Genomic DNA, 72,089 nt, shown 5'->3' on the forward strand with positions numbered 1-72,089 from the left:
ATGAACCGGGAGATGGAAAAAGATGCTTTGACACCCAGTACAGGTCGTTCTCCTTCAGCCTTTTTAGACAAGGGTCCAGGACCCTCAACAGAAACAACAGCAGGAAACACCACATATGCAATCCTTTTGAACAATAGAGTAAAGGTATGGCATTGATTTTAGGAACCCGGATAATTTGTAGGAACCGTGAAATTGAACAAAAAAACATGCTTGGACACCCAGTACAGGTCGTTCTCCTTCAGCCTTTTAATAAGAGGTTCCAGGACCCTCAACAGAAACAACAGCATGAAACACCACATATGCCATCCTTTTGCACAATAAAGTACAGGTATGGCATTGATTTTAGGAACCCGGAGATAATTTTTTTGGGCCGGGAGATGGAAAAAGGTGCTTGGACACCCAGTACAGGTCGTTCTCCTTCAGCCTTTTTAGACAAGGGTCCAGGACCCTCAACAGAAACAACAGCAGGAAACACCACATATGCAATCCTTTTGAACAATAGAGTAAAGGTATGGCATTGATTTTAGGAACCCGGATAATTTGTAGGAACCGTGAAATTGAACAAAAAAACATGCTTGGACACCCAGTACAGGTCGTTCTCCTTCAGCCTTTTAATAAGAGGTTCCAGGACCCTCAACAGAAACAACAGCATGAAACACCACATATGCCATCCTTTTGCACAATAGAGTTCAGGTATGGCATCCATTTTAGGAACCCAGAAATAATTTTTAGGAACCGGGAAATTGAACAAAAAAACATGCTTGGACAACCAGTACACTTCATTCTCCTTCAGCCTTTTTATAAGAGGGTCCTGGACCCTCAACAGAAACAACAGCAGAAAACACCACATATGCCATCCTTTTGCACAATAGAGTACAGGTATGGCATTGATTTTAGAAACCCGGAGATAATTTTTAGGAACCGGGAAATTGAACAAAAAAACATGCTTGGACACCCAGTACAGGTCGTTCTGCTTCAGCTTTTTTATACGAGGGTCCCGGACCCCCAACAGAAACAACAGCAGGAAACACTACATATGCCATCCTTTTTAATAATAGAGTACAGGTATGGCATCGATTTTAGGAACCCAGAGATAATGTTTAGGAACCGGGAGATGGAAAAAGATGCATGGACACCCAGTACAGGTCGTTCTCCTTCAGCCTTTTTATACGATGGCCCACGACCCTCAACAGGCACAACAGCATGAAACACCACATATGCCAACCTTTTTAATAATAGAATACAGGTATGACATCCATTTTAGAAACCCAGAGATAATTTTTAGGAACCGGGAAATTGAAAAAAAAAACATGATTGGACACCCAGTACACTTCGTTCTCCTTCAGCCTTTTTAGACGAGGGTCCCAGACCCTCAACACAAACAACAGCAGGAAACACCACATATGCCATTTTTTTAACAATCCAGTACAGGTATGGCATTCAATTTAGGAACCCAGAGATAATTTTTATGAACCGGGAGATGGAAAAAGATGCTTTGACACCCAGTACAGGTCGTTCTCCTTCAGCCTTTTTAGACAAGGGTCCAGGACCCTCAACAGAAACAACAGCAGGAAACACCACACATGCAATCCTTTTGAACAATAGAGTAAAGGTATGGCATTGATTTTAGGAACCCGGATAATTTGTAGGAACCGTGAAATTGAACAAAAAAACATGCTTGGACACCCAGTACAGGTCGTTCTCCTTCAGCCTTTTAATAAGAGGTTCCAGGACCCTCAACAGAAACAACAGCATGAAACACCACATATGCCATCCTTTTGCACAATAAAGTACAGGTATGGCATTGATTTTAGGAACCCGGAGATAATTTTTTTGGGCCGGGAGATGGAAAAAGGTGCTTGGACACCCAGTACAGGTCGTTCTCCTTCAGCCTTTTTAGACAAGGGTCCAGGACCCTCAACAGAAACAACAGCAGGAAACACCACATATGCAATCCTTTTGAACAATAGAGTAAAGGTATGGCATTGATTTTAGGAACCCGGATAATTTGTAGGAACCGTGAAATTGAACAAAAAAACATGCTTGGACACCCAGTACAGGTCGTTCTCCTTCAGCCTTTTAATAAGAGGTTCCAGGACCCTCAACAGAAACAACAGCATGAAACACCACATATGCCATCCTTTTGCACAATAGAGAACAGGTATGGCATCGATTTTAGAAACCCGGAGATAATTTTTAGGAACCGGGAAATTGAACAAAAAAACATGCTTGGACACCCAGTACAGGTCGTTCTCCTTCAGCTTTTTTATACGAGGGTCCCGGACCCCCAACAGAAACAACAGCAGGAAACACTACATATGCCATCCTTTTGAACAATAAAGTACAGGTATGGCATTGATTTTAGGAACCCAGAGATAATTTTTTGGAGCCGGGAGATGGAAAAAGGTGCTTGGACAGTACACCCAGTACAGGTCGTTCTCCTTCAGCCTTTTTAGGCGAGGGTCCAGGATCCTCAACAGAAACAACAGCAGGAAACAGCACATATGCCATCCTTTTGAACAATTTAGTACAGGTATGACATCCATTTTAGATACCCAGAGATAATTTTTAGGAACCGGGAAATTGAACAAAAAAATGATTGGACACCCAGTACACTTCGTTCTCCTTTAGCTTTTTTATACGAGGGTCCAGAACCCTCAACAGAAACAACAGCAGGAAACACCACATATGCAATCCTTATGAACAATAGAGTACAGGTATGGCATTGATTTTAGGAACCCGGATAATTTGTAGGAACCGTGAAATTGAACAAAAAAACATGCTTGGACACCCAGTACAGGTCGTTCTCCTTCAGCCTTTTAATAAGAGGTTCCAGGACCCTCAACAGAAACAACAGCATGAAACACCACATATGCCATCCTTTTGCACAATAGAGTACAGGTATGGCATCCATTTTAGGAACCCAGAGATAATTTTTAGGAACCGGGAAATTGAACAAAAAACCATGCTTGGACAACCAGTACACTTCGTTCTCCTTCAGCCTTTTTATAAGAGGGTCCTGGACCCTCAACAGAAACAACAGCAGAAAACACCACATATGCCATCCTTTTGCACAATAGAGTACAGGTATGGCATTGATTTTAGAAACCCGGAGATAATTTTTAGGAACCGGGAAATTGAACAAAAAAACATGCTTGGACACCCAGTACAGGTCGTTCTCCTTCAGCTTTTTTATACGAGGATCCCGGACCCCCAACAGAAACAACAGCAGGAAACACTACATATGCCATCCTTTTTAATAATAGAGTACAGGTATGGCATCGATTTTAGGAACCCAGAGATAATTTTTAGGAACCGGGAGATGGAAAAAGATGCATGGACACCCAGTACAGGTCGTTCTCCATCAGCCTTTTTATACGATGGCCCACGACCCTCAACAGGCACAACAGCATGAAACACCACATATGCCAACCTTTTTAATAATAGAATACAGGTATGACATCCATTTTAGAAACCCAGAGATAATTTTTAGGAACCGGGAAATTGAAAAAAAAAACATGATTGGACACCCAGTACACTTCGTTCTCCTTCAGCCTTTTTAGACGAGGGTCCCAGACCCTCAACACAAACAACAGCAGGAAACACTACATATGCCATCCTTTAGAATAATCCAGTACAGGTATGGCATCGATTTTAGAAACCCGGAGATAATTTTAAGGAACCGGGAAATTGAAAAAAAAACATGATTGGACACCCAGTACACTTCGTTCTCCTTCAGCCTTTTTAGACAAGGGTCCCAGACCCTCAACACAAACAACAGCAGGAAACACCACATATGCTATCCTTTTTAACAATCTAGTACAGGTATGGCATTCAATTTAGGAACCCAGAGATAATTTTTATGAACCGGGAGATGGAAAAAGATGCTTTGACACCCAGTACAGGTCGTTCTCCTTCAGCCTTTTTAGACGAGGGTCCAGGACCCTCAACAGAAACAACAGCAGGAAACACCACATATGCAATCCTTTTTAACAATAGAGTAAAGGTATGGCATTGATTTTAGGAACCCGGATAATTTGTAGGAACCGTGAAATTGAACAAAAAATCATGCTTGGACACCCAGTACAGGTCGTTCTCCTTCAGCCTTTTAATAAGAGGTTCCAGGACCCTCAACAGAAACAACAGCATGAAAAACCACATATGCCATCCTTTTGCACAATAGAGTACAGGTATGGCATCCATTTTAGGAACCCAGAGATAATTTTTAGGAACCGGGAAATTGAACAAAAAACCATGCTTGGACAACCAGTACACTTCGTTCTCCTTCAGCCTTTTTATAAGAGGGTCCTGGACCCTCAACAGAAACAACAGCAGAAAACACCACATATGCCATATTTTTGCACAATAGAGTACAGGTATGGCATCGATTTTAGAAACCCGGACATAATTTTTAGGAACATGGAAATTGAACAAAAAAACATGCTTGGACACCCAGTATAGGTCGTTCTCCTTCAGCTTTTTTATACGAGGGTCCCGGACCCCCAACAGAAACAACAGCAGGAAACATTACATATGCCATCCTTTTTAATAATAGAGTAGAGGTATGGCATCGATTTTAGGAACCCAGAGATAATTTTTAGGAACCGGGAGATGGAAAAAGATGCTTGGACACCCAGTACAGGTCGTTCTCCTTCAGCCTTTTTATACGATGGCCCACGACCCTCAACAGGCACAACAGCATGAAACACCACATATGCCAACCTTTTTAATAATAGAATACAGGTATGACATCCATTTTAGAAACCCAGAGATAATTTTTAGGAACCGGGAAATTGAAAAAAAAACATGATTGGACACCCAGTACGTTCTCCTTCAGCCTTTTTAGACGAGGGTCCCAGACCCTCAACACAAACAACAGCAGGAAACACCACATATGCCATCCTTTTTAACAATCTAGTACAGGTATGGCATTCAATTTAGGAACCCAGAGATAATTTTTATGAACCGGGAGATGGAAAAAGATGCTTTGACACCCAGTACAGGTCGTTCTCCTTCAGCCTTTTTAGACGAGGGTCCAGGACCCTCAACAGAAACAACAGCAGGAAACACCACATATGCAATCCTTTTGAACAATAGAGTAAAGGTATGGCATTGATTTTAGGAACCCGGAGATAATTTTTAGGAACCGGAAAATTGAACAAAAAACGTGCTTGGACACCCAGTACAGGTCGTTCTCCTTCAGCCTTTTAATAAGAGGGTCCAGGACCCTCAGCATAAAAAACAGCATGAAACACCACATATGCCATCCTTTTGCACAATAGAGTATAGGTATGGCATCCATTTTAGGAACCCGGAGAAAATGTTTAGGAACCGGGAAATTGAACAAAAAAACATGCTTGGACAACCAGTACACTTTGTTCTCCTTCAGCCATTTTATAAGAGGGTCCTGGACCCTCAACAGAAACAACAGCAGGAAACACAACATATGCCATCCTTTTGCGCAATAGAGTACAGGTATGGCATCGATTTTAGAAACCCGGAGATAATTTTTAGGAACCGGAAATTGAACAAAAAACATGCTTGGACACCCAGTACAGGTCGTTCTCCTTCAGCTTTTTTATAAGTGGGTCCAGGACCCTCAACAGAAACAACAGCATGAAACATGCCATCCTTTTGCACAATAGAGTACAGGTATGGCATCCATTTTAGGAACCCAGAGATAATTTTTAGGAACCGGGAAATTGAAAAAAAAACCATGCTTGGACAACCAGTACACTTCGTTCTCCTTCAGCCTTTTTATAAGAGGGTGCCGGACCCTCAACAGAAACAACAGCAGGAAACACCACATATGCCATCCTTTTGAACAATAGAGTACAGGTATGGCATCGATTTTAGAAACCCGCAGATAATTTTTAGGAACCGGGAAATTGAACAAAAAAACATGCTTGGACACCCAGTACAGGTCGGTCTCCTTCAGCCTTTTTATAAGAGGGTCCAGGACCCTCAACAGAAACAACAGCATGAAACACCACATATGCCATCCTTTTGCACAATAGATTTCAGATATGGCATTGATTTTAAAAACCCGGAGATAATTTTTAGGAACCTGGAAATTGAACAAAAAAACGTGCTAGGACACCCAGTACAGGTCGTTCTCCTTCAGCCTTTTTATACGATGGCCCAAGACCATCAACAGGCACAACAGAATGAAACACCACGTATGCCATCCTTTTTAATAATAGAGTACAGGTATGGCATCGATTTTAGGAACCCAGAGATAATTTTTAGGAACCGGGAGATGGAAAAAGATGCTTGGACACCCAGTACTGGTCGTTCTCCTTCAGCCTTTTTATACGATGGCCCACAACCCTCAACAGGCACAAAAGCATGAAACACCACATATACCATCCTTCCTTTTGCACAATAGATTAAAGGTATGTCATTGATTTTAGGAACCCGGGGATATTTTTTAGGAACCGGAAAATTGAACAAAAAATGTGCTTGGACACGCAGTACAGGTCTTTCTCCTTCAGCCTTTTTATACGATGGCCCACGACCCTCAACAGAAACAACAGCAGGAAACACCACATATGCCATCCTTTTGCACAATAGAGTACAGGTATGGCATCGATTTTAGAAACCCGCAGATAACTTTTAGGAACCGGGAAATTGAACAAAAAAACATGCTTGGACACCCAGTACAGGTCGTTATCCTTCAGCCTTTTTATAAGATGGCCCACGACCCTCAACATGCACAACAGCATGAAACACCACATATGCCACCCTTTTGCACAATCAAGTACAGGTATGGCATTGATTTGAAGAACCCGGAGATAATTTAGAGGAACCGGGAATATTGAACAAAAAATGTGCTTGGACACCCAGTACAGGTCGTTCTCCTTCATCTTTTTTATATGATGGCCCACGACCCTCAACTGGCACAACAGCATGAAACACCACATATGCCACCCTTTTGCACAATCGAGTACAGGTATGGCATTGATTTGAGGAACCCGGAGATAATTTAGAGGAACCGGGAATATTGAACAAAAAATGCGCTCGGACACTCAGTACAGGTCGTTCTCCTTCAGCCTTTTTATACGATGGCCCACGACCCTCCACAGACACAACAGCATGAAACACCACATATGCCATCCTTTTGCACAATCGAGTACAGGTATGGCATCAATTTTAGGAACCCAGAGATAATTTTTAGGAACCGGGAGATGGAAAAAGATGCTTAGACACCCAGTACAGGTCGTTCTCCTTCAGCCTTTTTATATGATGGCCCACAAACCTAAACAGGCACAACAGCATGAAACACCACATATGCCATCCTTCCTTTTGCACAATAGATTAAAGGTATGTCATTGATTTTAGGAACCCGGAGATAATTTTTAGGAACCGGAAAATTGAACAAAAAACGTGCTTGGACACCCAGTACAGGTCGTTCTCCTTCAGCCTTTTTATACAATGGCCCATGACCCTCAACAGGCACAACAGCATGAAACACCACATATGCCATCCTTTTGCACAATAGATTACAGATATGGCATTGATTTTAGGAACCCGGAGATAATTTTTAGGAACCGGGAAATTGAACAAAAAAACATGCTTGGACACCCAGTACAGGTCGTTCTCCTTCAGCCTTTTTATGCCCACGACCCTCAACAGGCACAACAGCATGAAACACCACATATGCCATCCTTCCTTTTGCACAATAGATTACAGGTATGGCATTGATTTTAGGAACCCAGAAATAATTTTTAGGAACCAGTAAATTGAAAAAAAAAAACATGCTTGGACACCCAGTACAGGTCGTTCTCCTTCAGCCTTTTTATACGATGGTCTACGACCCTCAACAGGCAAACCAGCATGAAACACCACATATGACACCTTTAGCACAATCAAGTACAGGTATGGCATCGTTTTTAGGAAACCATAGATAATTTTTCGGAATCGTGAGATGGAAAAAGATGCTTGGTCGGTCCTCCTACTTCAAATTTGGGGCACTGCGCGTGCAATCTACTGTGCCACCAGATATGAGTGGTGTGTTAATGACTGAGTACTATTCTTAACAGTTTCATCACTGTTATGTGCCGTTTTTTGGTTTGGGTTTTGTAGCCACAGTGCAGCACCAGAGGCCAGAAAAATTAGGCATGTCCAAATGCCTGAAAAAGTTGGTATTGTTGCAGCTGCTGCTGTTTTTAAAACAGTTAGAAAGTGCCCTAAAACCTTGCGGCTTGAACACTAGTTGTTGGCGAATAAGTCACGCAAGTCATCCTGCATTCTAAGAAAAAATACGCCAGCGTGTGTATCATTTGTAGCCCAAGGCAGCTCATCTCATCATCAGGCCTTTTTTACTCAAATGTATCGCCCAAATTCAGTCCCTTCAGGATCCATCCCTCATTCATTTTAATAAAGGTGAGATAATCAAGACTTTTTTGACCTAGACGACTTCTCTTCTCAGTGACAAAACCTCCTGCTGCACTGAAGGTCCTTTCTGACAGGACACTTGAAGAGGGGCAGGCCAGAAGTTCGATTGCAAATTGTGATAGCTCAGGCCACAGGTCAAGCCTGCACACCCAGTAGTCAAGGGGTCCATCGTTCCTCAGAGTGTTGAGATCAGCAGTTAATGCTAGGTAGTCTGCTACCTGTTGGTTGAGTCTCTCTCTGAGGCTGGATCTCGAAGGGCTGTGGCGATGCATAGGAGTTAAAAAGGTCCGCATGTCCTCCATCAACAACACGTCAGGAAAGCGTCCTGTCCTTGCCGCCGTGGTCATGGGAGGAGGAGGATTACTTTCTTCTCTTCCCCTGTTAGATTCCCGTTGCGCTGTGACATCACCCATATACGCTGTGTAAAGCATAGTTTTTCATTTACTTTTGAACTGCTCCATCCTTTCCAACTTGCGTGAATTTGGTAACATTTCAGTCACTTTATGCTTATACCGGGGGTCTAGTAGCGTGGACACCCAGTACAGGTCGTTCTCCTTCAGCTTTTTTATACGAGGGTCCCTCAACAGGCACGACAGCATGAAAGTCCCCATTTGCATAAGGTTGGATGCCGAGCTAATCATGTCCCGTTCCTCGTCCTCACTAATGTCACTGAAGGTATCTTCTTCCCCCCAGCCACGTACAACACCACGGGTACTAGATAGGTGAAAACAACGAACACCCTGGGATGCCTGTTGTGCTTGGTCTTCCTCCTCCTCATCCTCAAAGCCACATTCCTCCTCTGACTCCTCTTGCTCACAATCCTCTTCCTTCCGTTGCCGCAGGTCCAGCAAGTGATGCTGATAAGGCTGTTTCTGGTGGTGATGGACACCACAACTCTTCCTCTTCACGCTCATCTACGGCCTGATCCAGCACTCCAGGAAAAAAACAAATGGTATGATGTTGCTGATGGTGCCTTCGGTGCGCCTGACAAGGTTTGTCACCTCCTCAAAAGGATGCATGAGCCTACAGGCATTGCACATGAGCATCCAGTAATTTGGCAAAAAAATCCCCAGCTCCCCAGAGGCTGTCCTAGCACCCTGGTCATACAAATACTTGTTAACAGCTTTTTCTTGTTGGAGCATGTGGTCGAACATTAGGAGTGTTAAATTCCACTGTGTCAGGCTGTCGCAAATCAAGCGCCTCACTGGCAGGTTGTTTCGACGCTGGATATTGGACAAGTGCACCATGGCCATGTAGGAATGCCTGAAATGGCCACAAACCTTCCTGGCCTGCTTCAGGACGTCCTGTAAGCCTGGGTACTTATGCACAAAGTGTTGTACAATCAGATTACACACATGTGCCATGCACAGCATATGTGTCAACTTGCCCAATTTCAATGCCGCCACCAAATTACTTCCATTGTCAGAAACAACCTTGCCAATCTCCAGTTGGTGCGGAGTCAGCCACTGATCCACTTGTGCATTCAGGGCGGACAGGAGTGCTAGTGCGATGTGACCCTCCGCTTTCAGGCAAGTCAACCCCAAGATGGCGTGACACTGCCATATCCGGGATGTTGAATAGTACCTGGGGAGCTGGGGGGGTGCCATTGATGTGGAGCAAGACGCAGAAGCAGAAGAGGACTCAGCCGAGGAAGAGGTTATGGAAGAGGATGGAGTAGGAGGAGTAGTGGAGGTAGCAACAGGCCTGCCTGCAAGTCGTGGCGGTGTCACCAACTCCGAATCAGAGCCACGCATTACATGCTTGTCAGACGTCAGCAGGTTTACCCAATGCGCAGTGTAGGTGATATACCTGCCCTGACCATGCTTTGAAGGCCAGCTATCAGTGGTCATATGGACCCTTGCCCCAACTCTGTGTGCCAGACATGCCATTACTTCCTTTTGCACAATCAAGTACAGGTTTGGGATTGCATTTTGTGAAAAGAAATTTCTGCCAGGTACCTTCCACTGCAGTGTCCCAATAGATACAAATTATTTGAAAGCCTCAGACTCCACCAGCTTGTATGGTAAAAGCTGACGGGCTAAGAGTTCAGACAAGCCAGCTGTCAGACACCGGGCAAGGGGTTGACTCTGGGAAATTGGCTTCTTACGCTCAAACATGTCCTTGACAGACACCTGACTGTTGGCAGATGAACAGGAACTGCTACATAAGAGAGACTGAGTGGAGGATAGTTGAGAGGGGGCAAGGAGGACAGCAGTGGTTGATGTGGCTGAAGATGCTGGACCAGGAAGAGGAGGGCGGCTTTGAGCTTGAGTGCTGCTTCTACTCATGTGTTCTTCCCATCGACGTTTGTGATGTGAGACCATGTGCCTTCGCAAAGCAGTTGTACTTAGGTGAGTGTTGGACTTTTGGCACAGGTTGCAAATGGCATCGCTATTGTCAGAGGCAGACACACAAAAAAATGCCACACTGCTGAGCTCTGCAATGACGGCATTCTGGTGGTGGCAACAGCATGCATTAATTGGCATCGGCGTGCTGTCTGGCTGACCCCGGGTGCCAATGCATGCTGTCTGACTGTGCCACTAGCTCCTTGCGATGACCTCCTCCTGCTTCCAACTTGTCTCCTCCTCCTCCTCTCTGTCTCCCCATCTGAACTTTCCTCCTCTTCTTCTTCTCTTCTAGCAGGCACCCACGTGACATCCACCGACATATCATCATCAACCGCTTCACTTGTATCTGACACATCAACAAAGGAAGCAGCAGCGGGTACAACATCATCATCATCACATCGTACCTCCATGTCTGTAATGCTGCCTGACTGAGACATATCACTGTTATCTACATCCTCTGTCAATGATGGTTGCGCATCACTCATTTCTTCCAACTGATGTGTCAATAACTCCTCTGACAGATCAAGTGAAGCGGCTGTGGTGCTAGTGTTGGTGGTGGCGACAGGCGGGCGAGTGGCACTGGTCACTTGAGAGGTGCCCAAAGCTCAGCTGGAGGTGGATGGTGCGTCAAGGTTAGGAGGAATAGAGCGGAAGCTGTAGAAGATTGGGTGTCCTGTGTTATCCAGTCAACTAGGTCCTCCTCAGAACTTTTCAAGTCCCCCCTGGCACCTGGCCTCTGAACAATGTGCATATTTGTAGGGTCTAAAGGAATCACAGCACCACTACGGCACCTGCGGGGTGGCCTGCCTCTGCCTGCCGTTTTTATAAAATGTACACTTACAATACTATTAAACAAATTATGAGTGGTGGCACTGGGAAAGTGGGCACAGTATACGCTGTGAGCCTGACACAAAAAACCAGACGGCTAGATTTAGAGTTTTGCCAGTAACGACCCGCGTATCTAATTCTGGCTTTTTCCCCCCTGCACCTTTTAAATACCGCTGGTATTTAGAGTTCACAGAATGGCTGCGTTAGGCTCCAAAAAGGGAGCGTATAGCATAATTTACCGCCACTGCAACTCTCAATACCAGAGGTGCTTACGGACGTGGCCAGCTTCAAAAACGTGCTCGTGCATGATTCCCCCATAGAAAACAATGGGGCAGTTTGAGCTAAAAAAAACACCTGCAAAAAAGCAGCTTTCAGCTCCTAACGCAGCCCCATTGTTTCCTATGGGGAAACACTTCCTAAGTCTGCACCTAAAACTCTAACATGTACCCCGAGTCTAAACACCCCTAACCTTAAACTTATTAACCCCTAATCTGCCGCCCTCGCTATTGCTGACCCCTGCATATTTTTTTTAACCCCTAATCTGCTGACCGAACACCGCCGCCACCTACGTTATCCCTATGTACCCCTAATCTGCTGCCCCTAACACCGCCGACCCCTATATTATATTTATTAACCCCTAATCTGCCCCCCACAACGTCGCCGCCAGCTGCCTACAATTGTTAACCCCTAATCTGCTGACCAGACCTCACCGCTACTATAATAAAGTTATTAACCCCTAATCCGCCTCACTCCCGCCTCAATAACCCTAAAAAAATTGTATTAACCCCTAATCTGCCCTCCCTAACATCGCCGACACTTAACTTCAAGTATTATTGCCTAATATGCCGAACGGACCTCGCCGCTACTCTAATAAATTTATTAACCCTAAAGCTAAGTCTAACCCTAAGTTAAATATAATTTAAATCTAACAAAATAAATTAACTCTTATTAAATAAATTATTCCTATTTAAAGCTAAATACTTACCTGTAAAATAAACCCTAATATAGCTACATTATAAATAATAATTATATTGTAGCTATTTTAGGATTAATATTTATTTTACAGGCAACTTTTTATTTATTTTAACCAGGTACAATAGCTATTAAATAGTTATTTACTATTTAATAGCTACCTAGTTAAAATAATTACAAAATTACCTGTAAAATAAATCCTAACCTAAGTTACAATTAAACCTAACACTACACTATCAATAAATTAATTAAATAAAATACCTACAATTATCTACAATTAAACCTAACACTACACTATCAATAAATTAATTAAATGCAATACCTACAAATAAATACAATGAAATAAACTAACTAAAGTACAAAAAATAAAAAGAACTAAGTTACAAAAAATAAAAAAATATTTACAAACATTAGAAAAATATTACAACAATTTTAAATTAATTACACCTACTCTAAGCCCCCTAATAAAATAACAAAGCCCCCCAAAATAAAAAAATGCCCTACCCTATTCTAAATGAAAAAAGCCTTTTGTGGGGCATACCCCAAAGAAAACTTCTCTTTTGCCTGTAAAAGAAAAATACAACCCCCCCAACATTAAAACCCACCACCCACATACCCCTAATCTAACCAAAACCCCCTTAAAAAAACCTAACACTACCCCCCTGAAGATCATCCTACCTTCAGTCGTCTTCACTCAGCCGATCCACCGATGGAACTGAGGAGATCCGGAGTGGCAGAAGTGATCCTCCAAGGGGCGCTGAAGAAGTCTTCCAATCAGCCAATCAGATTGAGCTTGCATTCTATTGGCTGATCGTAACAGCCAATAGAATGCGAGCTCAATCTGATTGGCTGATTGGATCAGCCAATCAGATTGAACTTGAATCTGATTGGCTGATTCCATCAGCCAATCAGAATTTCCCTACCTTAATTCCGATTGGCTGATAGAATCCTATCAGCCAATCAGAATTCGAGGGACGCCATCTTGGATGATGTCCCTTAAAGGAGCCTTCATTCGTCGGTAGTCCGTCGGGCCAGCAGGATGTTCCGCGTCGGAGGTCTGCAAGATGGATCCTGAAGAAAGAAGATCTAAGACCCCGCTTGGAAGATGACATCGCCCGGATGGAAGACTTCTTCAGCGCCACTTGGAGGATCACTTCATCGGGCCTGGCACAAACGCTGGCAGGCAGGCACCTGCAATTCAATTGCACTAGAAGACTGATGATTCACAATCAAAAAATGTTTTATTTTAAATATTTTCAAAACTGTTATAACAAATATGATTGGTGACACTAGTTAGCTTGGCAAGTGGGCCTGGCACACACGCTGGGAGGAAGGCAACTGCAATTAGATTACACTAGATGACTGATGTTTCACAGTCAAAAAAGTTTTTATTTTAAATATTTACAATACTGTTATAACACATATGATTGGTGGCACTAGTTGGCAGCAAGTGGGCCTGGCACACATGCTGGCAGACAGGCAACTTCAATTCAATGGCACTAGCAGACTGATGATTCACATTCAAAAAAGTTTTGATTTTAAATATTTATAATACTGTTACAACAAATATGATTGGTGGCACTAGTTGGCTAGTGGGCCTGGCACACACGCTGGCAGACAGGAAACTGCAATTCAATTGCACTAGCAGACTGATGATTCACAGTCTAATTTTTTTTTATTTTAAATATTTACAATACTGTTAGAACAAATATGATTGGTGGCACTAGTTGGCAAGTGGGCCTGGCACACACGCTGGCAGGCAGGCCAATGCAATTCAATTGCACTAGCAGACTGATGATTCACAGTCAAAAAAGTTTTGATTTAAATATTTTCAAAACTGTTATAACAAATATGATTGGTGGCAATAGTTGACAGCAAGTGGGCCAGGCACACACGCTGGCAGGCAGGCAACTTCAATTAGATTACCCTAGCAGACTGATCTTTCACAGTCAAAAAAGTTTTTATTTTTAATATTTTTAAAACTGTTATAACAAATATGATTGGTGGCACTAGTTGGCAAGTGGGTCTGGCACACACGCTGGGAGGAAGGCAACTGCAATTAGATTACACTAGATGACTGATGTTTCTCAGTCAAAAAAGTTTTTATTTTAAATATTTACAATACTGTTATAACAAATATGATTGGTGACACTAGTTGGCAAGTGGGCCTGTCACACACACTGGCAGGCAGGCAACTGCAATTCAATTGCACTAGCAGACTGATGATTCACAGTCAAAAAAGTTTTTATTTTAAATATTTACACTACTGTTATAACAAATATGATTTGTGGCACTAGTTGGAAAGTGGGCCTGGCACACACGCTGGCAGACAGGCAACTGCAATTAAATAACAATAGCAGACTGATGTAAAATTTTGTTTTTAAAAAAGTTACACTAATGTTACAACAGATAGGAGTGATGGCACTCAGGATAGAAGTAGGCAAAGTATGTGCTGGCAGCCTGACACACAGGCTGGCACTAGTGGCAGGCTGGCCTCGCAACTAAAATTAAATAACACTAGAAGACTGATGTAAAAGTTTTTTTTTTACAAAATGTAAACTAATGTTACACCAGATAGGAGTGGTGAACTGGCACAGAGGATGGAAGTTGGCACAGTATATGCTGGCAGCCTGACACACAGGCTGGCACTAATGGCAGCCAGGCTGGCCTGGCAACTAATATTAAATAACACTAGAAGAGGACTGATAAATTACACTATATGATTTGGGCCTGAGACACAGGCCTGATGGAAAATGAAATTAGATTTTTTTTTAATTTACAATAATGTTTATGAGTGGTGGTTGGCACAGCAATTAACCACAGTATATGCTGTGTGAGCCTGAGACACAGGCATGATAGAAAATGAAATTAGATTACACTAGCAAAATGATTTAAAAGTTTTTTTAATAAGTTTACAATAATGTTAGGCAGATATGAGTGGTGGCTGCTGGCACAGCAATTAATCACAGAAGCCTGACACAAAGACCTGATAGAAAATGAAATTAGATTACACTAGCAAAATGATTTAAAATTTTGGTTGTTTAAATTTACACTAATGTTAAGCAGATATGAGTGGAGGCTGCTGGCACAGAGCAATTAACCACAGTATATGCTGTGTGAGCCTGAGATACAGGCCTGATAGAAAATGAAATTAGATTACACTAGCAAAATGATTTAAAAGTTTGGTTGTTTAAATTTACACTAATGTTAAGCAGATATGAGTGGAGGCTGCTGGCACAGAGCAATTAACCACAGTATATGCTGTGTGAGCCTGAGATACAGGCCTGATAGAAAATGAAATTAGATTACACTAGCAAAATGATTTAAAAGTTTGGTTGTTTAAATTTACACTAATGTTAAGCAGATATGAGTGGAGGCTGCTGGCACAGAGCAATTAACCACAGTATATGCTGTGTGAGCCTGAGATACAGGCCTGATAGAAAATGAAATTAGATTACACTAGCAAAATGATTTAAAAGTTTTTTCTATTAAATTTACAATAATGTTAGGCAGATATGAGTGGTGGCTGCTGGCACAGCAATTAACCACAGAAGCCTGACACACAGGCCTGATAGAATATGAAATTAGATTACACTAGCAAAATGATTTAAAAGTTTGGTTGTTTAAATTTACACTAATGTTAAGCAGATATGAGTGGTGGCTGCCTGGCTGGCACAGAGCAATTAACCACAGTACATGCTGTGTGAGCCTGAGACACAGGGCTGATAGAAAATGAATTTAGATTACACTAGCAAAATGATTTTAAAGTTTGGTTGTTTAAATTTACACTAATGTTAAGCAGATATGAGTGGAGGCTGCTGGCACAGAGCAATTAACCACAGTATATGCTGTGTGAGCCTGAGATACAGGCCTGATAGAAAATGAAATTAGATTACACTAGCAAAATGATTTAAAAGTTTGGTTGTTTAAATTTACACTAATGTTAAGCAGATATGAGTGGAGGCTGCTGGCACAGAGCAATTAACCACAGTATATGCTGTGTGAGCCTGAGATACAGGCCTGATAGAAAATGAAATTAGATTGCACTAGCAAAATGATTTAAAAGTTTTTTTTTATTAAATGTACAATAATGTTAGGCAGATATGAGTGGTGGCTGCTGGCACAGCAATTAACCACAGAAGCCTGACACACAGGCCTGATAGAATATGAAATTAGATTACACTAGCAAAATGATTTAAAAGTTTGGTTGTTTAAATTTACACTAATGTTAAGCAGATATGAGTGGTGGCTGCCTGGCTGGCACAGAGCAATTAACCACAGTATATGCTGTGTGAGCCTGAGACACAGGGCTGATAGAAAATGAAATTAGATTACACTAGCAAAATGATTTTAAAATGTGGTTGTTTAAATTTACACTAATGTTAAGCAGATATGAGTGGAGGCTGCTGGCACAGAGCAATTAACCACAGTATATGCTGTGTGAGCCTGAGATACAGGCCTGATAGAAAATGAAATTAGATTACACTAGCAAAATGATTTCAAAGTTTGGTTGTTTAAATTTACACTAATGTTAAGCAGATATGAGTGGAGGCTGCTGGCACAGCAATTAACCACAGAAGCCTGACACACAGGCCTGATAGAATATGAAATTTGATTACACTAGCAAAATGATTTAAAAGTTTGGTTGTTTAAATTTACACTAATGTTAAGCAGATATGAGTGGTGGCTGCCTGGCTGGCACAGAGCAATTAACCACAGTATATGCTGTGTGAACCTGAGACACAGGGCTGATAGAAAATGAAATTAGATTAAACTAGCAAAATGATTTTAAAGTTTGGTTGTTTAAATTTACACTAATGTTAAGCAGATATAAGTGGAGGCTGCTGGCACAGCAATTAACAACAGTATATGCTGTGTGAGCCTGAGATACAGGCCTGATAGAAAATGAAATTAGATTACACTAGCAAAATGATTTCAGAGTTTGGTTGTTTAAACTTACACTAATGTTAAGCAGATATGAGTGGAGGCTGCTGGCACAGAGCAATTAACCACAGTATATGCTGTGTGAGCCTGAGATACAGGCCTGGTAGAAAATGAAATTAGATTACACTAGCAAAATGATTTAAAAGTTTTTTTTTTTTTTAAATTTACAATAATGTTAAGCAGATATGGCTGCTGGCACAGCAATTAACCACAGAAGCCGTACACACAGGCCTGATAGAAAATGAAATTAGATTACACTAGCAAAATGATTTAAAAGTTTGGTTGTTTAAATTTACACTAATGTTAAGCAGATATGAGTGGTGGCTGCCTGGCTGGCACAGAGCAATTAACCACAGTACATGCTGTGTGAGCCTGAGACACAGGGCTGATAGAAAATGAAATTAGATTACACTAGCAAAATGATTTTAAAGTTTGGTTGTTTAAATTTACACTAATGTTAAGCAGATATGAGTGGAGGCTGCTGGCACAGAGCAATTAACCACAGTATATGCTGTGTGAGCCTGAGATACAGGCCTGATAGAAAATGAAATTAGATTACACTAGCAAAATGATTTCAAAGTTTGGTTGTTTAAATTCACACTAATGTTAAGCAGATATGAGTGGAGGCTGCTGGCACAGAGCAATTAACCACAGTATATGCTGTGTGAGCCTGAGACACAGGCCTGATAGAAAATGAAATTAGATTACACTAGCAAAATGATTTAAAAGTTTTTTTAATAAGTTTACAATAATGTTAGGCAGATATGAGTGGTGGCTGCTGGCACAGCAATTAATCACAGAAGCCTGACACAAAGACCTGATAGAAAATGAAATTAGATTACACTAGCAAAATGATTTAAAAGTTTGGTTGTTTAAATTTACACTAATGTTAAGCAGATATGAGTGGAGGCTGCTGGCACGGAGCAATTAACCACAGTATATGCTGTGTGAGCCTGAGATACAGGCCTGATAGAAAATGAAATTAGATTACACTAGCAAAATGATTTAAAAGTTTGGTTGTTTAAATTTACACTAATGTTAAGCAGATATGAGTGGAGGCTGCTGGCACAGAGCAATTAACCACAGTATATGCTGTGTGAGCCTGAGATACAGGCCTGATAGAAAATGAAATTAGATTGCACTAGCAAAATGATTTAAAAGTTTTTTTTTATTAAATGTACAATAATGTTAGGCAGATATGAGTGGTGGCTGCTGGCACAGCAATTAACCACAGAAGCCTGACACACAGGCCTGATAGAATATGAAATTAGATTACACTAGCAAAATGATTTAAAAGTTTGGTTGTTTAAATTTACACTAATGTTAAGCAGATATGAGTGGTGGCTGCCTGGCTGGCACAGAGCAATTAACCACAGTATATGCTATGTGAGCCTGAGACACAGGGCTGATAGAAAATGAAATTAGATTACACTAGCAAAATGATTTTAAAATGTGGTTGTTTAAATTTACACTAATGTTAAGCAGATATGAGTGGAGGCTGCTGGCACAGAGCAATTAACCACAGTATATGCTGTGTGAGCCTGAGATACAGGCCTGATAGAAAATGAAATTAGATTACACTAGCAAAATGATTTAAAAGTTTGGTTGTTTAAATTTACACTAATGTTAAGCAGATATGAGTGGAGGCTGCTGGCACAGCAATTAACCACAGAAGCCTGACACACAGGCCTGATAGAATATGAAATTTGATTACACTAGCAAAATGATTTAAAAGTTTGGTTGTTTAAATTTACACTAATGTTAAGCAGATATGAGTAGTGGCTGCCTGGCTGGCACAGAGCAATTAACCACAGTATATGCTGTGTGAGCCTGAGACACAGGGCTGATAGAAAATGAAATTAGATTAAACTAGCAAAATGATTTTAAAGTTTGGTTGTTTAAATTTACACTAATGTTAAGCAGATATAAGTGGAGGCTGCTGGCACAGCAATTAACAACAGTATATGCTGTGTGAGCCTGAGATACAGGCCTGATAGAAAATGAAATTAGATTACACTAGCAAAATGATTTCAGAGTTTGGTTGTTTAAACTTACACTAATGTTAAGCAGATATGAGTGGAGGCTGCTGGCACAGAGCAATTAACCACAGTATATGCTGTGTGAGCCTGAGATACAGGCCTGGTAGAAAATGAAATTAGATTACACTAGCAAAATGATTTAAAAGTTTTTTTTTTTTTTTTAAATTTACAATAATGTTAAGCAGATATGGCTGCTGGCACAGCAATTAACCACAGAAGCCGTACACACAGGCCTGATAGAAAATGAAATTAGATTACACTAGCAAAATGATTTAAAAGTTTGGTTGTTTAAATTTACACTAATGTTAAGCAGATATGAGTGGTGGCTGCCTGGCTGGCACAGAGCAATTAACCACAGTACATGCTGTGTGAGCCTGAGACACAGGGCTGATAGAAAATGAAATTAGATTACACTAGCAAAATGATTTTAAAGTTTGGTTGTTTAAATTTACACTAATGTTAAGCAGATATGAGTGGAGGCTGCTGGCACAGAGCAATTAACCACAGTATATGCTGTGTGAGCCTGAGATACAGGCCTGATAGAAAATGAAATTAGATTACACTAGCAAAATGATTTCAAAGTTTGGTTGTTTAAATTTACACTAATGTTAAGCAGATATGAGTGGAGGCTGCTGGCACAGAGCAATTAACCACAGTATATGCTGTGTGAGCCTGAGATACAGGCCTGATAGAAAATGAAATTAGATTACACTAGCAAAATGATTTAAAAGTTTTTTTTTATTAAATGTACAATAATGTTAGGCAGATATGAGTGGTGGCTGACACACAGGCCTGATAGAATATGAAATTAGATTACACTAGCAAAATGATTTAAAAGTTTGGTTGTTTAAATTTACACTAATGTTAAGCAGATATGAGTGGAGGCTGCTGGCACAGCAATTAACAACAGTATATGCTGTGTGAGCCTGAGATACAGGCCTGATAGAAAATGAAATTAGATTACACTAGCAAAATGATTTCAGAGTTTGGTTGTTTAAACTTACACTAATGTTAAGCAGATATGAGTGGAGGCTGCTGGCACAGAGCAATTAACCACAGTATATGCTGTGTGAGCCTGAGATACAGGCCTGATAGAAAATGAAATTAGATTACACTAGCAAAATGATTTAAAAGTTTGTTTTTTTTTAAATTTACAATAATGTTAAGCAGATATGGCTGCTGGCACAGCAATTAACCACAGAAGCCGTACACACAGGCCTGATAGAAAATGAAATTAGATTACACTAGCAAAATGATTTAAAAGTTTGGTTGTTTAAATTTACACTAATGTTAAGCAGATATGAGTGGTGGCTGCTTGGCTGGCACAGAGCAATTAACCACAGTATATGCTGTGTGAGCCTGAGACACTGTCCTGATAGAAAATGAAATTAGATTACACTAGCAAGATGATTTGAAAGTTTTTTTTTTTAAATTTACAATAATGTTAAGCAGATATGAGTGGTGGCTGCTGGCACAGCAATTAACCACAGTATATGCTGTGTAAGCCTGACACACAGGCCTGATAGAAAATGAAATTAGATTACACTAGCAAAATGATTTCAAAGTTTGGTTGTTTAAATTTACACAAATGTTAAGCAGATATGAGTGGAGGCTGCTGGCACAGAGCAATTAACCACAGTATATGCTGTGTGAGCATGAGACACAGCCCTGATAGAAAATGAAATTAGATTACACTAGCAAAATGATTTAAAAAATATTAAAAAAAAATTACAATAATCTTAAGCAGATATGAGTGGTGGCTGCTGGCACATCAATTAACCACAGAAGCCTGACACACAGGCCTGTTAGAAAATTAAATTAGATTACACTAGCAAAATGATTTAAAAGTTTGGTTGTTTAAATTTACACTAATGTTAAGCAGATATGAGTGGTGGCTGCCTGGCTGGCACAGAGCAATTAACCACAGTATATGCTGTGTGAGCCTGAGACACAGGGCTGATAGAAAATGAAATTAGATTACACTAGCAAAATGATTTTAAAATTTGGTTGTTTAAATTTACACTAATGTTAAGCAGATATGAGTGGAGGCTGCTGGCACATAGCAATTAACCACAGTATATGCTGTGTGAGCCTGCGATACAGGCCTGATAGAAAATGAAATTAGATTACACTAGCAAAATGATTTAAAAGTTTGGTTGTTTAAATTTACACTAATGTTAAGCAGATATGAGTGGAGGCTGCTGGCACAGAGCAATTAACCACAGTATATGCTGTGTGAGCCTGAGATACAGGCCTGATAGAAAATGAAATTAGATTACACTAGTAAAATGATTTAAAAGTTTTTTTATTAAATTTACAATAATGTTAGGCAGATATGAGTGGTGGCTGCTGGCACAGCAATTAACCACAGAAGCCTGACACACAGGCCTGATAGAATATGAAATTAGATTACACTAGCAAAATGATTTAAAAGTTTGGTTGTTTAAATTTACACTAATGTTAAGCAGATATGAGTGGTGGCTGCCTGGCTGGCACAGAGCAATTAACCACAGTATATGCTGTGTGAGCCTGAGACACAGGGCTGATAGAAAATGAAATTAGATTACACTAGCAAAATTATTTTAAAGTTTGGTTGTTTAAATTTACACTAATGTTAAGCAGATATGAGTGGAGGCTGCTGGCACAGAGCAATTAACCACAGTATATGCTGTGTGAGCCTGAGATACAAGCCTGATAGAAAATGAAATTAGATTACACTAGCAAAATGATTTCAAAGTTTGGTTGTTTAAATTTACACTAATGTTAAGCAGATATGAGTGGAGGCTGCTGGCACAGAGCAATTAACCACAGTATATGCTGTGTGAGCCTGAGATACAGGCCTGATAGAAAATGAAATTAGATTACACTAGAAAAATGATTTAAAAGTTTTTTTTATTAAATTTACAATAATGTTAGGCAGATATGAGTGGTGGCTGCTGGCACAGCAATTAACCACAGAAGCCTGACACACAGGCCTGATAGAATATGAAATTAGATTACACTAGCAAAATGATTTAAAAGTTTGGTTGTTTAAATTTACACTAATGTTAAGCAGATATGAGTGGTGGCTGCCTGGCTGGCACAGAGCAATTAACCACAGTATATGCTGTGTGAGCCTGATACACAGGGCTGATAGAAAATGAAATTAGATTACACTAGCAAAATGATTTTAAAATTTGGTTGTTTAAATTTACACTAATGTTAAGCAGATATAAGTGGAGGCTGCTGGCACAGAGCAATTAACCACAGTATATGCTGTGTGAGCCTGAGATACAGGCCTGATAGAAAATGAAATTAGATTACACTAGCAAAATGATTTAAAAGTTTGGTTGTTTAAATTTACACTAATGTTAAGCAGATATGAGTGGAGGCTGCTGGCACAGAGCAATTAACCACAGTATATGCTGTGTGAGCCTGACATACAGGCCTGATAGAAAATGAAATTAGATTACACTAGTAAAATGATTTAAAAGTTTTTTTTATTAAATTTACAATAATGTTAGGCAGATATGAGTGGTGGCGGCTGGCACAGCAATTAACCACAGAAGCCTGACACACAGGCCTGATAGAATATGAAATTAGATTACACTAGCAAAATGATTTAAAAGTTTGGTTGTTTAAATTTACACTAATGTTAAGCAGATATGAGTGGTGGCTGCCTGGCTGGCACAGAGCAATTAACCACAGTATATGCTGTGTGAGCCTGAGACACAGGGCTGATAGAAAATGAAATTAGATTACACTAGCAAAATGATTTTAAAGTTTGGTTGTTTAAATTTACACTAATGTTAAGCAGATATGAGTGGAGGCTGCTGGCACAGCAATTAACCACAGTATATGCTGTGTGAGCCTGAGATACAGGCCTGATAGAAAATGAAATTAGATTACACTAGCTAAATGATTTCAAAGTTTGTTTGTTTAAATTTACACTAATGTTAAGCAGATATGAGTGGAGGCTGCTGGCACAGAGCAATTAACCACAGTATATGCTGTGTGAGCCTGAGATACAGGCCTGATAGAAAATGAAATTAGATTACACTAGCAAAATGATTTAAAAGTTGTTTTTTTTTTAAATTTACAATAATGTTAAGCAGATATGGCTGCTGGCACAGCAATTAACCACAGAAGCCGTACACACAGGCCTGATAGAAAATGAAATTAGATTACACTAGCAAAATGATTTAAAAGTTTGGTTGTTTAAATTTACACTAATGTTAAGCAGATATGAGTGGAGGCTGCTGGCACAGAGCAATTAACCACAGTATATGCTGTGTGAGCATGAGACACAGCCCTGATAGAAAATGAAATTAGATTACACTAGCAAAATGATTTAAAAAATATTAAAAAAAAATTACAATAATCTTAAGCAGATATGAGTGGTGGCTGCTGGCACAGCAATTAACCACAGAAGCCTGACACACAGGCCTGATAGAAAATTAAATTAGATTACACTAGCAAAATGATTTAAAAGTTTGGTTGTTTAAATTTACACTAATGTTAAGAAGATATGAGTGGTGGCTGCCTGGCTGGCACAGAGCAATTAACCACAGTATATGCTGTGTGAGCCTGAGACACAGGGCTGATAGAAAATGAAATTAGATTACACTAGCAAAATGATTTTAAAATTTGGTTGTTTAAATTTACACTAATGTTAAGCAGATATGAGTGGAGGCTGCTGGCACATAGCAATTAACCACAGTATATGCTGTGTGAGCCTGACATACAGGCCTGATAGAAAATGAAATTAGATTACACTAGCAATATGATTTAAAAGTTTGGTTGTTTAAATTTACACTAATGTTAAGCAGATATGAGTGGAGGCTGCTGGCACAGAGCAATTAACCACAGTATAAAATCAAACACAGGAAAGAGGCGCCGTATGTGTGAATCTGAAGAAGCCAACGACAAATATAAGACATGTGCAGGGTACTCACAATGTGAAAAGGCACTCCAATGTGCCTATAGGGGCAGGCTGGTATTCACAGCAAACCAGCTGGCTGAACCGGCTAACCAGGATACCCAAGGTAGAGGACTCTATGTCTTGATGGACTGTGTATACTGGATCCAGCAATGTGGGAACAGGAGCTGGGCTGGGTGGCGTTCAGTAACTGAACGCCACCCAGCCCAGCTCCTGTTCCCACATTGCTGGATCCAGTATACACAGTCCATCAAGACATAGAGTCCTCTACCTTGGGTATCCTGGTTAGCCGGTTCAGCCAGCTGGTTTGCTGTGAATACCAGCCTGCCCCTATAGGCACATTGGAGTGCCTTTTCACATTGTGAGTACCCTGCACATGTCTTATATTTGTCGTTGGCTTCTTCAGATTCACACATACGGCGCCTCTTTCCTGTGTTTGATTTTAGATTTATAACCTTTGGAGGGTGAAGATCGAGTGCTGCCTCCAGTCCAATAGAAGACAGATACCTATACCAGATTGGGTTATCCTGGACTTTGTATATTTGTCTATCATCCTGATCTAGGATTGGGTATAATATTGTGAATACACACACTTACATTGTATCTATGTTATATTAGTACTTTGTTGATTGTTTGTCTGAAACATCCATATATGGTCACGTGGGCCTACATATATATTCTACACCGTTCTTAGTAGCGCCCCCTATTGGGTTATTCCCTTTGTTCTTAACCACAGTATATGCTGTGTGAGCCTGAGATACAGGCCTGATAGAAAATGAAATTAGATTACACTAGTAAAATGATTTAAAAGTTTTTTTATTAAATTTACAATAATGTTAGGCAGATATGAGTGGTGGCTGCTGGCACAGCAATTAACCACAGAAGACTGACACACAGGCCTGATAGAATATGAAATTAGATTACACTAGCAAAATGATTTAAAAGTTTGGTTGTTTAAATGCCTGGCTGCCTGGCTGGCACAGAGCAATTAACCACAGTATATGCTGTGTGAGCCTGAGACACAGGGCTGATAGAAAATGAAATTAGATTACACTAGCAAAATTATTTTAAAGTTTGGTTGTTTAAATTTACACTAATGTTAAGCAGATATGAGTGGAGGCTGCTGGCACAGAGCAATTAACCACAGTATATGCTGTGTGAGCCTGAGATACAAGCCTGATAGAAAATGAAATTAGATTACACTAGCAAAATGATTTCAAAGTTTGGTTGTTTAAATTTACACTAATGTTAAGCAGATATGAGTGGAGGCTGCTGGCACAGAGCAATTAACCACAGTATATGCTGTGTGAGCCTGAGATACAGGCCTGATAGAAAATGAAATTAGATTACACTAGAAAAATGATTTAAAAGTTTGGTTGTTTAAATTTACACTAATGTTAAGCAGATATGAGTGGTGGCTGCCTGGCTGGCACAGCAATTAACCACAGAAGCCTGACACACAGGCCTGATAGAATATGAAATTAGATTACACTAGCAAAATGATTTAAAAGTTTGGTTGTTTAAATTTACACTAATGTTAAGCAGATATGAGTGGTGGCTGCCTGGCTGGCACAGAGCAATTAACCACAGTATATGCTGTGTGAGCCTGAGACACAGGGCTGATAGAAAATGAAATTAGATTACACTAGCAAAATGATTTTAAAATTTGGTTGTTTAAATTTATACTAATGTTAAGCAGATATAAGTGGAGGCTGCTGGCACAGAGCAATTAACCACAGTATATGCTGTGTGAGCCTGAGATACAGGCCTGATAGAAAATGAAATTAGATTACACTAGCAAAATGATTTAAAAGTTTGGTTGTTTAAATTTACACTAATGTTAAGCAGATATGAGTGGAGGCTGCTGGCACAGAGCAATTAACCACAGTATATGCTGTGTGAGCCTGACATACAGGCCTGATAGAAAATTAAATTAGATTACACTAGTAAAATGATTTAAAAGTTTTTTTTATTAAATTTACAATAATGTTAGGCAGATATGAGTGGTGGCGGCTGGCACAGCAATTAACCACAGAAGCCTGACACACAGGCCTGATAGAATATGAAATTAGATTACACTAGCAAAATGATTTAAAAGTTTGGTTGTTTAAATTTACACTAATGTTAAGCAGATATGAGTGGTGGCTGCCTGGCTGGCACAGAGCAATTAACCACAGTATATGCTGTGTGAGCCTGAGACACAGGGCTGATAGAAAATGAAATTAGATTACACTAGCAAAATGATTTTAAAGTTTGGTTGTTTAAATTTACACTAATGTTAAGCAGATATGAGTGGAGGCTGCTGGCACAGCAATTAACCACAGTATATGCTGTGTGAGCCTGAGATACAGGCCTGATAGAAAATGAAATTAGATTACACTAGCTAAATGATTTCAAAGTTTGTTTGTTTAAATTTACACTAATGTTAAGCAGATATGAATGGAGGCTGCTGGCACAGAGCAATTAACCACAGTATATGCTGTGTGAGCCTGAGATACAGGCCTGATAGAAAATGAAATTAGATTACACTAGCAAAATGATTTAAAAGTTGTTGTTTTTTTAAATTTACAATAATGTTAAGCAGATATGGCTGCTGGCACAGCAATTAACCACAGAAGCCGTACACACAGGCCTGATAGAAAATGAAATTAGATTACACTAGCAAAATGATTTAAAAGTTTGGTTGTTTAAATTTACACTAATGTTAAGCAGATATGAGTGGTGGCTGCTTGGCTGGCACAGAGCAATTAACCACAGTATATGCTGTGTGAGCATGAGACACAGGCCTGATAGAAAATGAAATTAGATTACACTAGCAAGATGATTTGAAAGTTTTTTTTTTTAAATTTACAATAATGTTAAGCAGATATGAGTTGTGCCTTCTGGCACAGAAATTAACCACAGTATATGCTGTGTAAGCCTGACACACAGGCCTGATAGAAAATGAAATTAGATTACACTAGCAAAATGATTTCAAAGTTTGGTTGTTTAAATTTACACAAATGTTAAGCAGATATGAGTGGAGGCTGCTGGCACAGAGCAATTAACCACAGTATATGCTGTGTGAGCCTGAGACACAGCCCTGATAGAAAATGAAATTAGATTACACTAGCAAAATGATTTAAAAAATTAAAAAAAAAATACAATAATCTTAAGCAGATATGAGTGGTGGCTGCTGGCACAGCAATTAACCACAGAAGCCTGACACACAGGCCTGATAGAAAATTAAATTAGATTACACTAGCAAAATGATTTAAAAATTTGGTTGTTTAAATTTACACTAATGTTAAGCAGATATGAGTGGTGGCTGCCTGGCTGGCACAGAGCAATTAACCACAGTATATGCTGTGTGAGCCTGAGACACAGGGCTGATAGAAAATGAAATTAGATTACACTAGCAAAATGATTTTAAAATTTGGTTGTTTAAATTTACACTAATGTTCAGCAGATATGAGTGGAGGCTGCTGGCACAGAGCAATTAACCACAGTATTTGCTGTGTGAGCCTGAGATACAGGCCTGATAGAAAATGAAATTAGATTACACTAGCAAAATGATTTAAAAGTTTGGTTGTTTAAATTTACACTAATGTTAAGCAGATATGAGTGGAGGCTGCTGGCACAGAGCAATTAACCACAGTATATGCTGTGTGAGCCTGAGATACAGGCCTGATAGAAAATGAAATTAGATTACACTAGTAAAATGATTTAAAAGTTTTTTTTTATTAAATTTACAATAATGTTAGGCAGATATGAGTGGTGGCTGCTGGCACAGCAATTAACCACAGAAGCCTGACACACAGGCCTGATAGAATATGAAATTAGATTACACTAGCAAAATGATTTAAAAGTTTGGTTGTTTAAATTTACACTAATGTTAAGCAGATATGAGTGGTGGCTGCCTGGCTGGCACAGAGCAATTAACCACAGTATATGCTGTGTGAGCCTGAGACACAGGGCTGATAGAAAATGAAATTAGATTACACTAGCAAAATTATTTTAAAGTTTGGTTGTTTAAATTTACACTAATGTTAAGCAGATATGAGTGGAGGCTGCTGGCACAGCAATTAACCACAGTATATGCTGTGTGAGCCTGAGATACAGGCCTGATAGAAAATGAAATTAGATTACACTAGCAAAATGATTTCAAAGTTTGGTTGTTTAAATTTACACTAATGTTAAGCAGATATGAGTGGAGGCTGCTGGCACAGAGCAATTAACCACAGTATATGCTGTGTGAGCCTGAGATACAGGCCTGATAGAAAATGAAATTAGATTACACTAGCAAAATGATTTAAAAGTTGTTTTTTTTAAATTTACAATAATGTTAAGCAGATATGGCTGCTGGCACAGCAATTAACCACAGAAGCCGTACACACAGGCCTGATAGAAAATGAAATTAGATTACACTAGCAAAATGATTTAAAAGTTTGGTTGTTTAAATTTACACTAATGTTAAGCAGATATGAGTGGTGGCTGCTTGGCTGGCACAGAGCAATTAACCACAGTATATGCTGTGTGAGCCTGAGACACAGGCCTTATAGAAAATGAAATTAGATTACACTAGCAAGATGATTTGAAAGTTTTTTTTTTAAATTTACAATAATGTTAAGCAGATATGAGTGGTGGCTGCTGGCACAGCAATTAACCACAGTATATGCTGTGTAAGCCTGACACACAGGCCTGATAGAAAATGAAATTAGATTACACTAGCAAAATGATTTCAAAGTTTGGTTGTTTAAATTTACACAAATGTTAAGCAGATATGAGTGGAGGCTGCTGGCACAGAGCAATTAACCACAGTATATGCTGTGTGAGCCTGAGACACAGCCCTGATAGAAAATGAAATTAGATTACACTAGCAAAATGATTTAAAAATTTTTTTAAAAAAATTACAATAATCTTAAGCAGATTTGAGTGGTGGCTGCTGGCACAGCAATTAACCACAGAAGCCTGACACACAGGCCTGATAGAAAATTAAATTAGATTACACTAGCAAAATGATTTAAAAGTTTGGTTGTTTAAATTTACACTAATGTTAAGCAGATATGAGTGGTGGCTGCCTGGCTGGCACAGAGCAATTAACCACAGTATATGCTGTGTGAGCCTGAGACACAGGGCTGATAGAAAATGAAATTAGATTACACTAGCAAAATGATTTTAAAATTTGGTTGTTTAAATTTACACTAATGTTAAGCAGATATGAGTGGAGGCTGCTGGCACAGAGCAATTATTCACAGTATATGCTGTGTGAGCCTGAGATACAGGCCTGATAGAAAATGAAATTAGATTACACTAGCAAAATGATTTAAAAGTTTGGTTGTTTAAATTTACACTAATGTTAAGCAGATATGAGTGGAGGCTGCTGGCACAGAGCAATTAACCACAGTATATGCTGTGTGAGCCTGAGACACAGGGCTGATAGAAAATGAAATTAGATTACACTAGCAAAATGATTTTAAAGTTTGGTTGTTTAAATTTACACTAATGTTAAGCAGATATGAGTGGAGGCTGCTGGCACAGCAATTAACCACAGTATATGCTGTGTGAGCCTGAGATACAGGCCTGATAGAAAATGAAATTAGATTACACTAGCAAAATGATTTCAAAGTTTGGTTGTTTAAATTTACACTAATGTTAAGCAGATATGAGTGGAGGCTGCTGGCACAGAGCAATTAACCACAGTATATGCTGTGTGAGCCTGAGATACAGGCCTGATAGAAAATTAAATTAGATTACACTAGCAAAATGATTTAAAAGTTTTTTTTTTTTTAAATTTACAATAATGTTAAGCAGATATGGCTGCTGGCACAGCAATTAACCACAGAAGCCGTACACCAAGGCCTGATAGAAAATGAAATTAGATTACACTAGCAAAATTATTTAAAAGTTTGGTTGTTTAAATTTACACTAATGTTAAGCAGATATGAGTGGTGGCTGCTTGGCTGGCACAGAGCAATTAACCACAGTATATGCTGTGTGAGCCTGAGACACAGGCCTGATAGAAAATGAAATTAGATTACACTAGCAAGATGATTTGAAAGTTTTTTTTTTTTAAATTTACAATAATGTTAAGCAGATATGAGTGGTGGCTGCTGGCACAGCAATTAACCACAGTATATGCTGTGTAAGCCTGACACACAGGCCTGATAGAAAATGAAATTAGATTACACTAGAAAAATTATTTCAAAGTTTGGTTGTTTAAATTTACACAAATGTTAAGCAGATATGAGTGGAGGCTGCTGGCACAGAGCAATTAACCACAGTATATGCTGTGTGAGCCTGAGACACAGCCCTGATAGAAAATGAAATTAGATTACACTAGCAAAATGATTTAAATTTTTTTTAAAAAAAATTACAATAATCTTAAGCAGATATGAGTGGTGGCTGCTGGCACAGCAATTAACCACAGAAGCCTGACACACAGGCCTGATAGAAAATTAAATTAGATTACACTAGCAAAATGATTTAAAAGTTTTGTTGTTTAAATTTACACAAATGTTAAGCAGCTATGAGTTGTGGCTCCCTGGCTGGCACAGAGCAATTAACCACAGTATATGCTGTGTGAGCCTGAGACACAGGCCTGATAGAAAATGAAATTAGATTACACTAGCAAAATGATTTCAAAGTTTTTTTTAAAAAATTTACAATAATGTTTTTTTTTTTTTTTTTTTAAACTTTTATTATTTCATTATATTAACAATACAAAATTCCAATACATATTTGCTTTACATATCACCATAGAAGAAAGCATTTTACAACAGAAAAAGAACAATTTAACAACATAATCATTCTTTCTTGAGTAAGATGTATTTATCCTTAGTCCTAATATTGACCAAGGAGGTACTTCATAAATGAGTTGTTTGTCACGTTATCTAGGGAAGTGCTAAAAAAAAAAAAAAAAAAAAAACTAACACTATCTACTAATTAAACCCAGAAACAAAATTCCTCTCAGTCCCTCTCCCCTCCCCTCCAACGAGAAATTCACGGCTTGGGGATACTGATAATCCGATTAAAATGATTCGTATAGTCCTTACCCATAGATTTAATAAATGGACCCCAGACGTTAAAGAATTTGTCTACTTTATAAGGGCTGAACTTTTTATAGCCATTTGCTTCAAGAATAACTTCTTTCATCATTGCTTTCCTTAACTGATTGACATTTGGAGATTTCCTATCGGTCCAACACGAAAAAATCTGTGATCTTGTTTTCACTATCACTTTATGTACAAATCCATTATTTCCCTCCCATAAAGCTGAATGGGTAAGGAAAAATAAATTTACTGCTGATAGTTTGATATCTAATTTTAGAATACTAGAAAGCCATAAACCCACTTTCAACCACAACTGAGATTGTTTAGGGCATTCATATATCAAGCCGAGCAGATCCGGATTGTTTCTTGAACTTTTAATGCACTTATTCTCCACTTCTTTATTCCACTTACGAACTCTATTGGGAGTTAGATAATCTTGGTGCATAAGTCTAAGATGCGATTCCCTCACTACCATTGAGTTCTCCAATTTGTGTATTGTCCCCAAGCTAATTTGTATCTTTTTATCTTCTCTGCAGATGGGTATACTATTTTCCCATTTGCTATAAAGATCTTCTAACTGCCCTAACTTAAACCCATTTAAAAGTGTTTCATAAATAATTGAGAGTGGTCTCTGCCTGATTTTTGGATGGTCTAAAAGAAGATGTGGCTGGAAGAATAAATTAGGGTCCTGGTAAAGAAATGACTTTAGGTAATGTTTTGCTTGTATAAAATAAAACCTATCCTTACCAGGAATTCGATAAAGCCCTTGAATTTCCTAAAATTTGAGTATTTGTTTAGTCTTCCAGTTACATAATTGCCCTAAATTGGATAAACCACAATCTTCCCATTGTTGAAATGTTGAGTAGTTTAGGCCTGGTATAAATTGAGAGTTCCCCACCAATGGTACCCATCTAGAATGCATTTTCTTTCATATTGATATAATTTTCATTGCTGCACCCCAAGCAACGAGAATATCTTTCAGCATGCGGTGTTGATATATTTCCCTCCCTCGTTCTTTATTAGATGCATACAGAACAAATTCTAATGCCATTGATTTACACAGTCTTTTATCTAATGAACAATTTGTATAAGTATTCGAGTGAAAAATCCAGTCCAATGTGAATCGCAGCAAAGTAGCATAATTATATAGTAACAAATTGGGCAAAGCTAAGCCCCCACTAATAAAGGGTAGGTATAGTTTGTCAATCTTAATTCTAGGTTTCCTACCTTGCCAGATATAGTATCGGAGTGCTTTCGTAAAGTTATTCAAATCCTGATATTTAATTAATAAAGGAAACATACGTAAAGTATAAAGTATCTTTGGGAGGATAAACATCTTATAAGCTGCCACTCTCCCTGAAAGGGAGAGTGGCAGGTTTATCCAGTTTTTAAACTTATCTATACATTGGTTTAAGACATACACAATGTTATCCTTATACCATTTTTTGGGGGAGGAAGATAAATATATACCTAAAAACTTTAATGTATCCGTTTCTACAAATGGGTAAGCCATATTAATTTTTGTTTTTTTAAGCCACAATATACTAGATTTGGAGAAATTTATTTTATACCCTGAAACCTTTCCATATAGCTCTAACTGAGAGATCACTTCATTAGTTTGGGAAATTGGTTTTGATACACATAATAAGAGGTCATCCGCAAAGATAGACAACTGAAATATCTCCTCATCCAGTCTACAACCCAGTACCTTCCTCCTGAGTTTCAAAGCCAGAGGTTCAAGTACCAAATAAAAAAGCAATGGTGACATAGGTCACCCTTGCCTAGTCCCTCTAAAAAAGAGAGAAAGGAGCTGAAATATAATCATTTACCAAAAGAGTAGCCCTGGCATCTGAATATACATTAGATATCAAATTTAAAAAATTACCCCTAAGGCCAAAATTAAACAGAGTCTGCTGGAGAAAGTCCCACTCAACTCTGTCGAAGGCCTTCTCTGCGTCCAATGACAGGAGAAAGGCCTCCGGCAATGCGTCGGGACCTCCCCCAGCCTCCTCCTCAGCATAATGACAAATAACATGTTGAATTCTTCTGATATTCATTTCAGAAGTTCTCCCTTTAACAAAGCAAACCCCACTTGATCCCTGTGAATTAGGTTAGGAAGGATATCTTTTAATCTCTCTGCTATTATCTTCATTAAAATCTTATAGTCCACATCCAATAATGAAATTGGCCTATAAGAAGTGACCTCCTCTGGGTCTTTCCCTTCTTTAGGGATTAATATAATATTTGCGGTCTTAAATTGCTCTGTAATTTTAGTATTGTGACAATAATAATTATTATAGAGTGAATTTAAGATAGGTATAATTTTCTCTTTAAGACTATCATAAAATTCTATAGGTAGACCATCTGGTCCAGGGGCTTTGCCTTTAGACATTAGTTTAATTGTTTTACCTATCTCTTAGTCTGAAATAGGTCCATTCAAAAGATCAAATTCTGATTCTGAGATGTGTGGCAATTTCAAGTCTTTAAAGAATCCCACTATATCGGATCTGTCAGGGGACTGGGAGGTATATAATCTACTATAATATTGTTGGAATAGATCCAATATTTCCTCGACTTTATTGACAATCCTACCCCCATCTCTTAAGGTTTTAATTGGCTTCTTTTTATTATTATTTTTTTAAATTATCTTGACAAATTGCCCACTTTGTTACCAAACCTCCTGAATTGGGTTGTGCCTTTATAAATATCTACTTGTGCTAAGTCTAAAAGAAATAGTTCCCTCTCTTTTTTGCAGGCAAAATACTTATCTTTGTTTTTTCTGCTTGGTTTCTTCCTGTAGTTTGAGTATGCTATGGATAATTTACAAGCTAGGTCTTTATCCTCTTTCTGTTGTTCTTTCTTAAACTTTTTCAAATAGAGATTGATGTCAGCCTTTAAGGTGACTTTTGCTGCTTCCCAAAAGATATTACTATTATCTCTATAACCCTCATTATTCCGATAATACTCTTCCCAGCTATTAACTATGATTTAAATTTTGCTGAATGGTACAAAAATTTGGGGAAAAAAGGTGTTATAGTTGCTTTTAGAATGTTCTTCTAACTTTAAAAGTACCGGAGCATGATCTGACAATAAGAGGTCCAGAATTTTGGCTTCCCTCACTCTCGGCTAGATTTAGAGTTTGGCAGCCAAAGGGGTGCGTTAGCTACGCATGCTTTTTGTCTCCCGCACCTTTTAAATACCGCTGGTATTTAGAGTTCACATAATGGCTGGGTTTTTAGTGTGTTAGGCTCCAAAAAGGGAGCTTAGAGCATAATTTAACGCCACTGCAACTCTAGATACCAGCAGTGCTTACGGACACGGCCAGCTTAAAAAACGTGCTCGTGCATGATATCCCCATAGAAAACAATGGGGCAGTTTGAGCTGAAAAAAACCTAACACCTGCAAAAAAGCAGCGTTCAGCTCTTAACGCAGCCCCATTGTTTTCTATGGGGAAACACTTCCTACGTCTGCACCTAACACTCTAACATGTACCCCGAGTCTAAACACCCCTAACCTTACACTTATTAACCCCAAATCTGCCGCCCCCGCTATCGCTGACACCTGCATATTATTATTAACCCCTAATCTGCCGCTCCCTACACCGCTGCAACATACATTATAGTTTTGTACCCCTAATCTGCTGCCCCTAACACCGCCGACCCCTATATTATATTTATTAACCCCTAATCTGCCACCACAACGTCGCTGCCAGCTACCTACAATAATTAACCTCACCGCTCACCGCTACTATAATAAATGTATTAACCCCTAAAGCTAAGTTTAACCCTAACACTAACACCCCCCTAAGTTAAATATAATTTTTATCTAACGAAATAAATTAACTCTTATTAAATAAAGTATTCCTATTTAAATCTAAATACTTACCTGTAAAATAAACCCTAATATAGCTACAATATAAATTATAATTATATTGTAGCTATTTTAGGATTAATATTTATTTTACAGGCAACTTTGTATTTATTTTAACCAGGTACAATAGCTATTAAATAGTTAATAACTATTTAATAGCTACCTAGTTAAAATAATTACAAAATTACCTGTAAAATAAATCCTAACCTAAGTTACAATTAAACCTAACACTACACTATAAATAAATTAATTAAATAAACTACCTACAATTATCTACAAATTAACCTAACACTACACTATCAATAAATAAATTAAATACAATTCCTACAAATAAATACAATTAAATAAACTAACTAAAGTACACAAAATAAAAAATATTTACAAACATTAGAAAAAAATTACAACAATTTTAAACTAATTACACCTACTCTAAGCCCCCTAATAAAATAACAAAGACCCCCAAAATAAAAAAATGCCCTACCCTATTCTAAATTACAAAAGTTCAAAGCTCTTTTACCTTACCAGCCCTTAAAAGGGCTCTTTTGCCTGTAAAAAAAAACATACAATACCCCCCCCAACATTATAACCCACCACCCACATACCCCAAATCTAACCCAAACCCCCCTTAAGTAAACCTAACGCTAAGCCCCTGAAGATCTTCCTACCTTGTCTTCAACATGCCAGGTATCACTGATCGTTCCAGGCTCTGAAATCTTCATCAAAGCCCAAGCTGGGGCTAGACATCCATCATCCGGCTGAAGTCTTCTATCAAGTGACGGCTGAAGAAGTCCAGAAGAGGCTCCAAAGTCTTCATCCTATCTGGGAAGAAGAGTAGATCCGGACCGGCAACCATCTTCTTCCAAGCGGCATCTTCTCTCTTCATCCAATGAGGACCGGCTCCATCTTGAAGACCTCCACCGCGGATCCATCCACTTCTTCCGACAACTTCCCGACGAATGACGGTTCCTTTAAGGGACGTCATCCAAGATGGCGTCCCTCGAATTCTGATTGGCTGATAGGATTCTATCAGCCAATCGGAAGTAAGGTAGGACAATTCTGATTGGCTGATGGAATCAGCTAATCAGAATCAAGTTCAATCCGATTGGCTGATTCAATCAGCCAATCAGATTGAGCTTGCATTCTATTGGCTGTTCTAGCAATCCATTAGGGGTAGCATTAAAGTCACCTGCTATTATAATATCAATTTCTGGTTGATTCGCCATTTTTTTGTTTATTTTCCTCCAAAATTTACTAACTTGATTGTTAGGCCCATAGATATTAACTAACAGCATGTCTTTTCCATTTAATGTTATTATAAGAAATTGAACTCTACCCTCTTTATCTTTTATTGTTTTTTTTAATGTGTAATCTAAACGTTTATTAAATAAAACTGCAACCCCTCTTGCAGTTCTAGAATATGATGCTGAGACAACTTCTTCTACCCATTTTACTTTTAATTTAAGATGTTTGATCTGGGAAAGATGAGTCTCCTGCAGACAAACTATATCAGGGCTCCTTCTGCCTAAGTATTTTATTATAGCTTTCCTTTTAACAGGGGAATGAATTCCCCCGACATTCCATGATATAAGCTTAACCATTAAACCAAAACACTTCTTTCCCCAAATCCACGAATTCTAAATTCAAAAAATAATCGATACTCAAGGAAATAGAGAGGAGGAGAGGGGGGAGAGAAAATGGAAGAAAGAGAAAAAAAAAAGAGGGTAAACGAGCACAACCTAGCTGCTTAATACAAGATCCAATTATAAAATTCCCAAACACGGCCAATCTGGCCATCAGTAAATCATTTTCAAAATACATATGTACAGTAATCACACACATTCCTTTTTACAACTAATAAATCCTTAAAAATAAGGAAAAGGGAAAAAGAAGGGGGCTCCTGCTTTCCGTAAAGAGAAAAGGGGTGGGGGGAGAGAGACAGAGAGAGAAAAAAGAAGGAAGAAAAAAAAAAAAAAAGGATTCCTTGTCCTATATAATTCAATTTCTTAATCATTTAAATCTTTCACCATGTTATATAACATTTTAAAAAACATCTAAATAGCTTATCCTATAGTGATTTATATATATATATATATATATATATAAATCCCATTAAACAAGACATATAGGGGCCTAGTTATCAACGTGTCTACTACAACGTGTCTACTTTTCCTGCCTTCGCCGGCCCAATACGCCTGCCTAAGCTCGCCTCGCATCGCCGCCGCGGACCTGCAAAAATTCGCCTAAGTTATCAAAAAAGCTGTCAAAAAGCCTCGCACCAAGTACGGGGCGATGAGCAGCGGACTGTGAGAGTTATCACTCATCCAATCTTGCTGCTCTTCGGCTTTTTTACAGCTTTCTTGCTAGCCTGTCACTAAGCACCCACACTAACTACACTGTTCTACCCCCTATACCGGCCCCCCCGGAGCCCCCTGCAACTAAATAAAGTTACTAACCCCTAAACCGCCACTCCTAGACCCCGCCGCAACTGTTATAAATGTATTAACCCCTAAACCGCCGCTCCCGGACACCACTGCAACTCTTATAAATGTATTAACCCCTAAACCGCCGCTCCCGGACACCGCTGCCACCTACATTATACCTAGTAACCCCTATCCTGCCCCCCTATACCGTCGCCCTCTATAATAAAGTTATTAACCCCTATCCTGCTGATCCCGCACCTCGCCGCAACTAAATAAATAGTTTAACCCCTAAACCGCCGCTCCCTGAACCCGCCGCAACCTATATTAAATTTATTAACCCCTATCCTGCCCCCCTACACCGTCGCCACCTATAATAAATTTATTAACCCCTATCCTGCCCCCCACTACACCGCCACCACTGTAATAAAATTATTAACCCCTAAACCTAAGTCTTATACTAACCCTAACACCCCCTAACTTAAATATTAATTAAATAAATCTAAATAATATTTATATTATGAACTAAATTAATCCTATTTAAAACTAAATACTTACCTTTAAAATAATTCCTAATATAGCTACAATCTAAATAATAATTATATTGTAGCTATCTTAGGATGTATTTTTATTTTACAGGCAAATTTCAATTTATTTTAACTAGGTACAATAGCTATTAAATAGTTATTAACTATTTAATAGCTTACCTAGCTAAAATAAAGAGAAATCAACCTGTAAAATAAAAACTAACCTAAGTTACAATTACACCTAACACTACACTATACTTTAATAAATTATTCCTATTTAAAACTAAATACTTACCTGTAAAATAAACCCTAAGATAGCTACAATATAAGGATTTATATTTATTTTACAGGTAACTTTGTATTTATTTTAGCTAGTTACAATAGTTATTAAATAGTTATTAACTATTTAATAACTACCTAGCTAAAAGAAATACAAAATTACCTGTAAAATAAATCCTAACCTAAGTTACAATTAAACCTAACACTACACTATCATTAAATTAATTAAATAAATTAACTACAAATAACTACAATTACATAAACTAATTAAAGTACAAAAAATAAAAAAGCTAAGTTACAAAAAATAAAAAAAATAAGTTACAAACATTTTAAAAATATTACAACAATTTTAAGATACTTACACCTAATCTAATCCCCCTAATACAATAACAAACCCCCCCAAAATAAAAAATGCCCTACCCTATTCTAAATTAAAAAAGTTCAAAGCTCCTTTACCTTACCAGCCCTTAAAAGGACCTTTTGTGGGGCATGCCCCAAAGAATTCAGCTCTTTTGCCTGTAAAAGAAAAATACAAACCCCTTCAACATTAAAACCCACCACCCACATACCCCTAATCTAACCCAAACCCCCCTTAAAATAACCTAACACTAATCCCCTGAAGATCATCCTACCTTGAGTCGTCTTCACTCAGCCGAGCAGTGATGGAACCGAAGAGGAGACCCGGAGCGGAAGAAGGTATCCTCCAAGCGGCGCTGAAGAAATCTTCCATCCGATGAAGTGATCCTCCAAGCGACGCTGAAGAAGTCTTCCATCCGGGCGATGTCATCTTCCAAGAGGCGCTGAAGAAGTCTTCTATCCGGGCGATGTCATCTTACAAGCGGGGTCTTCAATCTTCATCCCGCCGACGCGGAACATCCTTCTTTACCGACGGACTACCGACGAATGAAGGCTCCCTTAAGGGACGTCATCCAAGATGGCGTCCCTTCAATTCCGATTGGCTGATAGGATTCTATCAGCCAATCGGAATTAAGGTAGGAAAAATCTGATTGGCTGATTGAATCAGCCAATCAGATTCAAGTTCAATCCAATTGGTTGATCCAATCAGCCAATCAGATTGAGCTCGCATTTTATTGGCTGATCGGAACAGCCAAAAGAATGCGAGCTCAATCTGATTGGCTGATTGGATCAGCCAATCGGATTGAACTTGATCTGTTTGGCTGATTTAATCAGCAAATCAGATTTTTCCTACCTTAATTCCGATTGGCTGATAGAATCCTATCAGCCAATCGGAATTGAAGGGACGCCATTTTGGATGACGTCCATAAAAGGAGCCTTCATTCGTCGGTAGTCCGTCGGTAAAGAAGGATGCTCCGCGTCGGCGGGATGAAGATTGAAGACCCGCTTGGAAGATGACATCGCCCGGATAGAAGACTTATTCAGCACCTCTTGGAAGATGACATCGCCCGGATGGAAGAATTCTTCAGTGCCGCCTGGAGGATCACTTCATCGGATGAAAGATTTCTTCAGCACCGCTTGGAGGATAACTTCTTCCGCTCCGGGTCTACTCTTCGGTTCCATCGCTGCTCGGCTGAGTGAAGACGATTCAAGGTAGGATGATCTTCAGGGGATTAGTGTTAGGCTATTTTAAGGGGGGTTTGGGTTAGATTAGGGGTATGTGGGTGGTGGGTTTTAATGTTGGGGGGTTGTATTTTTCTTTTACAGGCAATTCTTTGGGGCATGCCCCACAAAAGGTCCTTTTAAGGGCTGGTAAGGTAAAAGAGCTTTGAACTTTTTTAATTTAGAATAGGGTAGGGCATTTTTTATTTGGGGGGGGGTTGTTATTTTATTAGGGGGCTTAGATTAGGTGTAAGTAGCTTAAAATTGTTGTAATATTTTTAAAATGTTTGTAACTTATTTTTTTTAGTTTTTGTAACTTAGCTTTTTTATTTTTTGTCCTTTAGTTAGTTTATGTAATTGTATTTAATTGTAGTTATTTGTAGTTAATTTATTTAATTAATTTAATGATAGTGTAGTGTTAGGTTTAATTGTAACTTAGGTTAGGATTTATTTTACAGGTAATTTTGTATTTCTTTTAGCTAGGTAGTTATTAAATAGTTAATAACTATTTAATAACTATTCTAACTAGCTAAAATAAATACAAAGTTACCTCTAAAATAAATATAAATCCTAAGATAGCTACAATGTAATTATTAATTATATTGTAGCTATCTTAGGGTTTATTTTACAGGTAAGTATTTAGTTTTAAATAGGAATAATTTATTAAAGTATAGTGTAGTGTTAGGTGTAATTGTAACTTAGGTTTGTTTTTATTTTACAGGTTAATGTCTTTTTATTTTAGCTAGGTAAGCTATTAAATAGTTAATAACTATTTAATAGCTATTGTACCTAGTTAAAATAAATTGAAATTTGCCTGTAAAATTAAAATAAATCCTAACATAGCTACAATATAATTATTATTTATATTGTAGCTATATTAGGGTTTATTTTAAAGGTAAGTATTTAGTTTTAAATAGGATTCATTTAGTTCATAATAGAAATAATATTTAGATTTATTTAATTAATATTTAGGGTTAGTGTTAGACTTAGGTTTAGGGGTTAATACATTTATTACAGTGGCGGTGGTGTAGTGGGGGGCAGGATAGGGGTTAATAAATGTATTATAGGTGGCGACGGTGTAGGGGGGCAGGATAGGGGTTAATACATTTAATATAGGTTGCAGCAGGGTCCGGGAGCGGCGGTTTAGGGGTTAAACTATTTATTTAGTTGCGACGAGGTGCGGGATCGGCAGGATAGGTGTTAATAACTTTATTATAGAGGGCGGTGGTATAGGCGGGCAGGATAGGGGTTACTAGGTATAATGTAGGTGTAGGGGGGACAGATTAGGGGTGTTTAGACTCGGGATACATGTTAGTGTCTTAGGTGCAGACATCTCTCATAGGAATCAATGGGATGTCTGGCAGCAGCGAACTTGTACTTTCGCTATGGTCAGACTCCCATTGATTCCTATGGGATCCGCCACCTCCAGGGTGGCGGTTTGAAAACCAGGTACGCTGGTCCTGAAAAGTGCCGAGCGTACCTGTTAGTTTTTTGATAACTAGCAAAAGTAGTCAGATTGTGCGGAACATCTGGAGTGACGTAAGAATCGATCTGTGTCGGACTGAGTCCGGCGGATCAAAGTTTACGTCACAAAATTCTACTTTTGCCGGTCTCTAGCCTTTGATAACTAAGGCGAATCAGCCTTGCCGCAAATACGCTGCGGAATTCCAGTGCATTTGAGGTTGACGGCTTGATAACTAGACCCCATAGTCATTTGTGCAATAATAATACTATAAAAGGAAAAGGAGAGCAAGAGACAATGTAGTTTTTAATAACGGTATGACTAAAGACCAGCTTGCTTTTAAGAGCACATTGCAAACCCAAGGAAGTCTGTACATTATTGAACCACCTTTTATATTTGCCTTCTAACTTAAGTTATGCGCTCTTTATTAACCTATAGTTAAAATAAGAAAGAAGAAATTAAGAAGCTCCTTACAGCAAGGTTACTAACTTAATGGAAAAATACTTAAGACCTCAGAAAATGTCTCCCAAGATTAAATCCAATGGAAAAAGTAATACTAAAAACACCAGCTTGCTTGGTACATCAGTCGAAGAAGGTCCAGTAGGGGGCAGAGTGGAGGAGAGCAATGAAGTTAATCTTATAGCTTCTCAGGTGTGTGCCTTAATTCTACCTAAGATTAAAGAGATTAATCTGAGGCTGATTACTATAGCTGATGAGCTGAAAGCCCAAAGCACCAGATTGACAGTTATAGAACAAAGGATGTCAGACTGCGAAGATATGCAGAACGCTTGGGAACCTAAGCTGGAGTCTGTCATAAAAACCCACACATTGCTTGCCAATAGGTTGGAAGAATCAGAGAACAGGAGCAGAAGATGTTAAACAAGATGATTTAATACACTTTGCTGAGGAAATTCTCCCCCAAATTTTGAATGTGGAAGGGAAAAAAGATTTATTCAGCGTAAAAAGAGCTCATAGACTGGGCAGAGAAAAAGATGCAGTTTCCTTTAAGGATAACAGACCGCGCCCAGTCATTGTTAAATATCTGAACTACCGAGCCAAGATGGAGATATTAAGATCTTATAGGAAAACCCAGCAATTACTCTTTAAAGAATCTAAGATTCTGCTTTTTCAGGACTCAACTAAAAGGAGACTCTTTTAAAAAATCTGTACAGAGCTGGTGAAAGAGGGAAGATTTTTTTCATTGCTGTACCCTGCAAAACTGAAAATTAAGTCAGGATCAGTCTTTTTTGTTTTTGAGTCTCCAGAGCAAGCTCGTATCTTTCTAGATAAAGAAAAAGAAGTGTAACTCTAGTAGGATGCTCCTCATCCTGTACAGAGAAAAGGGCAACTTAATTTAAAACCTAAAAAAAAAGGAGAAAAGAGAGGAAGAAGGGAAAAATATACACATTGTTTTTATATATATATTTTTTATATATATATATTTTATATATATTTTTTTCACAATTTGCACTTGAGGGTTTGTTTGTTTTTTATCTAAGTTGTGAACAAGAGTATTATTCTTTTATAAATCACTATATGATAAGTTGTTTTAGTTTTTTGTATTTAAAAGGGAAACACAAGATAAAGGATCTAAGTGATTTTTTTTTTTGTGATTTAGAGTGTCACTTTTTATATATATATATATATATATATATATATATATATATATATATAGCACTTAAAGTTAGGATATGAAAAAGAGTATTAGTACTGCATAAATTACTATATGTCAAGGTATTCATGTTTTTGTATAATAGGATTTTTTTTTCCTTTAGGCTGCAAATTAGGGTATTATTCTCTTATAAATCACTATATGATAAGTTTTTCAGTTGTTTGTGTTTAATGTGAAATAACAAGGCAAAGGACTCAACTGATCAAGAAATTGAAACACATAAGAACTTTTTTTTTTTTTTTCTCCTTAATAGAGCACTTAAATTTATGATATGAAATTTACAATAATGTTAAGCAGATACTGCCAACAATAAAGAATATTACACTAAGTTTGAGCATATCCTAAATAAATGCTCCTTACACCTCATTGTACTTACGGTGAAATTTCTACAGAAAGCCATAGACGCACAGGCTGATGAAATCAAACAAGTCGAGTCAAGCTTGAAGCAGAATGAGGGCGATCTGGACATCGACAAGGCTCTGAAAGAAATAAATGTAAAAATTAATTAAATGAAAAAGGAGCTTGAAAATAAGAAAAGAGTCAAATTTAATCGCGATGAGCATGATTACCTGACCGGAGCAGTTTACCGGTAGACCCGGGACCCAACCGGAAGTATGTGGAATACTACTTCCGGTAGCACACGCCGACGGGAACGGAGAGCCCAGAAGGAGGTGAACAGCTCTGTCATGACCACCGAGTCCTCGTCAGGGGAATCAGACGCCGGAGGAGACCTGGCGGCAGGAAACACAGCCGCAATCCCGGCAACCAGCCAGCCAGTCGAAGACACACAGAGGAGGACCCGTCAGGGGAAAAGATGTTAGTAATTAACATCTCTGATACTGTGCTTACTGAAGATCAAAGTAAAGTATTGGAAAAGGGACTATCTTTCTGTAAACAAGAAAGGTGTAACTGGTTTAAATTAGAACAGGATCTGTACAAATTTAACAGAAGTCTGAAGTTAAAGTCCTTTTTTTCCAATGCAGATAGTAGAGAAATGTTTATTAAGCAAGTGAAGGGAGTTAATGATGTGTTAACCATTAAGAATCTTGGATTGAAAAATAAAAGTGTTTTTGTTCTAGCAGCATATGACCCAAGCATTGATGTATACATGAAATTAGTCAACCGTGATTTAGATGCTTTAAAGAAAAATCAACTTAAGAAAAGATTTACATCTAACATGTCTAAAAAAGACAGTGTGGCTTTAAAAACACTGGTTGGTAACAAGGGGTTAATTTGCAAACAGGCTGATAAAGGCGGAGCCACTGTGATCATGGAGAGGGATTATTATGTAAATGAAATAAAAGGTCAGCTGGCTAAAACTGATGTTTATATGCCTTTAACATATGATCCCTCTTCCAAGATCCAGTGTGATATAAAAAAATGTGTTGAGCGAGCCTACTTGAATGGTTTGATTGAAAGTGAAACAAAGAAATTTCTCATTAAAAATGAATATATTGTTCCAGTACTATACACTCTCCCTAAAGTTCATAAAAATCTTGGGGCCCCACCAGGACGCCCCATTGTAGCTGGCACTGATACTATCTGCACAAACATATCCATTTACCTGGATAAGCTTTTGAGACCTTTTGTGTCACAAGCAATGTCATATATTAAAGATACAGATGATTTTCTATCTAAAATTGAGAACTTGCCAGGCAAGATGGATAAATGCATTTTGTATAGTCTGGATATTGTGAGTCTGTACACTGCTATACCCCACACTAGTGGGTTAGATTCTATCAGGGTGATTATGGCTAGAAGTAATAAATTTACAGTTATGCAGCTACAATTTATTATTAAACTGATGGAGATTGTGTTATACTGTAATTACTTCTTGTTTGAAGACTCTTATTTTGTACAAAAGCAGGGTACTGCTATGGGGTCCAATGTCGCCCCTACCTATGCCAATATTTTTATGAGTATATTTGAGGAAAAGTTTGTCTATGAGAACAATTTATTTCATCTATGTGGCGCCACCTGGTGGTGCTACATAGATGACATATTTGGCATTTGGTGGGGTGACGTTGGCTCCCTGCAGCAGTTTGTTGCAGATCTCAATATGGCTTCTAGATGTATCAAGTTTACCCTTATCCTGGAGTGAAGAATCAATAATTTTTTTGGATACTAAAGTTTATAAGGATGGTTCCCTGTTAAAAACAGACTTATATAGGATATATATTCCGTATAGGAAAAAAACAGACAGGAATAGCCTTCTACACTTCTCTGGTGCCCATGCCCCTTCCCTAATTCAGTCATTACCATACAGTCAAATGCTTAGGGTTAAACGTATTGTTAAGGATGAAAAACTGGCCCTGCAAAGGTTAGAAGAAATGAGTCTAAGATTTATTGAGCGTGGGTATGCTTATGATATGATACAGACAATTTTGACAAAAGTTTTACAGACACCAAAGAATAGGGTCAATATGACAGATGTCCAAAAGAAAAAGGACCCTAATAGATTGGTTTTTGTTTCAGAATATAGTGCTAACAGTGCGGCAATACAAAAAAAAGTTTGTAAACATTGGCATGTCCTCAAGGAATGCAATCCAGAGGTTTCAGCATTTCAACAGCCTCCTATGCCAGCATACACTAGATTACCTAGTCTTAGGGATAAATTAATCAAAGCAGATGTTGGGTCTAATAAGAAATAAAAAAAAAGGCTTTATTACATCAGAAAATAATGGTTGCTTCCCTTGCCTTAATTGTTCAAATTGTAACAACATGATAAAAGGAGATCTTTCTATACATCCCCAAACGGGTCAGAAATTCAGGATTAGGGGCTATTTTAATTGCAATGCAAACTTTGTAATATACCTAATTAAATGTCCATGTGGGTTCATTTATATTGGCGAGACGACCCAGCGGGTCAGAGATAGAATCATACAGCATAAATCCAATATTAGAACTAATAATTTAAATGCACCAGTAGCTTATCATTTTCTGAGCTGCAACCACACAATTGCACAACTGCGCTTTCGAATAATAGATTTTGTACAAAGCCCTAGGCGAGGTGGCAATAGAGAACTACTTTTACAAAAACGTGAGGCTTTCTGGATAAATAAATTAAATACATTAGCTCCCAATGGAATGAATAGAGAATTGGTTTTGAGTGTGTTCCTTTGAGAGAGGAAATAATATTAAGAGTTATGTGATAATCTTTGTTTCTCTGTCTTTTTGAATTCTGTGTATAACATCTTGCTATGACATCTGTTAAGAGTTTTTTAACTTTGTATTTTTCTACAAAAAAATGTTTTTCCATAAATGTGGCAAATCACATGTTTTTTTAGGTGTAAACCACTAGAGGTCACTATGACAGGCCTTCTTTTTGCCTTGTAAATGGTTAAATTAAAAAGGTGTGGTTTTACCTGGTTGTAGGTATTTAAGGTGATTAAGTGTGATGTACAAGTTATGAACATGAATAAGGGTTTATAGCCAAAAACGTTGTTCTGTTTTCCTGGCTCCCAGTATGTGACAATAAAGATAACCTCTGAATAAGGATCTTGTGGTGCGTCTGCTACTTCTGTTCTACTTTAGAAAATGAAATTAGATTACACTAGCAAAATGATTTAAAAGTTTGGTTGTTTAAATTTACCCTAATGTTAAGCAGATATGAGTGGTGGCTGCTGGCACAGAGCAATTAACCACAGTATATGCTGTGTGAGCCTGAGACACAGGCCTGATAGAAAATGAAATTAGATTATACTAGCAAAATGATTTCAAAGTTTGGTTGTTTAAATTTACACTAATGTTAAGCAGATATCAGTGGTGGCACTAATCACAGTATATGCTGTGAGCCTCACACACAGGCTGAAAGCCAGGCAAATGCAAATAAAATTACAAATAAAAAAATAAAAAAAACGACTGAGGTTCTAGCCCTAAAAAGGGCTTTTTGGGGTGCTGTCCTTACAGCAGAGATTAGATGAGTCCTTCAGGACTGTAGTGGACACTAAATACACTAGCCTAGCTATCTATTTCCCTATAATGTCAGCAGCAGCAACACTAAAGCTCCTCTCACTAAGAAAGCAAGATCTTAATGAATCTAAAATGGCTGCTGCCCAGGAGCTGGGAGGGTCTGTGGGGGAGTGTCTGCTGCTGATTGGCTCAAATGTGTCAGAAGGCTGTGAGATACAGGGTCAAAGTTTCCGCAATAATGACAAATAGGGGGCGGATCGAACATTGCATATGTTCGCCCACAGCGGCGAATGCGAACAAGCTATGTTTGCCGGGAACTGTTCTCCGGTGAACCATTCGCGACATCACTATCTCTAATCCTGTCTCTCAAAAGGTGGCTTGTTTGTCCTATATATAATAAATTACAGGAACATTTGATACAGTATACAACATTAGAATCACTGCACTTAATAATTTCTTTAATTGTAAAGATGTTTTATTTATCGGTGGAGACTATTTTCTTTATCTTACTGCTTGATTTGCATGACTTGCAGGCATGGCACGGGAAGAAACCTGTTAACTTTTTTTTTTCTAGATCAATATCAATTAAAATACTCTTAGAGTTTTTTTAACTCACTGGGGGACAGATAACTTTTTAAATTCTTAGCCCTTTTAAAAATAAGATCTGGATGTTTTTTTACTCTTATTCCCAGGATAGTATATTGTTGAATATAATGCCAATGTTTATTTAAAATGTTGTTTTTGTCTTTTTGTTGGGAATTGTATTCTGTGATGAATAGAATTGTGACAGAATCATCTTCAGATATAGAGTAGGTGTTAAAGGGTTTATTTAGATGTATTTCTTTGTCAGATCTATCTTTATTAGAGAGAGTTTTTCTACAAATCGTTCTTACTACATCCTTAGTTCCCAGAACTTTTTTCAAATTATAACCCTTCTCTTTAAAACAATTGACCAATATGTCTGACTGAATATCGTAAAATTCAATATCAGTGCAATTTTTTCTTACCCTCAAAAATGTACTTTTGGGAATATTGGATTTTCATTTATTTAGATGGCAACTTCTATAATGAATGAAATGATTTGAGTCAATCGGTTTAAAGAAGGTTCTTTTTTTTAATTGATTATTATTGATTTTAATTTCTATATCTAAGAAATGTATTTGTCTGGTGCTCATTTCATGTGTAAAAGTCAATCCTAAATTATTCATATTCAAGTCCTCAAGAAAAAATATTAATATTTCTAGATTCCCTTTCCAGATCAGGAAGAAGTCATCTATATAGCGTTTATAGAGCACAAGGTTCGCTACCCATTGATCTCCAGTGAAGAAATTTTCTTCGAAAAATCCCATAAAAAGATTAGCATAACTAGGAGCGAACCTTGTGCCCATTGCTGTCCCCCTGACCTGGAGGAAGAATTCATTGTTTAATAGGAAACTGTTGTTTTTTAGAATGAATTCAATGCTATCTAATAAAAACTGATTTTTTTCAGCCATTAATGATTTGTCCTTATTCAGGAAATGTGTGATGGCTTTTAGGCCTAATGTATGATCTATATTAGTGTATAGAGAATTTACATCACATGTAACCATAATATAGTTTTCTTTCCATTCTATTTGATTAATAAGATTTAGAAAGTGTGTTGAGTCTTTTAGGTATACTGGTAACTCACTAACATAGGTTTGGAGATAATAATCGACATATTGGGATACATTTGATGTAAGTGATTCGATCCCTTATATAATGGGGTGACCTGGGGGAAGATTGAGGTGTTTATGGATTTTCGGTAAGAAATAAAAAGTTGGGGTGCAAGGGTGATTCCTTTGGAGGAAATTAAACTCAGAATCTGTAAGTATACATGTTGTTTTTGCCTTATCAATTATTTCATTGAGTTTTTTTATTTGATCCATTATTGGATTATTTTTAAATTTAATATATGTCGTTTTATCATTCAGTAACCTATATACTCCTTTATATAATGTTTTGTATCCATGATAACAATCCTGCCACCTTTGTCAGCTGGTTTAATTCTAATTTCTTTATTTTCCTGTAGGGATTAAGTACCTTCCGCTCTTGCACCGGATCTATACTACGGAGATAATCTGTTCCCATCTGTCAACATCTATAAGAGACCAATAAGCCAATTTAGTCACATGGTTTGACGTCATCAAAACCCTTGAGGCTTATTACGATACCTGGACATTCGATACACTATCACGAACAGTGATTTTTTTGTATCTTAAGTCATCCAAAGCTGTGCACAGCCGAAGATTTCTATGGATTTTTTTTATGAATTTAATCATCATAATACATCTCCACGCTAATGTATTTTGTTAATAGGAACTACCAGTTCTTATAGCAATTGTTTAGTACTTTTCACCATCATTTGTTTGTATATTTGGTGCTAAAATTCACGGCTTCCATTATTTTTGCACCAAACAATACACAAACAGCATTCCATTCTTTTGATGCTTGTATAGAACACAGTGTTTTTTGTATACTATTACATTACATTTAAAATTGTCACCTTTATAGACTTTCTTATATTAAGAATTGTTTTTAAATTATTGTATTTTACCTTAGATGCCGGCATCATTTTTTCTATTGTAACCATCCAATTAGGTTTCACTGCTGTGTAGTGATGTCGCGAACATAAAAATTTGGGTTCGCAAACGGTGAACGCGAACTCCCACAAATGTTCGCGAACGGGCGAACCGCCATAGACTTCAATAGGCAGGTGAATTTTATAACCCACAAGGACTCTTTCTGGCCACAATAGTGATGGAAAAGTTGTTTCAAGGGGACTAACACCTGGACTGTAGCATGCCGGAGGGGGATCCATGGCAAAACTCCCATGGAAAATTACATAGTTGATGCAGAGTCTGGTTTTAATCCATAAAGGGCATAAATCACCTAACATTCCTAAATTGTTTGGAATAACGTACTTTAAAACATCAGGTATGATGTTGTATTGATCAGGTAGTGTAAGGGTTACGCCCGCTTCACAGTGACAGACATGCACGCGTGCACGGGAGGAGGCGGGCGGGCTTGTGCACGGGGAGGGAGCGGGTGGGAACCGCTACACTAAAGAAAAAAATGTTTTTATAAGTGTGAGAAAGGGGTGCAAAATATTTAGTACTTGGAAATCTAAGGGATCTGGGAGCGGGTGGGGAATTGGTCTTGGGGGGGAAGCTACACTACAGAAAAATGAAATAAATAAAAAAAATAAAAAACATTTTATTTGCAAACTGGCTACTGGCAGACAGATGCCAGTGCCCAATATGGCCCCCAATAAGGCAGAGGGCAGGGTTAGGAAGCTGTTTTGGGGGGATCAGGGAGATTGGGGACTAAGGGGGGATCCTACACAGCAGCATATGTAAATATGGTAAAAAACAAACAAACCCAAATATAGCTTTTATTTTAGTACTGGCAGAGTTTCTGCCAGTACTTAAGATGGCGGGGACAATTGTGGGGTGGGGGAGGGAAAAGAGCTCTTTTGGAGGGATCAGGGAGTCTGATGTGTCAGATGGGAAGCTGATCTGTACACTAAAGCTAAACTTAACCCTGCAAGCTCCCTACAAGCTACCTAATTAACCCCTTCACTGCTGGGCTGTGCACAGTTGCATTTACTGGCCTTCTAACTATCAAAAAGCAACGCCAAAGCCATATATGTCTGCTATTTATGAACAAAGGGGATCCCAGAGAAGCATTTACAACCATTTGTGCCATCATTTCACAAGCTGTTTGTAAAAAAATTCATTGAGAAACCTAAAGTTTGTGAAAAAGTTGTCTATTTTTTTTAATTTGATCGCATTTGGCGGTGAAATGGTGGCATGAATTATACCAAAATGGGCCTAGATCAATACTTGGGGTTGTCTACTACACTAAAGCTAAAATTAACCCTACAAGCTCCCTACAAGCTCCCTAATTAATACACGTGTGGTGCGCAGCGGCATTTAGCCTTCTAATTACCAAAAAGCAATGCTAAAGCCATATATGTCTGCTATTTCTGAAAAAAGGGGATCACAGAGAAGCATTTACAATCATTTGTGCCATAATTGCACAAAATGTATGTAAATTATTTCAGTGAGAAACTTAAAATTTGGAAAAATGTAATGTTTTTTTTTATTTGATCGCATTTGGCGGTAAAATGGTGGCATGAAATATACCAAAATGGACCTAGATCAATACTTTGGGTTGTCTACTACACTACACTAAAGCTAAAATTACCCCAAAAAGCTCCCTACATGCTCCCTAATTAACCCCTTCACTGTCGGACATAATACACGTCTGGTGCACAGTGGCATTTAGCAGCCTTCTAATTATCAAAAAGCAACGTCAAAACCATATATGTCTGCTATTTCTGAACAAAGGGGACCGCAGAGAAAAATTTACAACCATTTATGTCATAATTGCACAAGCTATTTGTAAATAATTTCAGTGAGAAACCTAAAGTTTGTGAAAAAAATTGTGAAAAAAGTGAACAATTTTTTTTTATTTGATCGCATTTGGTGGTGAAATGGTGGCATGAAATATACCAAAATGGGCCTAGATCAATACTTTGGGATGTCTTCTAAAAATAAATATATACATGTCAATGGCTATTCAGGGATTCCTGACAGATATCAGTGTTCCGATGTAACTAGTGCTAATTTTGAAAAAAAAAAAAAAAAAATGGTTTGGAAATAGCAAAGTGCTACTTGTATTTATGGCCCTATAACTTGCAAAAAAAGCAAAGAACATGTAAACATTGGGTATTTCTAAACTCAGGACAAAATTTAGAAACTATTTAGCATGTGTGTTTTTTGGTGGTTGTAGATGAGTAACAGATTTTGGGGGTCAAAATTAGAAAAAGTGTGTTTTTTTCATTTTTTCCTCATATTTTATAAAATATTTTATAGTAAATTATAGGATATGATGAAAATAATGGTATCTTTAGAAATTCCATTTAATGGCGAGAAAAACGGTATATAATATGTGTGGGTACAGTAAACGAGTAAGAGGAAAATTACAGCTAAACACAAACACTGCAGAAATGTAAAAATAGCCCTGGTCCCAAACGAAAAGAAAATGGAAAAGTGCTGTGGTCATTAAGGGGTTAATTTACACTATTGTTACACCAGATATGAGTTGCACTGGTGTAACACTGGAGGAAACTGACTGCTATTATTTCACAGTCAAAAAAGTGTTGTTTTTTTTAAATGTACACTACTATTACACCAGATATGAGTGGTGGAACTGGGCAAGTGGGCACAGTATACGCTTTGAGCCTGACACACACGCTGGCAGGCAGGCAACTGCAATTAGATTACACAGGGAAAAAAAAGCAGACTGATGTTCTAGCCCTAAAAAGGGCTTTTTTTGGGGTGCTGTCCTTTCAGCAGAGATCAGATGAGTCCTTCAGGACTGTAGTGGACACTGAATACACTAGTCTAGCTATCGATTTCCCTATTAAATCAGCAGCAGCTACACTGTCCCTCCTCTCACTAAAAATGCAGCTTCCGAATGAATCTAAAATGGATGCTGATTGGCTGGAATGTGTCTGCTGACTGTGAGGTACAGGGTTAAAGTTTTACTCAATGATGACGAATAGGGGGCGGATCAAACATTGCATATGTTCGCCTGCCGTGGCGAACGCGAACAAGCTATGTTCGCCAGGAACTATTCCCCAGCGAACTATTCGCTACATCACTACTGCTGTGTATAAGATAGCATTTTAGACTATTAAATCATTTTTTGTCAAATTATACACATTTTGCTCACTACTTATTGGTGATTTCACTTTGTATGTTATTAATCTATTATTACTGCATTTTATTTTGGTCAGCCCCGTGTCCGGAGCACTTTTTGTCCTGCACCTCTTGTTTGTACCCCCTTTGGTTCATGCTTGCTCAAATTTGAATCAGCGCCCTGACTGTGGCAGTCCTTAATACCAAACAGCTGCAGTTTGAGGTCATTTATTCCCCAGCACAGCCTGTCATCCTTGGTCTTCCTTGGCTTCGGGTACACAATCAACAGTTCGACTGGGCTGAGAGACAACTGGCCTCCTGGGGTACCTCCTGTTTCCACTCTTGCCTTGCTAGAGTTACTCCTCTGCTCTGCATTCCCATAGCCAGTATACAGACTATTTCAAACCTTCCTTCAGTATACACAGACTTTGCAGACGTGTTTGAGAAAAAAGCAGCCGACATGCTGCCACCCCACTGTCTGCAAGATTGACCTCTTTCCCGGAGCCCCACTTCCTAAAGGGAGGACTTCACTCTCCAAGGCTGAAAACAAATTCATGGAGGAATACATCCAAGAGAACCTAGCTAAAGTTTTCATTTGCCCTTCCTCCTCTCCTGCTGGGGCAGGTTTCTTTTTTGTCAGTAAAAAGGATGGTGGGCTCAGACCCTGCATCGAATACATGGCCTTGAACAACATAACCATCAAAAATTGCTATCCCATACCATTGATCACTGAACTGTATGACTCACTCCAGGATGCTGGCTGTTTCACCAAATTGGACTTACCTGGGGGTATACAATCTGATTCGCATCTTTCCAGGCCACGAATGGAAGACCTCCTTCAACACAAGATCTGGGCATTACAAATACCTTGTAATGCCCTTTGGGCCATGTAACGCCCCTGCAGTCTTTCAGGCATTTGTCAACAATGTCTTATGTGACCTCCTCAACCGCACTGTCAAAGTCTATCTGGTTGACATCCTTGTTTTCTCTTCCACTTTAGAGGAGCATCATAGACACGTGAGACAGGTGCTTCTACATATCAGAGACAATTCTTTAGTAGCCAAGCTAGAAAAGTGTGAGTTTGATCAAGTTCAAATTCAATTCCTTGGTTATGTCAACTCAAAGGAGGATTTTGCCATGGATCCTGCTAAACTCACCGCAGTTCTAGAATGGCCTCAACTTACTTCTTTTAAGGAATTACAGAGGTCCTTGGGCCTCTGATATCCTCTTTGTACCTCTGAACCTACACACCCCTGTGCTATCCTGGGCTCATGATAGTAAACTCTCAGAACATCCTGGTTTGACTAGGACTTTTAATCATCTTTCCCAACACGTATGGTGGCCTACTTGGAAGTCTGAAGCTCAGGATTATGTGAAAGCCTGCACAACTTGTGCTGCCAACAAAATTTCCCGATCCTTGCCTCCTGGCTTTCTCCAACCATTTTCCATTGCCAAACAACCATGGACACACATAACAATGGACTTCATTGTGGACCTTCCTCCTTCTAATCACCATACAGTTATCTGGGTTGTGGTGGATCGCTTTTCCAGACTGGCAGATTTTGTACCCCTAACCAAACTGCCTTCTGCCCAAGAATTATCGTCTCTTTTCTCTTGCATTTGGTACGACTTCATGGCATTCCTGTGAATATAGTTTTCGACAGAGGTCCACAGTTCATCTCTACATTTTGGAGAGCCATTTGTAACTTGATTGGAACCACTGTTTCCTTGTCTTCTGGCTACCATCCTCAGACCAATGGACCAACTGAGAGAGTAAACCAGGATCTTAAAGCCTAATGGCGAGTGTTTGTAAACGCTCGCCATACCAACTGGTCTGAGTTTCCAACAGAGGTCCACAGTTCATCTCTACATTTTGGAGAGCCTTTTGTAACTTGATCGGAACCACTGTTTCCTTGTCTTCTGGCTACCATCCTCAGGCCAATGGACTAACTGAGAGAGTAAACCAGGATCTTGAAGTCTGATGTGCTATCCTGGGCTCGTGGTAGTAAACTCTCAGGACATCCTGGTTTGACTAGGACTTTTAATCATCTTTCCCAACACGTATGGTGGCCTACTAGGAAGTCTGATGCTCAGGATTATGTGAAAGCCTGCACAACTTGTGCTGCCAACAATATTCCCCAATACTTGCCTCCTGGCTTGCTCCAACCATTGTCCATTCCCAAACAACCATAGACACACATAACAATGGACTTCATTGTGGACCTTCCTCCTTCTAACCACCATGCAGTTATCTGGCTTGTGGTGGATCACTTTTCCAGACTGGCAAATGTTGTACCCCTAACCAAACTGCCTTCTGCCCAATAATTATCGTCTCTTTTTTTCTTGCATTTGGTATGACTTCATGGCATTCCTGTGAATATAGTTTCCGACAGAGGTCCACAGTTCATCTCTACATTTTGGAGAGCCTTTTGTAACTTGATTGGAACCACTGTTTCCTTGTCTTCTGGCTACCATCCTCAGACCAATGGACCAACTGAGAGAGTAAACCAGGATCTTAAAGCCTAATGGCGAGCGTTTATAAACGCTCGCCATACTAACTGGTCTGAGTTTTTACCCCTAGCTGAGCTGGCAAGAAACACTCATTGGCATTCTTCTCTTAAATGTTCTCTATTTCAAGCTGCAGCAGGGTGTCAACCTTGTGTCTTCCCTCTCTCTGCTCAGTCCACTGGGGTTCCTGCTGCAGACCAACACGTCACTGGAGTCACCACTCATTGGCAATGTATTCGCTCTCAGCTACGTTCAGTTGTCTCTAGATATAAAAAGTTTGCTGATCGTCATAGAGCTTCTGTACGTGTCATTCCAGTGGGTGAACGTGTTTGGGTCTCTACTCAACATATTCGTCTACATTAACCCTGTCACAAATTGGGGCCTAGGTTTGTCAGCCCTTACAAGGTCCTGAAACGATTGTCTCCTGTTTCCTACAGAGTGACCTCACCTAAAGAGCATTACAATAATGGTTTGTATTTTGTTTTGTTGTGTTTATTAGTGATAACATATATATTTATGGTAATATATATTCATGTTATAGTAGTCAGTAGTATTAAATTATATTTTTACATAACAGGCATGCTGTTTTGTAGAGTTATAATATTAATTTACTGTCTTTAATTAGAAATAATAAACATAACAAGCAACATTAATAACATTTTAATTTTTATGCAAATATTTAAATACTTGTCCTAAAGCCTGTTCACACGGGCCATTTTTTGCAGTACAGCAGTCCCACCCCTTGCTCTCTCCCTCCCCCTCTCTTTTGCTCTCTCTCTCTCCCTCCTCTCTTTTGCTCTCTCTCTCTCCCCCCTCTCTTTTGCTCTCTCCCCCTCTCTTTTTTTTAGCTCTCTCCCCCCCCCTCTCTTTTGAGCTCTCTCTCCCCCCCCCCTTTTGTGCTCTTTCTCTCCCCCCTCTCTTTTGCGCTCTTTCTCTCCCCCTCTCTTTTGCGCTCTCTCTCTCCCCCTCTCTTTTGCACTCTCTCTCTCCCCCTCTCTTTTGCGCTCTCTCCCGCCCCCTCTCTTTTGTGCTCTCTCTCTCTCCCCCTCTCTTTTGCACTCTCTCCCTCTCTCTTTTGCGCTCTCTCTCTCCTCCATCTCTTTGGCACTCTCTCTCCCCCATCTCTTTTGTACTCTCTCCCCCCTCTCTTTTGCGCTCTCTCTCTCCCACTCTCTTTTGCACTCTCTCTCCCCTCTCTTTTGCACTCTCTCTCCCCCCTCTCTTTTGCACTCTCTCCCCATCTCTTTTGTGCTCTCTCTCCCCCTTTCTTTTGCGCTCTCTCCCCCCTCTCTTTTGTGCTCTTCCCCCCTCTATTTTGCGCTCTCTCTCCCCCATCTTTTGCGCTCTCTCTCCCCCCTCTTTTGCGCTCTCTCTCTCCCCCTCTCTTTTGTGCTCTCTCCCTCCTCTTTTGCGCTCTCTCCCCCCTCTTTTGCATTGTCTCTCCCCCCTCTCTTTTGTGCTCTCTCCCCCCTTCTCTTTTGCGCTCTCTCTCTCCACTCTCTTTTGCGCTCTCTCTCCCCCCTCTTTTGCGCTCTCTCTCTCTCTCCCCCCTCTATTTTGCGCTCTCTCTCCCCCATCTTTTGCGCTCTCTCTCCCCCCTCTTTTGCGCTCTCTCTCTCCCCCTCTCTTTTGTGCTCTCTCCCTCCTCTTTTGCGCTCTCTCCCCCCTCTTTTGCATTGTCTCTCCCCCCTCTCTTTTGTGCTCTCTCCCCCCTTCTCTTTTGCGCTCTCTCTCTCCACTCTCTTTTGCGCTCTCTCTCCCCCCTCTTTTGCGCTCTCTCTCTCTCTCCCCCCCCCTCTCTTTTGCACTCTCTCTCTCCCCCCTCTCTTTTGCACTCTCTCTCTTCTCCACTCTTTTGCGCTCTCTCTCCTCCATCTTTTTTGCGCTCTCTCTCCCTCATCTCTTTTGTGATCTCTCCCCCTCTCTCTCTCCCTCCTCTCTCTCCCCTCTCTTTAGCGCTCTCTCTCCACCTCTCTTTTGCACTTTCTTTCTCTCCGCTCTCTTTTGTGCTCTCTCCCCCCCCTCCCTTTTTGCACTCTCTCTCTCCCCCCCTCTCTTTTGCCCTCTCTCTCCCCCCTCTCTTTTGCCCTCTATCTCCCCCCTCTTTTGCGATTTCTCTCCCCCCCTCTCTTTGCGCTCTCTCTCCCCCCTCTCTTTTGCGCTTTCTCTCTCCCCTCTCTTTTGCACTCTCTCCCTCCTCTCTCTCTGTCACAAATTGGGGCCTAGGTTTATCGGCCCTTACAAGGTCCTGAAACGATTGTCTCCTGTTTCCTTCAGAGTGACCTTACCTAAAGAGTATTACAATAATGGTTTGTATTGCATATACATTAAAATGTATTTATTTTGTTTTGTTGTGTTTATTAGTGATAACATATATATTTATGGTAATATATATTAATGTTATAGTAGTCAGTAGTATTAAATTATATTTTTACATAACAGGCATGCCGTTTTGTAGAGTTATAATATTAATTTACTGTCTTTAATTAGAAATAATAAACATAACAAGCAACATTAATTACATTTTAATTTTTATGCAAATATTTAAATACTAGTCCTAAAGCCCGTTCACACGGGCCATTTTTTGCAGTACAGCGGTCCCACCCCTTGCTCTCTCCCTCCCCCTCTCTTTTGCTCTCTCTCTCTCCCTCCTCTCTTTTGCTCTCTCTCCCCCCTCTCTTTTGCTCTCTCTCCCTGTCTTTTTTGAGCTCTCTCTCCCCCCTCTCTTTTGAGCTCTCTCTCCTCCCCTTTTGTGCTCTTTCTCTCCCCCCTCTCTTTTGCGCTCTCTCTCTCTCCCCCTCTCTTTTGCGCTCTCTCCCCCCCCCCCTCTCTTTTGCGCTCTCTCTCGCCCCCTCTGTTTTGTGCTCTCTCTCTCTCCCCCTCTCTTTTGCACTCCCTCCCTCTCTCTTTTGCGCTCTCTCTCTCCTCCATCTCTTTGGCACTCTCTCTCCCCCATATCTTTTGTGCTCTCTCTCTCCCCCATCTCTTTTGTGCTCTCTCTCTCCCCCCTCTTTTGTGCTCTCTCTCCCCCTCTCCTTTGTGCTCTCTCCCTCCTCTTTTGCGCTCTCTCCCCCCCTCTTTTGCATTCTCTCTCCCCCCTCTCTTTTGCGCTCTTTCTCTCCCCTCTCTTTTGCGCTCTCTCTCCCCCCTCTTTTGCGTTCTCTCTCTCTCTCCCCCCTCTCTTTTGCGCTTTCTCTCTCCCCCACTCTTTTGTGCTCTCTCTTCTCCATCTTTTTTGTGCTCTCTCCCCCTCTCTCTCTCTCCCCTCTCTTTTGCGCTCTCTCTCTCCCTCCTCTCTCTCCCCTCTCTTTAGCGCTCTCTCTCCGCCTCTCTTTTGCACTCTCTTTCTCTCCCCTCTCTTTTGTACTCTCTCCCCCCTCCCTTTTTGCACTCTCTCTCTCCCCCCCTCTCTTTTGCCCTCTCTCTCCCCCCTCTCTTTTGCCCTCTATCACCGCTCTCTTTTGCGATTTCTCTCCCCCCTCTTTTGCGCTCTCTCTCCCCTCCTCTCTTTTGCACTCTCTCCCCCTTTGTTTTGCAATCTCTCTCCCCCTCTCTTTTGCGCTCTCTCTCCCCCTCTCTTTTGTGCTCTCTCCCCCTCTCTTTTGTGCTCTCTCCCCCCTCTCTTTTCCTCTCTCTCTCCCCCCTCTCTCTCCCCCACCCCTCTTTCTCCCCACCCCTCTTTCTCTCCCACCCCTCTCTCTCCCCCTCCTCTCTCTCTCTCCCCCTCTCTCTTCCCCCTCTCTTCCCTCTCTCTCTCCCTCTCTCTCTCTCCCTCTCTCTCTCCCCCCTCTCTCTCTCCCCTCCTTTCTCCCCTACTCTCTCTCTCCCCACCTCTCTGTATCCTCTCTCTATCTCTCTCACCTCTCTATCTCTCTCCCCTCAGTCTCTATCTCTCTATCGAGCGAAAAACAGTTCTCTTCCAAATGATTATACATTGTTACCGTCACTCTTATGCTGGAGATAACCATCCCTTGTAAAGTCAGAGTCCCGTTTAGTGGTGGTGTTTTTATGCAGAGCTCTGGATCAGAGGTATCCAATGCAGTACTTCGGAACAAAAAGAAACACTTGCAGACTTCAAAATAGTGGAGCCGCAAGGTTTGGCAGTATAGAGGTGTGAATGCCTCCAAGAAGATTCAGGTAGGTCCTGGGACCGAGTTATTTGCTGGCAGACGCAAACTTCTTTCTAGCTGTACCTGCAGGTCCTACTACCTGTTCCGGTGTTGAAGGTCACAAACTGAATCACCGTGTGAGACAGGTGTATTTCCAAAAGCTTGATGTGGCTATATACAGTGATAAGGTATACGTGAAAGATTGGTGTATAGATCATGGGTGAGGGATTAGGCATATGTATTCCGCTTAGAATGTCGTAAGCGACTTGATGCACCTCACATACAATAACCAAAATTAACACAGATAGTACAAGAATGAGCAAATCTACACATTTCAGCCCTGTAGGCCTTTATCAAGATGCTCATTGTAACATGGTGTGGGTTTAAATATCCTAGTGTTGCTCCTTATAGGCTGGTTGTTAACTCCCACTAGGTGTGTTTAAATCAGGAATCAGCTGTTTCATTTGTCAGATTTGTTACGGACATTTATAAAGTGCATATTGTAATGAACATTTTTCAAAAACATTTTCTTAAAATAAAGTAAAATAAATCCTAACTGAGCTTAATGTGTGTATAAAGATTGAGAGTGTATCACAAGTTGTTTCTTTCTAGCATGTGAACGTTTGCGTGCTCATGTGTCAGGTATTGATATCTGGAACAATTCTTATAAGTTGAATAAGAAATACGTATCTGATATGTAAAAATATATAAATGGGGAATCAATAAAATATGCATAATATATTCTATATTGAGTTATCATAATCTAGAGTGTTGATAAATGATTGCAGATAATATCTGTTATATTGCATTTGGAACAGATTTATTCTAAATGACAATTCATTTTTAAAAGTGAAGGTGTATTTAACAAGAAAAGAGGTCCTGTTTGTAGGGATATAATCTAAATGAAAATTTATTTTAAAGTGAAGGTGAATTTAACAAGAAAAGAGGTCCTGTTGATAAGAATATAACTACTTTATCATGATCCATTTCATGATCTTCAGATTATATGATGTATATAGAAAAATTATAAACCATATCATATTTTGCGTTCACGTAAAAGTCGTTTATCGTAGCTGGCAAAAGAAATCATATTTAATATGATATTGTTTATAGAAAAAATATAGAAAAATATAGTGTTAAAGGTTCATCATCAAATTTAGAAGTGTACTATATGAAAAAATGAATATTTGAATGTATAAAAAAAACCTATCAATTTGTTAAAAAATTTGAATATAGCTGGATAGAAAGTCCTAAAGTATAAGATGTATGTAAAAATATATATATATATATATATATATATATATATATATATATATATATATATATATATATATAATGAAAACAATTTTAAAAATAATTAATGATAAATGGTTATATTAAATAAATATATTAAATGAAAAATTGTATTAAATGAAAAATGTTTATCTATTATTAGAATCTTTACCTTGGAGGGACATGATCCTCAGACCAGAACATATTTCAAAGATATAGATGCTAATAATTATATACATTTTGAAAGCTGTCACCTAATAAAATGGAAATCTAACATCCCTAAGAGCCAATTTATGAGGATGAAGAAAAACTGTTCCTCTTCTGAGAGTTACCAATTGCAATCTCAAATTCTCACTACTAGGTTCATAGAAAAATGATATGATCCACATGTCATTAAAAAACAAACAAAATGAAGTAGCAAATATAGATAAGGATACATTACTAACAACTAAGTCGATGATAAAAAGTAACGGATTTTAGCTCACAACACTTAGAGATCAAGAAAATCTTAAAAAGACACTGGCACCTCCTTAAACAAGATCATGTCCTAGGTCATAATTTAAAAAACCAGTTAAACATCTGTTAAAATCTGACAGCGCTCAACCTTGTGTCTGTAGCTCCTAGTATTGTGGGTACCAGCGCCCCCAAAAAGGTGAATGTAGTGCTACAAATAAATACACAGAGCACCTCCTAAAAGGCTAAGACACTAGTAGTGACAAGATTATTTAAATAAAAAATATATTGAAATTCTATAGGGGTATATAAAATATTTTATAAGCTACTTATAGCTAAAATATACAAACAAGATACAAAAGTGGATCCACTTAAAATTAACAATAAAATATGCACATATCTATATAAAAAACAATACAATTGTGGTTAAAAACCACAACAATATACAATCTTAATCACAAAATAAATTAAAATAAAACAGCTGTTGATGGTTGGATAAAAAATAAATATAAAAACATCAATTTACTGAGTAGGTGTCCATAAATATGTAGGTCCCAAACTTTAAATTCTTTCCAGAGAGTGAATGTCCAATATGAAGATTCTATTTTAAAACAGTTATCCTTATATATCCCTCGATAAACGGTGAAATGATGAAGTGTGTAAAAAAGAAAAACGTAGTGGTTTTCAAATCAAATTTCAAAAATTATTGTGAATATCCAAAAAATCCTAAAAAGATGATGTGATGAAATGGGCGTGAATAATCAAAAATGTGTGTACACAAAAATGAAAAAAGAAAAAGGAAAAAATGTGAAAAAATAATCCAAATGAATATTTAGGATGTGTTAAAGTGAATAACACACTTGTAAAGTGACCCTTATGTGAATACAAGATGTGAAGAGATGCTCCTAAAAAGTTATTCCTGTGTGTAAACAATGAAAAAATACAGAAATGGATCCTATGTCTCAGGGATCAATTCATTCAAAGATATACCTGTAATAAAACAAATATAACATAGTGCAAAACTGCTATTCAAACTTAGTCAGTAATTGAAAAGAAGCTTACCATATATGTCAACGCGTTTCGGCCCTAAGAACTGGGCCTTTATCAAGACTCCCTACTTATGGACACCTACTCAGTAAATTGATGTTTTTATATTTATTTTTTATCCAACCATCAACAGCTGTTTTATTTTAATTTATTTTGTGATTAAGATTGTATATTGTTGTGGTTTTTAACCACAATTGTATTGTTTTTTTATGTAGATATATGCATATTTTATTGTTAATTTTAAGTGGATCCACTTTTGTATCTTGTTTGTATATTTTAGCTATAAGTAGCTTATAAAATATTTTATATACCCCTATAGAATTTCAATATATTTTTTATTTAAATAATCTTGTCACTACTAGTGTCTTAGCCTTTTAGGAGGCGCTCTGTGTATAATTTAAAAAACCAACCTGATATCATTTTCCGTAAGGCAAGAAACTTAAAAACGATACTTTTACCAAGTGAATTTAAAAATGATAAACAGATATACGATAGAGACCTTTTAGGCAAAGAATTGAGTGGATATTACCCATGTATTACTTGCAAGTCCTGTCAGCGCAGCACAAAGCTCAAAGAACTTAAATCTCCCAATACTAAATACTACACTAAAATAAAAGAAGTCATTAGATGTGAAGATAAGAACATTATCCATTGTATACAGTGCTCTTGTAAACTTCTCTATTTTGGAAAAACTAGCAGAATGCTAAAGGATAGAATTTGTGAACACCTTTTGAAGATAGAACATGAAGCTTCAGATACCAAACTCTATTCTCATTTTAAAGAAGTTCACCAAGGAAACCTAAAACATTTTAAGTTTTGGGGTATAAAAAAACTCACCTTAAATAACAGGGGTGGTAATATGAATACACTGCTCGCGAAAAAAGAAACAGAACTCATATTCCACTATAACACATTACACCCATATTCACTCATTTAAAGTATCAGCTATATTTCAAGATAGAACTATATATATATATATATATATATATATATATATATATATATATATATATATATATATATATATATATATATATACATATACATATACAGATATATATATATTTTTAAAAATATTTTTTTTCTTTATATATATATTTTTTTACATACATCTTATACTTTAGGACTTTCTATCCAGCTATATTCAAATTTTTGAACAAATTGATAGGTTTTTTATACATTCAAATATTCATTTTTCATATAGTGCACTTCTAAATTTGATGATGAACCTTTAACACTATATTTTTTCTATATTTTTTATATAAACGATATTATATTAAATATGATTTCTTTTGCCAGCTACGATAAACGACTTTTACGTGAACGCAAAATATGATATGGCTTATAATTTTTCTATATACATCATATAAATTGATCATGATAAAGTAGTTATATTCCCATCAACAGGACCTCTTTTCTTGTTAATACACCTTCACTTTAAAATGAATTTTCATTTAGAATATATCCCTACTAACAGGACCTCTTTTCTTGTTAAATACAGCTTCACTTTTAAAAATGTATTGTCATTTAGAATAAACCTGTTCCAAATGCAATATAACAGATATTATTGGCAATCATTTATCAACACTCTAGATTATGCTTCATAGTTCTAAAATACCTGATAATAATAATTTATTTTTTGACCATAGGCAGTTAGCTGGGCATTCCAGGGGAGTGTCGGTTAGACATTTTGTCAGTGTAGGCGGTATTAGGGACTTAGCTGGGTGTTCTGGAGGTGCGTAGGTTAGGAGTGATATAGGTGTAGGAGATAGAGTGGCAGAGCAGGGGGAGTGTAGCTTAGGCATGACGAAGATATAGACGTTCAGGGGTAGTTAGCAGGGTGTGCAAATGGGAGTAGCCATCACTTTGCTTTGGACACATCGACACAAAAACGATATGTTCAAAGCAGCAAAGAGCAGGTTGCGAGGAGGGTAGCAACAATGTTTGTCTCGCCAGCTATTAGCTGCCGAGACAACACTGCTTGAACTAGTTAGTGTAGGTGAAGTAAAAATTAGGTCCCCACAGCAATATCTAAAGTATGGCTGTACTACCATGTAGGCTCACTTAAAAAAGGGCACCCCCCAGTAAAATGATGACAAGCGGCGATGTGGGCAGTGATGTCGCACTCCCATTGACTTTTATGAAAGCAACATTGCAGCTAACCGGCATCGCTTGGACATCCCCCTTTTTTAGACAGGATGTCAGACTGCAATGCTGGTGAGGGAAGCAACGCAGTTTCCCGTTGGTCTTTCGATGTTTTGGACATCGGGCCATAGATAGAAAAAGATAGATAGATAGATGAAGGATAGATAGATAGAGTGATATAGAGAGTGAGGGCCTGATATTCAAAACCTTACCGGCATGAAAAAATATCATGCAAAATCTTTCGGGGGGTTTTAGGCCTTGCATTGTGATGAAGGAGTCTCTTTTAAAATATGTGTTTCTACTTTTTTTACTGACTACTTAGAATATCTCACCTGAGTGGCGAGGCTTTGAATATCAGGTCCCTAGAGAGAGAGAGAGAGGAATATTGAGAAAGAGAGAGAGAAATAGTAAAAGAGAAAAAGAGAGAGATATAACGAGTAAATAAATAAGAGAGAGAAGCGAGGGGGGGGTAACTAAAGTAAAACAACATAGTTATATGTCAGATAAAAAAAATGTAATGCATATATGTTTAGTGAATAATAAAGCAATGAACACAAATACAATTGTTTTGTAATCAATTGAATTTTCATTGCTGGATTTTTTTTTTTTTTGTAATACATAAATCAATGATGTATAAAACCAAATATGAGTTTATTGTCATATGAAGACAATAAAATAAAAACATAATAAACGTTTCATCCATTTTTGGCTTTTTAAAAAAGTATGCAATTACATCATTTTGGATATATATATTTTTTTTTTTTTAAAAATGCATTTCCATAAACATAATTTATATGCAGATGCAATATACTACGTAGATGCTGTGAGTGGACTAAGGCTGAGAGGTATCACAGGAACAAACATTGGCATCCACAGAGAAAGCTGTCTTACATGTAGTTTCTAGAGCGCACTCAATAGGAGTGTCAGGGGTGAGATGTATCTCTCTAAATGGTTATATAAATGGCTTTTTCATGAAGAATTAAATTTTCTATGCTATTTAAATATTATATTTGTTGGTTGAATTTTGATGTAAGTGTTCATACTAAATACCTAAATTATTGTCATCTTGGACTACTACTGGTTAAAAAAAAATTGTATATATGAACTCAGTTGACAATGTGTTTTTTCTCTCTTCAGTGTAGTGAGATCAGTACATAATGGTTGTCATTATATTTGAGAAAGTAGCAAGGGTAACTAAATTTTGGTGCTTTATGGTCTGTACACAAGGGTCAGTAAGCCCTGGATGGCACCTATGCAGGGGAAGGGCATTTGACCCCTGTATAGGTGTACTGAGAGGATAGGCTGATGGGGGATAAGGGGTGGATTTAGGTGTGGCTTGAGAAGAGGCCATAAAAGGGATAGGAGGGGCTAGAAGAGCGCCAAAAGTTGGAGAAAGAGGGTAAGTGTGGAAGAAAGCTCCTGCCCTCCCTCCCCTAGTTAAGATTGAAGTGATTGTCGCAGCTGTGCTGGCGGAGTGCTTGCTTGGTGGAATAGCATTTGTATGGGTACCTTCTGATTTTAGGAGAGGAATAGGTGTAAATGTTATCTGGAAAAATGGAGATGCTATGGTGGCAAGCACTTGTTGGGGTATTTAATGTTTCAGCTATTTAATGTTATAATGTATTTGGTAAATAAAAAGGTGCAGCCTTTGTAACCCAGATTGTGAGTTGTGTTTTTATTTAAGGTAGTACCTATTAGATGGGTCAAGTATAGGCCATGAGTGGGGAAGAGGGAAGAGGTGAGATGGGTGGATTTTATAAAATGGTTGAAAAGGCAGCACATGGCAAGGTAAAGTAATTAAGGAGTGGAAGGTTTGCTGGCCCAAATGATGATGGAATATCTCTGGGGCTTGAAGAGTCAATTACACATATTGAAATTTGCTACTTGTTATTGGATGAGGCAAAATATGGCAAGTTCCACACTGCAGAGAAGCTAGCTGAAAACTAGGAGTGTTTGCCAATGCTTAGAGAAGAACAGAAATCTTAGGTTTATGCATGATAAAAATAGTTTAATTCTCTATAAACTAATGAAAAAAAACAAAATACTTTGGCAGCTTCTGAGCTTCAGATTGGGGCATCTCTATACTATATCAGTCCATCCAAGGAATGGATTCAAGAAGATACATTTCAATTGTATTAAAGGAGCATGAAGACCAACATTTTTTGTTTGTGATTCAGGTAAAGCATATAATTTTAAACAACTTTCCAATTGTCTTCTATTATCTATTTTTCTTTATTCTCTTGGTATCCATTATTGATAAAGCAGCAATGCACTACTGGTTGCTAGCTGAACACATCAGTAAGCCAATGAAGAGGTGTATATGTGCAGCCTAAAATCAGCATCTAGCTCCCAGCACTTGAGCCCACCTAGGTATTCAAAAGAACAAAGCAAATTAGATAGTAGAAGTACATTGGAAAGTAGTTTAAAATAGTACACCTGAGCACCTAGTTATCAAGCTGTCAACCTCAAATACGCTGGAATTCCGCAGTGTATTTGTGGCGTGGCTGATTCGCCTTAGTTATCAAGCCCTAGATACTGGCAAAAGTAGAATTTAGTGACGTAAGCTTCGATCCGCCGGACTCAGTCCGACATAGATCGATTCTTATGTCACTCCAGATGTTCCGCACACAAGTGCGGCACAATCTGACTACTTTTGCTAGTTATCAAAAAACTAGCAGGTACGCTTGGCACTTTTCTGGCCCAGCGTACCTGGTTTTCAATCCGCCACCCTGGAAGCGGCAGATCCCATAGGAATCAATGGGAGTCTGACCATAGCGAAAGTTCATGTTCGCTGCTGCCAGACATCCCATTGATTCCTATGGGAGCTGTCTACACCTAACACCCTAACATGTACCCCGAGTCTAAACACCCCCAATCTATCCCCCCTTACAGAGCAGCAACTAAATAAAGTGTTTACCCCCTAAACGGCCACTCCCGGAGCCCACCGCAAGCTATACTAAATATGTTAACCCCTAAACTGACGCTCCCTGTGCCCGCAGTAACTATAATATATGTATTAACCCCTAAACCGCCTTTCCCGGACCCCGCCGCCACCTACATTATACCTTTTAACCCCTATCCTGCCCCCCCTACACTGCCGCCACTATAATAAAGTTATTACCACCTAAACCACCGCTCCCGGAGCCCACCGCCACCTATATTATACCTATTATCCCCTATCCTGCCCCCCCCTACACCGCCGCAACTATAAAAAAGTTATTACCCCCTAAACCGCCGCTCCCGGAGCCCACCACTACCTACATTATACCTATTAACCCCTATCCTACCCCCCCTATACCGTCGCCACCTATAATAAAGTTATTAACCCCTATCCTGCCCCCCCTACACCGCCGCTACTATAATAAAATTATTAACCCCTAAACCTAAGTCTAACACTAACCATAACACCCCCTAACTTAAATATTAATTAAATAAATCTAAATAATATTTCTCTTAATAACTAAGGCCTCGATTTAGAGTTGGGCGGTAGCCATCAAAACCAACGTTAGAGGCTCCTAACGCTGGTTTTTACCGCCCTCTGGTATTTGGAGCCAGTCATTAAAGGGTCTAACGCTCACTTTACAGCCGCAACTTTTCCATACCGCAGATCCCCTTACGTCAATTGCATATCCTATCTTTTCAATGGGATCTTTCTAATGCTGGTATTTAGAGTCATGGCTGAAGTGAGCGTTAGAAATCTAACGACAAAACTCCAGCCGCAGAAAAAAGTCAGTAGTTAAGAGCTTTCTGGGCTAACGCCGGTTTATAAAGCTCTTAACTACTGTGCTCTAAAGTACACTAACACCCATAAACAACCTATGTACCCCTAAACTGAGGTCCCCCCACATTGCCGCCACTATATTTAAATTTTTTAACCCCTAATCTTCCGCTCCGTACACTGCCGCCAACTACGTTATCCCTATGTACCCCTAATCTGCTGCACCTAACACCGCCGACCCCTATATTATATTTATTAACCCCTAATCTGCCCCCCACAACGTCGCCTCCACCTGCCTACACTTATTAACCCCTAATCTGCCAAGCGGACTGTACCGCTACTATAATAAAGTTATTAACCCCTAATCCGCCTCAATAACCCTATAATAAATAGTATTAACCCCTAATCTGCCCTCCCTAACATCGCCGACACATAACTTCAATTATTAACCCCTAATCTGCCGACCGAATCTCGCCACTACTGTAATAAATGGATTAACCCCTAAAGCTAAGTCTAACCCTAACCCTAACACCCCTCTAAGTTAAATATAATTTAAATAAATGAACTCTTATTAAATAAATTATTCCTATTTAAAGCTAAATACTTACCTGTAAAATAAACCCTAATATAGCTACAATTATATTATAGCTATTTTAGGATTTATATTTATTTTACAGGTAACTTTGTATTTATTTTAACCAGGTACAATAGCTATTAAATAGTTAAGAACTATTTAATAGCTAAAATAGTTAAAATAATTACAAAATTACCTGTAAAATAAATCCTAACCTAAGTTACAATTAAACCTAACACTAGACTATAATTAAATAAATTCCCTTTAATTAAATCAATAAATTAATTAAATAAAATACCTACAATTATCTACAATTAAACCTAACACTAAACTATCAATAAATTAATTAAATACAAAATCTACAAATAAATACAATGAAATAAACTAACTAAAGTACAAAAAATAAAAAAGAACTAAGTTACAAAAAATAAAAAAATATTTACAAACATTAGAAAAATATTACAACAATTTTAAACTAATTACACCTACTCTAAGCCCCCTAATAAAATAACAAAGCCCCCCAAAATAAAAAAAATGCCCTACCCTATTCTAAATTACAAAAGTTCAAAGCAAATTTACCTTACCAGCCCTTAAAAGGACCTTTTGTGGGGCATGCCCAAAAGAATTCAGCTCTTTTGCCTGTAAAAAAAAAACATACAATACCCCCCCAACATTACAACCCACCACCCACATACCCCTAATCTAACCCAAACCCCCCTTAAATAAACCTAACACTAAGCCCCTGAAGATCTTCCTACCTTATCTTCTCGCCGGGTATCACCGATCGGTCCTGGCTCCGAAATCTTCATCCAACCCAAGCGGGGGCTGGCGATCCATAATCCTGCGGCTGAAGAGGTCCAGAAGAGGCTCCAAAGTCTTCATCCTATCCGGGAAGAAGAGGCGATCCAGACCGGCAACCATCTTGATCCAAGAGGCATCTTCTATCTTCATCCGATGAGGAACGGCTCCATCGTGAAGACCTCCAGCGTGGATCAATCTTCTTCCTCCGACGTCCAACTGAAGAATGACGGTTCCTTTAAGGGACGTCATCCAAGATGGCGTCCCTCGAATTCCGATTGGCTGATAGGATTCTATCAGCCAATCGGAATTAAGATAGGTAAATTCTGATTGGCTGATGGAATCAGCCAATCAGAATAAAGTTCAATCCGATTGGCTGATCCAATCAGCCAATCAGATTGAGCTCACATTCTATTGGCTGTTCCGAAGGAAGATTGATCCGTGCTGGAGGTCTTCACGATGGAGCCGTTCCTCATCGGATGAAGATAGAAGATGCCGCTTGGATCAAGATGGTTGCTGGTCTGGATCGCCTCTTCTTCCCGGATAGGATGAAGACTTTGGAGCCTCTTCTGGACCTCTTCAGCCGCAGGATTATGGATCGCCAGCCCCCGCTTGGGTTGGATGAAGATAAAAAATAAAAAAAAATAAGTTACAAACATTTAAAAGATATTACAACAATTTTAAGCTACTTACACCTAATCTAAGCCCCCTAATAAAATAACAAAGCCCCCCAGAATAAAAAAATGCCCTACCCTATTCTAAATTAAAAAGTTACCAGCTCTTTGTATTTTATTGGCTGATCGGAACAGCCAATAGAATGCAAGCTCAATCTGATTGGCTGATTGGATCAGCCAATCGGATTGAACTTCAATCTGATTGGCTGATTCAATCAGCCAATCAGATTTTTCCTAACTTAATTCCAATTGGCTGATAGAATCCTATCAGCCAATCAGAATTGAAGGGACGCCATCTTGGATGACGTCCCTTAAAGGAACCTTCATTCAGTCGTCGGCCGTCGGGGAAGAAGGATGTTCCGCATCGGCGGGATGAAGATGGATCCGGAAGAAAGAAGATTGAAGACGACGCTTGGAAGATGACATCGCCCGGATGGAAGACTTCTTCAGCGCCGCCTGGATGATGACTTCATCGGATGGAAGACTTCTTCAGTGCCCCGTGGATGATGACTTCTGCTGCTCCAGATCTCCTCTTCGGTTCCATAGGTGGTCGGCTGGCTGAAGACGACTCAAGGTAGGATGATCTTCAGGGGGGTAGGTTTATTTAAGGGGGGTTTGGGTTAGATTAGGGGTATGTGGGTGGTTGGTTTAAATGTTGGGGGGTTTGTATTTTTATTTTACAAGCAAAAGAGCAGAATTCTTTGGGGCATGCCCCGCAAAAGGCCCTTTTAAGGGCTGGTAAGGTAAAAGAGCTGGTAACTTTTTAATTTAGAATAGGGTAGGGCATTTTTTTTATTTTGGGGGGCTTTGTTATTTTATTAGGGGGCTTAGATTAGGTGTAAGTAGCTTAAAATTGTTGTAATATTTTTTAAATGTTTGTAACTTATTTTTTTTATTTTTTGTAACTTAGCTTTTTATTTTTTGTACTTTAGTAAGTTTATTTAATTGTATTTAATTATAGTTATTTGTAGGTAATTTATTTACTTAATTTAATGATTGTGTAGTGTTAGGTTTAATTGTAACTTAGGTTAGGATTTATTTTACAGGTAATTTTGTATTTCTTTTAGCTAGGTAGTTATTAAATAGTTAATAAATATTTAATAACTATTCTAACTAGCTAAAATAAATACAAAGTTACCTGTAATATAAATACTAAAATAGCTACAATGTAATTATTAATTATATTGTAGCTATCTTAGGGTTTATTTTACAGGTAAGTATTTAGTTTTAAATAGGAATAATTTATTAAAGTATAGTGTAGTGTTAGGTGTAATTGTAACTTAGGTTAGTTTTTATTTTATAGGTTAATTTCTCTTTATTTTAACTAGGTAGCTATTAAATAGTTAATAACTATTTAATAGCTATTGTACCTAGTTAAAATAAACTGAAAGTTGCCTGTAAAATAAAAATAAATCCTAAGATAGCTACAATATAATTATTATTTATATTGTAGCTATATTAGGGTTTATTTTAAAGGTAAGTATTACATTTTAAATAGGATTAATTTAGTTAATAAGCAAAATATTATTTAGATTTATTTAATTAATATTTAAGTTAGGGGGTTGTTAGGGTTAGTGTTAAACTTAGGTTTAGGGGTTAATAATTTTATTACAGTGGCAACGGTGTGGGGGGGCAGGATAGGGGTTAATAAATGTATTATAGGTGGCGACAGTGTAGGGGGGGCAGATTAGGGGTTAATAAGTTTAATATAGGTTGCGGCAGGGTCCGGGAGCAGCGGTTTAGGGGTTAAACTATTTATATAGTTGCGGCGAGGTACGGGATCTGTAGGATAGGGGTTAATAACTTTATTATAGGTGGCGGCGATATAGGGGGGGGCAGGAGAGGGGTTACTAGGTATAATGTAGGTGGCG

The sequence above is a fragment of the Bombina bombina genome, chromosome 1 (assembly GCF_027579735.1).
Source record: "Bombina bombina isolate aBomBom1 chromosome 1, aBomBom1.pri, whole genome shotgun sequence".
NCBI lineage: Eukaryota > Metazoa > Chordata > Amphibia > Anura > Bombinatoridae > Bombina > Bombina bombina.